This window comes from Nelumbo nucifera, chromosome 2 (genome assembly GCF_055504915.1).
Source record: "Nelumbo nucifera cultivar China Antique chromosome 2, China Antique-T2T, whole genome shotgun sequence".
Lineage (NCBI taxonomy): Eukaryota > Viridiplantae > Streptophyta > Magnoliopsida > Proteales > Nelumbonaceae > Nelumbo > Nelumbo nucifera.
In genome coordinates this window covers 84,554,890-84,626,978 of record NC_142650.1, presented here as the reverse complement: position 1 = coordinate 84,626,978, position 72,089 = coordinate 84,554,890, and positions in this window count along the sequence as shown.

The following is a 72,089-nucleotide window of genomic DNA, read 5'->3' as shown; positions in this document are numbered from 1 at the left end:
TGCTAAAATATTAATTACATATCAGATTTGAAGTCCATCATGGTTCGCATAAAAGAAAAAAAGAAAGAAAGATTCAATAAAGAAAAATCATGAAACCCTAATCGAATCTAGGTTACCAAATTGCAGAATCAAAGAAGAAGACAACCTAAGATTTCTGCATCAATCTTCGATCTCCTCTTCAATTCGCATTCAGCAGCCTTCTCTCTTCTCTAGCAGTTCTTCTTCTTCTTCTTTGGTTTTGTCTTCAGGGATCCAGACCCTAATTCCCTCTTTTTCTTTTCCTTTTATACTCTTCCTTTCAGCCTCTTTTTCCTTCTCTAAAGTCAGCTGCCTTTTTGGAGACTCTCTTAGGGCTGCGGTTGAGCTATTGTTCTTGGTGGGCCAAACTACTATTGAGCTGTTCTCCTTGATGGGCTTCCCTTGGGGCTTCGGCTGGGCTTTTCTTCTTGATGGACTGAAGTGCTTCCCTTTTTGCCATATCAACATGTCTTCATGCTCTCTTCAGCCTAGATTTTCCCAACTCCTAGTTTCCAGAAATTCTGCTCAAATAGGGTAAAAACCATTGCAAATCATCAATAAACCATGTATACAACAATAAAAATGATGTGTAGCATGCACACACATCCAGATACCAATGATACCAACCATTTGTGGTTTGAATGTATAAATAGAAAGCCATGGTGATTTGTGTATTTTGCAAGCAGTGTGAAAAAGCCAACTTTGGGCTACTGGAAAATGGTTGTATGATGATGTATGGCTGAAAAGTGATTCTAAACTATTAGTACATTCTGAAAGTTTCATGATGGTAGGCTTTCCACTAAAAATGAATGTCTGGATTGAAAATTATGGTGTTAGAAGATGAGCCAGCAGGAACATGAAAACTATAGAAATTATGAAAAATTTGATAAGCAACCGACTTTAGGCTGCTAGAAAAGGGCCATACAGTAATGTACATGGCCATAAATTATACCTGAACAATAGTATGTTGCAAGATATTCATGACAGTAGGTCAAACTCTTAAAATGAATAACCGAGCTAGAAATTACAAGAAATGGAAGTTGGGTTCATGAACATGGTGAATATGAAATTTCTAGAAAAGTTGATCAACAACCAAATTCGGGTTGCTGAAAATCAGTAATTTTGCAACATATTTGATTGATACAGGATTCTAAATTATACTCCATTGTCACGACATTGTATTGAATGAATAATTTCATAAGAAATAATAATGCATTATAAATTACAAGGGTCAAAAAGGCAAGATTCAACATATAAATTGCTTGGGATTAGAGGTGTATTGTATATTACTAGACTTCCTATCCCTATGGATAAGAACCCATAGAAGGAAAATTTTCACTATACACTATTCACATGCTTTTGGGGGGTTGGAGATGCTTTTAACACAAGTGTATGCAAAGTTCAGTCAGAGCATGGACATGGGTGAACCACATTAACCGAACCATTTCTATTTTATTTAAATGGATCTTTTGGTCTAAACGTTTTATTATCTTCCTCTTTTGGTTTCTTCGAATTGGTCCCTTATACACTGTTACTAACGAGGTTGTGCTGAGGGCAACACAGTAAATTCACTTCCAAGCCAAGGGCTAATTGAATAGTCCGAGGTCTGATTTGGTCGAGGACCAGTAGGCCAGTCCTATGAGAGAGAACCGTTAGATAGTTGTATTCCCTTAACTCCAATCAAATTGATGTACTAATGACATTTATTGTAAATAAATAAAGTACATATTTGATTCATGTTATAGTGGTGTGTTTTTGTGTAATACCCTTAAACTAGACACTTACTGAGACTCGTGTTAGTTTAGATTGTTCACAACCATTGGATAAGTCTGGGGAGATTTATCCTACTAAGGCTGACATTGGTGTGCCGCCAAGTGTCGGGGTGGCTTGTCTCAGCTGTCAGGGTGAGACCCGAGGTACATGCAGTGTAGGTTTACTTGAAACCCTAAACCGGACCAGATTTCCAATATTGCCCTAGACCTTGGAGATTAGTGGGCAAAACTGGAAAGTTACACCTGACCCCTACACTCGATTATGATACTGCACTGGGTGTCAAATTGGGCTATCATTGATATGCCAATCAGTGAGATCCTTAGAGGGGGTCAAAACCTAGGTATGTTGGGATAGTCCAAGAATTTATCTGAGTGGGTGATCATAGCGATAGGATCAGCCCCTTTGTCGGACAAAGGTAATGTTCAGGGATGCACTCTCTCTAATGGAAATCAAGACTGCTGGCAACCGATTTCAATCTTTGAGATTTGTTTTGCAAAATATATTTTATATACGAATATAAATATATATATTACGGTTTCAAATTGTTTGCAAAAGGTTTTAATTCCCGGAATCCATGTGAGCAGAGAGTGCAACACTGTTTCTTGCAGCCAAGGGAGAGGTCCTCTCTTGTCGAGCAGTGTATGATCGTTATGGGTTGAGAGGTTAAGTGTAAGACCATTGAGGGTAATACCTGATGGGCTAATCTTGCATCTGCCCATAGTCCCTAGGTGTTACAAGGTGGCTTGGCCTAGGGACCACTTAATGTAAGTGTTGGGCCCATAGAGTCCATGTGATGGGCTCAGGGGGTTCATTGGGCTTTCCAGTGAATTCGGCTAGGCCTTGTAACAAAGGCTGGGCCGAACCCTTGTGGCTAATGTGTAGATCAATGATTGGGTTCCACACCATACAAGGAAGCCCAACTGGGCAGCAATTTGGAAGGCTAAGTGAACACATACTATTAATGGGCCTAAAGCCCATTTCGAACTGGGCTGATTTGATCAGTTAAAGAAGGTGCAAATCTAAGATTAGATTTGTAGAAAGGATAGGGTCTTACCCTATCCACTCAGAGAGTTCAAATCTGAATATAGACTCGGATATGGAAATATCCTAATCAGATTAGGAGAGGGCTGATCTAATCTGCAGATAAGATAAGGATCTTTCCTTATCTTTTAAGGGGAATTCAGATCCAAATATGATTCGGATCAGCAACTCCTACTGGGATTAGGAGCTGATCCCTTTAAGGTTATAAAAGGAGAAGGGGGCGGCAGCTATAGAAGATCAATCACATTCGAAATTCAGAGAGAGAACACAACACCCAGTAAGACTGAGTTGTTTTCTCCTTGCCACCTCCTTCCTGCCGCCGCCATTACTGCTAGTTCGATCTCCTCCTTCTAGCAGGAGCGATTAAGATTGGATCTTGATATCAGTCTTTGGAGAAAGGCTGATCTGATGGTGTGCTCAATGCCTCCAGCGAATTCTTTTGAAGAGTTCGGTTCTTTTGGAAAAACACTGCTGATTCTGCTCCATCCTACACTATGCCATCTTCAATGGGAGTAGTTTTTGGTTCTTACCTTGTGCATGAACACCTCCATTGGGAGATACTGGTTCACTATATCAGGTATGTCCCTCTCCTGCTTCTAGTTTCAGATCTGATTTGGTTTATGGTTCAAGATTGATCATTGAAAATGTAGATTTTCTAAAATAGGGAATGTGATTCCCAGATGAGGGGAGAGGAAATTTTTGAAATTTTGCCTAACCTACTTGTAGGGTTCGACCATCCATATGATGGATCTCTATTCCCTTTAGTGGTATCAGAGCCATGGTTCAAATCTTGAACTGAATTGATGCAGATCTGAACTTGCGCAAATGGGCAGAAGGTGTTCTACCCGATTTGCACAGATTAGGGTTTTTCTGGAAAATAGTTTCTCAGATAGAGGGCAAATGGTCTGAAATTAAATTTTTTAAATCTGAATTTTATTTAGAATTGTTCTTTATATTTTTCTTGATTTATGGGTTGTTCATACAATTGGAGATCAAAATCTTGATTGGCGTAGAAAACTATGATTTGTAGTTACTTGATTTATTACATTTGGTCTGTAAAATAATTTTTTAATTTTTAGACTGAATGTATAGGATTCGATCTGACTGGGAATCGTTGCAGATGATAATGTGCTTGGCTTTCATTTCTTTGGCTAGAGCTAACCCGGCTATCAACGCTTCGTACTCCGCTTCATTGTTGGATGTCGCGAACTCGAAGCACAGTGCGTACTGCAGTTTTGTGCCACTTGGGCCGTGCAGAACTATTCTGGCTCTGCTGCCCTGCTGGTTCGAGGAGCCATCTACGTGAAGGATCCAGGGCTCCTCATCCCAGCTCGCACTTGGCCTAACTAGGAGAGATCCGCACTGGCTGCTACCTCACGGTGCTCGGACTCAACCGGCCTGGGAGCTCCAGGCTCGCCCGAACTGGGGGCTTCGCGCTCAACCGGCCTGGGGACTTCGGAGCTGAAAGTGCACTCTGCGATGAAGTCTGCTAAGGCTTGGGCCTTAATAGCAGTTCATGGCTTGTATTGGAGGTCGTACTCACTGTGCTCAATGGCCCACTTCGTCAGTCGACCAGAGACCTCGGGCTTGAGTAGGACTTGCCTCAGAGGTTTGTTGGTGAGGACGATAATAGTATGAGCTTCGAAGTACGGACAGAACTTTCGGGCTGCAATAACCAGTGCGTAGGCCAGCTTTTCTATCTCCAGATATCTCATCTCTGCTCCCTGCAACGCTTTACTAACATAGTAGATAGGTCATTGGACCCAATCTACTTCTTTTATTAGTACCGAGCTGACCACTTCGTCACTTGCCAAGAGGTACAACTCTAAAACATCGCCCTCTTCGGGCCAGGTTAAGACCGGTACGCTAGTGAGGTACTTCTTAAGCTCGTCAAACATGAGCTGGCAATCTTGGGTCCATTCAAACCCTTTGCTTTTAATTGCCTTAAAGATGGGTAGGCAATGGTCTGTCGAGTTGGACATGAAGTGGCTCAGAGCGGCTATTCTGCCATTCAACCTCTGAACGTCCTTCATTTTTCGGGGTGGTCTCATATCTAGGATGGCCTTTATTTTGTCTAGGTTGGCTTCAATGCCGCGCCGGTTAACAATGTATCCCAGGAATTTACCCGAGGTGACGCCAAAGACACACTTATTCGGGTTCAACTTCATATTAAATCTACGCAGGACTTCAAAAACTAAATGCAAGTCTTGTATTAAGTCACATGAAAGCTGGGTCTTGACAACCATGTCGTCAACATAACACTCTACTTTTTGGCCAATCAATGGCTCAAACAACTTATTTACAAGTCTTTGAAAGGTTGCCCCGGCATTTTTTAGCCCGAAGGTCATGACCTTGTAGCAGTATAGGCCAAGCTCGGTTATGAAGGCAGTCTTTTCTTCATCTGTCAGGTCCATCCTGATCTGGTTGTCATCCGAGTAGGTGAAGGGATGAGAGATCCATCAAATGGATGCCCAAAACTTGCGGAATAAGGTGGGCAAATTTCAAAAAATTTCTCTCCCTTCAACTGGGAATCACATTCCCTACTTTAGAAAATCATATTTTCAAGGATCAATCTTGAACCATAAACTGGACTAGATCTGAATAAAAGCAGTAGGAGAGGATTATACCCGATACGGAGAAATAATATCTCCCAACTAAGGTGTTCACACCCAAGGAAGGATCCAAAGACTGCTCCCACTGAAGATGACGCAGTGTAGGATGGAGCAAAATCAGTAGTGTTATCTCCAAGAACCTAATCCTTAGTAAGAAATAGCAGGATGACACATGAGCACAACTTCCTATCAGTCCCTTCACAAGAAACTGATGTCAAGATTGAATCTTGATTTCTCCCACTGAAGTGGAGATCGAACTGGCAGGTGAGGCGGCAACAGGAAGGAGGTGTCAAGAAAGAATTTCGTAGGGTTGCTTAATTCTTTCATCTATGATTTCAGCTCTGAAGAGGATGTGAATATGTGTCTTCTAAAAGCTGCCGCCCCCTCCTTTTGTAACCTTAAAGGGATCAGCTCCTAATCCCATTAGGAGTTGCTGATCCAAATCTTATTTGGATCAGACATCCCTTTAGGTGATAAGGGTAAACCCATATCTTATCTGTAGATTAGATCAGCCTTCTCCTAATCTCATTAGGAGGTCTCCAGATCTGAATCACATTCAGATCTTGACTCTCTGAATAGATAGGGTTAAGACCCTATCCAATCTGCTAATCCATTCCCAGAATTCGCCCCTTATTTAACCACTTAAATTAGCCCAGTTCGAAATGGGCTTTAGGCCCATTAAGGTTATGTGCTCACTTAGCCTTCCTAACTGCTGTCGAGTTGGGCTTCCTTGTATGGTGTGGGACCCAAACATTGATCTACACATCAGCCACATGGGTTCGGCCAAGCCTTTGTTACAAGGCCAGGCCGAATACACTGTTATGGACAGTGCACCCTCTAAAACCCATCATATGGGCTCTATGGGCCCAACAATTACCCTAAGTGGTCCCTGGGTCAAGCCACCTTGTAACACCTAGGGACTGTGGGCAGATGCAAGATTAGCCCATTAGGTATTACCCTTAATGGTCTTACACTTGACCTCTCAGCCCATAATGAGCAAACACTGCCCGACAAGAGAGGACCTCTCCCTCGGCTGCAAGGAACAGTGTTGCACTCTCTGCTTATATGGATCTCGGGAATTAAAACCTTTGGCAAACATTTTGGAAACCGTAATATATATATACTTTTATATCTCATATAAAATATATTTTGCAAAACAAATCTCAACGATTGAAATCGACTGCCGACAGTCTTGGTTTCCATCAGAGAGAGTGCATCCCCTATCATTACCTTTGTCCGACAAAGGGGCTGATCCTGTCACTATGATCACCCACTCAGATGAATTCTCAGACTGTCCCAACATACCTAGGTTTTGACCCCTGCTAAGGATCTCACTGATTGGTACATCAAAGACAACCCAATCCGACACCTAGTGCAGTATCATAATCTAGTCTAGGGGTCGGGGTGTAACTTTCCAACTTTGCCCATTAATCTCCAAGGTCCAGGGCAATACTAGAAATCTGGTCCGGTTCAAAGATTCAATTAATCCTACATTGCATGTGCCTTGGGTCTCACCCTGGCGGCTGAGACAGGCCACCCCAACCGACTTGGTGGCACATCAGTGTCAGCCTTATCAGGATAGGTCTCCTAGATCGACCCACTGGCTGTGAACATTCTAAACTAACACGAGTCTCATTAAGTGTCCAGTTTAAGGGTATTACACTGAAACACACCACAGGAACATGAATCAAATATATACTTTATTCATTTACAATAAACTCATAATTTACATCATTCTGATTGAAGCTAAGGGCATACAAAAATTGTCTAACAGTAGGTGTCTAGAAAGCTCAGCAACTCATGCCCCGAGGTTGCGTCCACCAGACGGTGGATCTTGGGAAGTGGGAAGCAGTCCTTTGGGCAAGCTTGGTTCAGGTCGGTGTAGTCGACGCACATGCACCATTTACTATTAGCCTTTTTCACCATAATGGGATTGTCTACCTAGCTCGGGTAATGGAGTTCCTTGATAAAATCGGCTACAAGGAGCTTCCCGACCTCCTCGTCGACTGCCCTTCATCGCTCTGGGGCTAGGTTGTGTTTCTTCTGTCTAATGGGCCTAACTACAGGATCAATATTAAGCTTATGAGTTATGATGCTAGGGTCTATGTTGGGCATTTCTGCCACAGACCATGCAATAACATCTAACTTTTCAAGCAAAAAGCGTACTAGTTTAGATCACAGAGGCTCCTCAATGGAAGCACCGATCTGAAGCATTCGGGTTGGGTCCTCCGTCGAGGCTGGAATGGAGACAGTCTCTTCCGTGGGCACAGCTCACTCCTCGCTCTGCTCTGAAGGTCGCTCCAGCTCGAGGTCATCGGCCACCTTGGGTTTCCCTTTGAGGGAGGTGACATATCATTTGCGAGACTCAAGCTGGTCACCTTGCGCTATCCCAATTCCGAAGTCCGTGGGGAACTTCATGGCCAAGTAGTAAGTGGACACCACAGCCCGTAAGGCATGGGTAATCGGCCGACCTACTATGGCATTATACAGGGAGGGGGTTGCGACCACCAAGAAATCATGGTTGAGCCTCACTATGCTAGGCCAAGTGCCGACCTCCACGGGTACTGTAATCTTTCCCAGGGGCCTGACTTCCTCTCCACTAAAGCCTACTAGGGGAGTGTTCGCGGGCTTCAGGTACTCTCTTGGAGCTGAAGTTGGTCGAAGGCTGCTTTGAAGAGGATGTCCGCTGATATGCTTGAGTCGACGAGGACGCGCCTAACTTCGAAGTCATTGATCTTCACCTTTATGACGAGTGCGTCATCATGGGGTTAGTGGACCCCGCATGCGTCGTCTTCTATGAAGAAGATGGGGTTTTCCATCCTTGGCCACTTTGGGGGGTTCTGCTCTTCCCTGGCGGCCTTGCGAGCTGCAGTTGAGGTGCAGCCCGCCACAATCGAACCTCCAACTATGAACATGGATGGTCCCCCAAACTGATCCCTGTTTGGGGGGCTGCTTCTGCGGCTGTTCGGCTTGCCTGCTGGGCTTAGGAGCATATCTACTCTACTCCCCTTGCTGACCTGCTTTATTATTACTTTTATTACTTTGTACAAAATTTCTTGGATATCCGCAACGGATGAGTTCTTCTATCTCATCGCGGAGGTTTTTATAAATTTCGGTGCTATGACCATGTTCTTTATGAAAGCTACAATACAAATTTTTATTTCTAGCATTAGGGTTGGCCTTCAGCCGAGGTGGCCACTTCACATATGAAGCGTCCTTGATCGCCATGAGGATCTTGGCCCGCTGTGTTGAGGGGTGTGTAGTACCTTTCTGCTACTGGAGCTCGGAAGGGCTGATTTGGCTTTGCCCCCCGAGCTTGCTCTTTCTTCTTCTTGCTATCACCCTGAGCTGGGGGCTCTAGTTCCCTCTTTCTTTTCTCTAGGGCCTGCTCACCCTTCTGGTGGATCTCTTCCTCTGTCCCTATGAACTGATCCGCAAGCTTGAGAAACTCAGTCACGGTTTTGGGCTGATTGACAACTACGTGCCACTTGAACTCTTTGTGGGTGATACCTCACTTGGCTGCGGTGAGGCGAACTGCAGGATCCAGGTCGGGTATCTGCAAACAAGCATCGTTGAACCACTTGATGTAACTCCGAATGGACTCCCCTTCCTTTTGAACTATGCCAAGGAGGCTTTCTTAAGTTCTTGGGCACCTCTTGATGGTGACGAAGTGGGAGGTGGAAACTTGCATGAACTATGCCTAGCTTCTTAAAGAACCGGGCACGAGGTTTCAGTACTAGGTGCGGGCTACCCCTTTGAAGGTGGTGGAAAAGGCCATGCACATGCAGGGTTCGCTGGCTCTTGCCAAGTGCATCTGGGACTGAAAGGCATCCACATGATCATTTGGATCAAAGGATCCATCATACTTGTCCAGTGGAGGGAGCTTGAAGTCCCTTGACATGGGGACAGCAAGGAGATCTGGAGACAGTGGGGAAGAAACTAAGAGGAGAGGGGTAGCTTTCACTTCATCTGAGCTTGCCTCCTCTTTTCCGTTGAGGTCAGGAGAGACCCGGGTAGCAATCCGGCGAGCTCACCGGCGTCTTTGTTGTTGCTTTGCTGGCTCGGCGTTGGTGCTCGTTGCTTCAGTGTCACTGAGCTCGATGGGCTCGGACTGCTGGTGGTGGCTCTGAACTGAAGGACCCTGCCTATAGTCTACGGCTAGGACCTTAAACGGGTTCTCTGCGAGCGGGAGCTCGAACTACGAATGCTGGGATGATACGGGCTTGGCTGGCTGGGAGGCCCCCGACCTGCCCACAGGCTTCTAGGTGGGGATAGCTAGCCTCTCCTTCCTACCATGGGAAGAGGCTTGGCTCTTGGCGGGATCCTAGGCTTGGGATTCCTCTCCCCAGCTAGGTTGCTCGCTCCGGCGGGAGGGCTTGGTCTGCTTCATGACCGGTGCAGGGATAATAAGGAAGCGGTGCAGGGATAATTCTCTACGGTCCAAGTGGGGATAAGCTGGAATACGTGCTCCAGTTCGGGTTTGCAGCATCAAACAACAAAGCAGAGTATGAAGCATTAGTCACCGGGCTCACTCTATCGGAGAAAGTGAAGGCCAAGCATCTTGTCATATGCAGCGATTCCCAGCTCGTGGTCAACCAAGTCAGCGGTGAATATGAAAAGCCCGCGACCCCACCATGGCAGCCTATTTATCCAAAGTCAAGGAGATACTATGCGACTTCATCTCCTATTTCATCAAGCAGATCCCAAGATCCGAGAATGCTAAGGCTGACACCTTGTCTCGGTTAGCTAGCACAAGTAGCAACACCATGCGGACTGTGTACATAGAGGACTTACCTCGGCCTAGCATTCTCGGGGGGTCAGGAGTGGTCGCTCCTGTAGCACAAGCAGAGTCGAGCTGGATTGACCCGCTCATGAGTTATCTACTTCACGGGACCCTCCCTGCAGAATGCAATGCGACACAAAGAGTGGAGCACCAATCAGCTAAGTGCATCATCATAGACAGACGACTATACAGAAGATCTTTCACGCTCCACTACTTGCGTTGCTTGCGACCCTCAGAGGTCGAGCTCGTTCTCCACGACACCCATGAAGGCTTGTGCGGCGGACACTTGGGGGGCAGGGCTCTCGCCCAGAAGGCACTACGACAAGGTTATTACTGGCCTATGATGAAGGCAGACGCACTCGAGCTTGTCAAGAAGTGCGACAACTGTCAGAGGCACGCCAACATCCACCACCGACCTACTACTGACTTAAAATGCCTCACCAGCCCATGGCCCTTCACACAGTGGGGAATCGACATACTTGGCCCATTCCTGCCTGCGACAGGACAGAGGAGGTTTCTAGTCGTAGTAGTGGACTATTTCACGAAGTGGGTGGAAACGGAACCCCTAACGATGATTACGACCTGCAACATATAAAACTTCTTCTAGAGGAACATAGTATGTGGTTTCGGGCTACCTCGGGTACTCATCTCCAACAACGGAAAGAAATTCAAGGACAACAAGTTTTAGAATTGGTGCGCCAAGATGGGAATACGACCAAACTTCACCTCGGTGGCATACGCCCAGGCAAACGGGCAAGCGGAAGTCACCAACAAAGCCATACTCTGTGGACTGAAAGCTCGCTTAGCTCGAGCCAAAGGACTGTGGGTAGACGAATTGCCCAATGTACTATGAGCCTACCGGACCACCATCAAGACTGCCACAGGCGAGACTCCCTTCATTGTCACTTACGGCATGAAAGCAGTGATCCTAGTAGAAATCAAGGTGTCTATGCTGCGCTTAGAGGCCTACGACAAGGAGACAAATAATGATGAGTTCCGTACTAACCTAGACCTGGTGGAAGAAGTTCGAGACCTGGCATACATCCGGACTGCAGCCTACCAGCAGAGAGTAGCTCGGTACTATAACGCCCGGGTAAAAAAGTGACACTTCCGTGTTGGCGACTTGGTTCTTCGGAAGGTTATGGTACTTGAGCCCGGTGTTGGTAAGCTCAAGCTGAACTGGGAAGGTCCGTACCGAGTAAGATGTATATTTGGGGAAGGAACATACAAGCTTGAGACCTTGGAAGGGAAGCAAGTACCTCGAGCGTAGAACATCGGCAACCTGAAAAGATACTACTTGTGATTGCAGTACTGGAGAGAGGACTGTGAGTCACTCCCAGAAGCCCAAGGGCCATGAAGCCGATTGGGGTGGCCTGTCTCAGCTGCCAGGGTGAGACCCTAAGCACACACAGTGTAGGATTAATTGAATCTATGAACTGGACCAGATTTCTAGTATTGCCCTGGACCTTGGAGATTGATGGGCAAAACTAGAAAGTTACACCCGACCCCTAGACTCGATTATGATACTGCAGTAGGTGTTAGATTGGGCTGTCTTTGATGTACCAATCAGTGAGATCCTTAGCGGGGGTTAAAACCTGGGTTTGTTGGGACTGTCCGAAAATTCATCTGAGTGGGTGATCATAGTGACAGGATCAGCCCCTTTGTCGGACAAAGGTAATGATCGGGGATGCACTCTCACTGATGGAAACCAAGACTGCCGGAAGCCGATTTCAACCGTTGAGATTTGTTTTGCAAAGTATATTTTATATGAGATATAAAATGTATATATATTATGGTTTCTCAAATGTTTGCAAAAAGGTTTTAATTCCCAGGATCCATATAAGTAGAGAGTGCAACACTGATCCTTGCAGCCGAGGGAGAGGTCCTCTCTTGTTGGGCAGTGTATGATCATTATGGGCTGAGAGGTTAAGTGTAAGACCATTGAGAATAATACCTGATGGGCTAATCTTGCATCTGCCCACAATCCCTGGGTGTTACAAGGTGGCTTGGCCCAGGGACCACTTAGGGTAAGTGTTGGGCCCAAAGAGCCCATTTGATGGGTTTCAGGGGGTGCACAGTCCATAACAGTGTATTCAGCCCGGCCTTGTAATAAAGGCTGGGCCGAACCCATGTGGCTGATATGTAGATCAATGCTTGGGTCCCACGCCATACAAGGAAGCCCAACTGGGTAGCAGTTAGGAAGGTTAAGTGAGTACATAAGTTTAATGGGCCTAAAGCCCATTTCGAACTGGGCTATTTAGTTAGTTAATAATGGGGCGAATTTTGAGATGGATTAGCAGATAGGATAGGGTCTTGACCCTATCCACTAAGAGAGTCCGGATCTAAATGTGATTCAGATCTAGAAACCCGCTAATGAGATTAGGAGAAAGCTCATCTAATCTACAAATAAGATAAGGGTTTATCCTTATCACCTGAAGAGAAGGCTGATCCAAATATGATTTGGATAAGCAGCTCCTAATGAGATTAAGAGCTGATCTTTCTAGGTTAACAAAAGGAAAAGGGGGCGGCTGCCTTTAGGAGACACACATCAGATTTTCTTTAGTGCTGAAATCAAGAAGAGAGAATTCTGCACCCTGCGAATACTCTCTTGCCGCCTCCCTATTCTTGCCGCCTTGTTTGCCAGTTCAATCTCCAGTTGTGGGAGAAGTCAAAATTGGATCTTGACATCAGTTCTTTGAGAAAGGATTGAAAGGAAGTTGTGCTCACGTACCATCCTGCTGATTCTTTCGAAGGACAGAGTTCTTGGAGAAGAACACTGCTGATTCTGCTCCATCCTGCACTGTGCCATTTTCAGTGGGAGCAGTCTTTGGATCCTTCCTTGGGCGTGAACACCTTCGTTGGGTGATACTATTTCTCCGGATCAGGTACAATCCTCTCCTACTCCTTTTGGTTCAGATCTGGTTCAGTTTATGTTTCAAGTATGATCCTTGAAAATATGATTTTCTAAATAGGGAATGCGATTCCCAGTTGAAGGGAGAGAAAAATTTTTGAAATTCGCCCCCATATTCTGCAATCTTTGGGCGTCCATGGGATGGATCTCTCATCCCTTCAGTGGTATCGGAGCCATGGTTCAAATCTTGAACCAGTTTGTTTCAGATCTGAACCTGCGCAAATGGGCAGAAGGTGTTCTACCCGATTTGCATAGATATGGGTTTTGGGAAATTTATTCCCAAAATTAATGGGCGAATAATCTGAAATTAATTTTACATAAATGTGATTATTATTTAGAATTGTTCTGTATGATTTTCTTGATTTATGGGCTGTTCGTACAAGTGGAGATCGAATTCTTGGTTTGCGCAGGGAACCTGTGATTTTGCAGTTCTTGAATTATTTTTGGTCTGTAAATAATTTTTTTTATTTTCTAGACTCAATGTATAGGTATTCGATCTGATGGAATTATTAATAGAAATAGGATTTCTATTTATTTTATTTTTGGATTGAAGATGGCGGCGCAGAAAAGGAGATTTCGCAAAGAATGAGATTTCGTAGATGGGAGAATCGCTATCTGCGATTTGTAGTTTGTGAAACTGCATTCTGTGATCTGACCTCTGTTTTGCAGGATGGATTGTGCAAACAGCCCTGATTGACTGATTCTTGTTTTTCTTTTATCAGTATTTAATTTCAGATTATTTTCTTCAATTAAAGATTTAATTAAAAGATCAAACCCTAGACCCATTTGAACCAAGATTGGTTCAAATAGTTTGAACCGAACCTAGGGTTTAATCAAGGCTGAAAGTCAGCCCTAATTTTCCCACTAATGGGCCTAAGGATTGGTGTTTAATTAAATGGTTAATTCGGCCCAACCTATAACGGCCCAGTTTTAAAAGGTTAAAACTGCTAAAAGCCCACTTAAAATTTAAAGCTATATGGGTTGAACCATTCGGCCCATATACCTAGATAATATTATCGATTTAAAATGGGCTTCAAATGGGCTTTACAGATGGTTAATTGATTGGATCAATTTATCCCTACATGTGATGTATGGATGTGTGATGTGCTACGTACATGGGCCATAAGTGCTTGGCCCATGCTCAATCGATAGTGGCTCTTGCACACACCATGGCTGAATGCACAACATTGCCATGGTGTCCCTTTTGGTCATCAGATGACCTCCCTCAGTGGTGGGCCCCACACCTCATCAAGAGGTTACATGCGGAACCCTAGCCGATTTAGGCCCACCGAAATCTGGCTTCATTAAAGTCAGTGGGAACCACTTTGGTTTGACCTAAAATAAGAACTAGGGTGTAATTAACTGTTCCCTCCAGCTAATATAAGTGCATGTGATAGGGAGATTCATATGATGAACTCTCTAAAGGCCTTCCATTAATAGCATGAGGATGGGTCCTTTAGTAATGAGGAAATGCACCAGAAAATGGGCTATCCATTTGTAGTTGGGCTTGTCTGAGTGTTTCATAAGGTGATAGGGGCATCATAGACCGATATGGGGGAGGCTTCACCAGCAAATGGGAACTCTCTCACGGTACCTTGGCGTTCACGAATATGATGGGTAAGCACTCACTGGACAGAAAGGTTTACCTAAAAACGGCTCTGAACCTTGTCTGACAGAGGCCAAAGGGAAAACTCATATGATGAGTGGATATGATCCTTCACAGAAAGGTGGTGGGGTTATGCAACTGAAACAGTTGGCTCCATGCACCCTATGTGATTTCCCACATTTCCAGAGACAACCCGTAGTCACCGTCACTGAGAAATGAGGGAAGTCTCAGAGATGAATAAATGGAAATGGAACATAGATTAAAATCCATATCTATGAAATGAACATGAATCAAATTAGGTTATGGACTGATGTTTGCTCTTTTATCAGAAAATAGCAAACGAATCATTTGCAAAATTGCTTGATGACAACAAGTTGAAGGGCCCAAACTATCCCAACTGGTACAGGAACCTTATGCTGGTCGTAGCTTCTGAAAAGCTAGGCAAAGTGGCAAAGAATCCTGCCCCGGAGCGTATAGGAGATAAGGCTTCTGAGGCCCGAAGGAGAGACTATTAGGAATGGGAGGAGAAAAACTCCCTTGCCCGATGTTACATCATTGCCTCCTTGGACAACCCAATATAGAGGCAGTTCAATCAGATCGAACTTGCCAATGACATATTGGACAGTCTCAGGACAATGTATGAAGAGTAGAATCGTTCTACTCGACAAAAGGTCTTGAAACAGTTCATGACCGCACAAATGACTGATGAGAGTAGAATTTATCATATTTTTATCCCCAATTATTCTGTCTTTTATACTAAATTATCATCTAATTGTACTCATATCTCTTGTATTTTGGTCCAGGGTATGAAAGAAGGCATCAAGAGCAAAGAAAGACAAATCGGATGATTTTTTCATAGTTTCGACATTGTTCAGTGATCTATGCCTAACTCACGTCTCCGAACTCCGAATGGGCTGATTCAAGATCCACTGGAAAGATAAGAGAAAAAGCCATAACAATTATGTTTTGGGCTTTCTCAGATTCGGCCTACATCAAAGTCAAATCTGGGCCCGAAGTTGGGGAAATTTCGTAGGAAGGCCCAATCCGTAGCTGAAGCCCAACTCGCAAAAAAGCCTAGCTGAAGCCCAATTCGCAAAGGAGGTCTATTACGAATCCAAGAACAAGAAACTAAGAAGAATCCTTCTAGATCTAAATTCTTGATGTAATCTTAGAGTGAAAAAGGGTTTGAGTTCAAGAGATAAAGTGATAGGATTAGAATTAGGATAGGACTTTCTATTTCTTGTAAAGATCAACTTCAAGAGAAAGTAGGAGACCACCCTCTCCCCTTTAATCTATAAGAAGGAGGGGGCAGACCAGCTTGAGGTATCACTTGATCACTTGATCACTGAATCATTCAATCATTCAACTTCTGATTTGAATCAAGAAGCAAGGAGCAATCAGTCAAGAAGGGTTCAAGAAAGGTTCAAGAATTAACAAACTTCAAGAAGAGGAGATCTCAGCACCATGGGCGAATTCAAGTGTTCTTTCTTCCCCTTTGTTTATTTTAATTCTTCCATCATGAACTGATTTGTTTCTTGCTAGGGCTATGGAAAGCCTAACCATGTTAATGAATATATTTTTATCTTCCTGATTCATCCAAGATTGTGATTTCTATATAGTCTATGAATTATTGTGCTTAATGCAATTAAGAGCTTGGCCACCTCTTAATTGATTTGGGTTATGTGAATGAATTGAGAGAGGAATTCACATAATTGACAGAATAATTCATAGTGTGAATTGAATGGTATATAGAAATGTATATACATGATTCATCTGAATATAATGGTTTTCTTGGACCTAATGCACTTCCATCTTGAGAGCTCTACTCGAGAGAGAATATTAAATAAATTTGTGAAAATCTCATCTTATGGGAATAACAATTAGTCTTGGATAATTGGACCCATCAATATTCATTACATTGGTTAGGTGGACCAAAAGTCCTAGCGATTTCATCATTGCATATTCGGTTAGTGATCACCTTTGTTTCCATTTTTTCTTTGTTCCAGTTTTTATTTTCAGTAGTTATTGTTTCCTTAAATCTAAATTTCGACTGTCCAAATAATTAGGGAAGACTGTGATTCTAATACTTATTTTGTTAAATCCCCGTGGGAACGATATTATTATACTACTTGATAACTAGTGCACTTGCTAGAGTCATATATTTATAGCTATCAATGACCAAGGGCCAACAAGTTCACGATCATTGTCTTCGGATGATGGGATATATCAACGAACTAGAGGCTCTTGGATCCGAGCAGGACCTTGCGAGCCAGATAGATGCTATCCTTAATTCTTTGCCTCCTTCCTTCAATTCGTTCATCATGAACTATAACATGAACAAGCTGAATGTCAGCTTGAAAGAGCTCAGCAATATGTTGCAAAGAGCTGAAGAACTGATTAGAAAGGATGAGCCCGTAGCTATGCTTGTTGAAGCTGGCAAGACAGGCAAGAGAAAAAGGAAGGCAAAGAAGCCTCAGAAGAAAGCCACTAAGGGCAAGAAACAGAAGAAAGACAAAGCATCGGATGCTTGTCACTTCTGCAAGAAGACCGACCACTGGAAAAGGAACTGTCCTGCCTACCTCAAATCCAAGAAAGGTAATTTCGAAACTTGTGTTATAGAAACCAATTTATTGGTAGCTTCTGCATCCTGGTGTATTGACTCCGGGGCTTCAACTCATGCTTGTAACTCACTGCAGGGGTTCAAGGTAAGCAGAAGGTTGAGTGAAGGAGAAGTCACACTCTACTTGGGGACTACTGCAACTGTTGCAGCCACGGCCATAGGAACCGTGGAGTTACTTTTTAGAGAAGGAATAATTATACTGAAAGGTTGCCTTTATGTACAAAATTTAAGGAGAAATTTGATTTCTGTCTCAAAACTGTGCAGATGGTTATTCTGTCTTCTTTAGTAATATGATTACTATTAAAAGAAACAACAGATTCATCGCATACGTGGAACTGGAGAATGGTCTCTATGTTCTACATCCTTCTCTAGAAACTAACATAACTGAAACTACGTTGGCTGAAATCTCCAAGAAGAGAGCCCGTGATACAGTTAATCCCACGTGTCTGTGGCATTACCGACTTGGCCACATTGGTGTTGACCGAATCACACGGTTGGTAAAGGATGGTCCTTTGGATTTTCTAACTGTAGAGGATCTTCCCACTTGTGAGCCTTGCCTAAAAGGCAAGATGACGAAACGGCCATTTAACGATAAGCTTGAAAGATGTACAGGCACACTTGACCTAATACATACTGATGTATGTGGTCCCCTAAGTGTTAGGACACGAAATCAACACGCGTATTTCATCACCTTCACAGATGATTTTTCACGATATGGTTAGGGTATCTCTCTAACGAGTATCTCTCTAACGAATTCAGGGACTACTTAAAGGACAATGGGATAGTATCACAATTAGCTCCTCCTGCTACACCACAACTTAACGGTGTTTCAGAGAGGAGGAATAGGACCTTATTGGATAGGGTCTGGTCGCTTCTCATACACTCAGTGTTACCCACATCCTTTTGGGGTCACGCATTAGAGACTGTGATTTACGTGCTGAATCGGGTTCCAACCAAATCGGTTCCGAATACTCCATATGAACTTTGGACCGGAAAAAAACCAAGTGTCAGACACTTGAAGATTTGGGGTTGTCCAGCACACGTTAAAAGAACAAGTGCAGACAAGTTGGAATCCAAGACCAGCCGTTGCCTATTTGTAAGCTACCCAAAAGGCTCTGTAGGTTATCTATTCAATGACCCAAGTGAGCAGAAAGTGTTCTGCAGTCGAAATGCACAATTCTTGGAAACCGATTACATCTTGGACACCGATCGTCAGGAAATTGTTCTTGATGAGGAGAGCTCAGGAGCAGTGGGAGATGTTCCACAAGTTCCAGGTAGTGACCAACCTAGAAGTTCTACTCGGGTATCCAGGCCACCAGTCCGTTATGGTTATGACCAGGATAGTTACCTGGTGGAAACCTTGACTAGTGAGGAGCATCCCGTGACTTACGCGGAAGCTATGTTGGGCATAAATTCCCAGAAGTGGGTGAAGGCCATGAGGGCAGAGATGGACTCAATGGAGACCAATGGAGTCTGGACTCTAGTAGATCCGCTCTCTGGGGTAAAAGCAATCGGTTGCAAATGGATTTACAAGAGGAAGAAGGGCCCTGATGGTAGGGTTGAGACCTTCAAAGCTCATCTGGTGGCAAAAGGGTACACTCAGAAAGGGGGCATCGATTATGAGGAAACCTTTTCGCCTGTGGCCATGCTTAAATCCATTAGGATCCTGCTAGCTATAGCAGCATACCATGAATATGAGATTTGGCAGATGGATGTCAAAACTACATTCCTGAATGGAGATCTTATTGAATATATCTATATGCAGTAGCCGCAAGGCTTCATTGCTATTGGTCAAGAAAACATGGTATGTAAACTTAACAGATCCATTTATGGACTTAAGCAAGTTTCCAGAAGTTGGAACATCCGTTTTGACTCTGTTGTCAAATCGTTTGACTTCGAGCAGAATCCGGATGAACCCTGTGTCTACAAGAAGTACAGTGGAGATAAGGTTACCTTCTTGGTTCTGTATGTAGATGACATTCTACTCATTGTGAATGATGTAGGAATGTTAACTATGGTGAAAGTATGGCTATCACAGCAATTCTCCATGAAAGATCTCGGAGAAACCTCCTATATTCTGGGTCTTCGACTCTATAGAGATAGATCGAAGTGGATAATAGGATTATCCCAATCTGCTTACATTGACAAAATAGTCAAAAGATACAGCATGGAAAACTCCAAGAAAGGAAATGTTCCTTTCAGGCACGGAGTCACTCTCTCCAAGAAGATGTCTCCCAAGACCTCTGAGGAGATTGAAGGCATGAAAGACGTTCCCTATGCCTCTGCCATAGGGAGCATCAGGTATGCCATGTTGTGCAGTCGTCCTGACATAGCTCAGGCAGTGAGTGTAGTAAGCAGATTTCAGGCCAACCCAGGGCAGGAGCATTGGATTGCTGTGAAAAACATACTTAAGTACCTTCGAAGGACAAAAGAGTTTTGTCTAGTATTCGACAGTAACTCACTACAGATCCAGGGGTATACAGATGCCGATTTTTAGTCGGACCCAAATGATAGAAAGTCTACATCTGGATACGTTTTCACGATAGGATCGTGTGTTGTTTGCTGGAAAAGCAGCAAACAGGGGTCCACTGCAAACTCCACGACCGAGGCCGAGTACATTGCCGCAAGTGAGGCTACCAAAGAAGCCATGTGGATGAAGAAGTTCGTTCACGAGTTGGGAGTAGTTCCGTCCAGCACATCACCCATCCCATTGTTGTGTGACAATAATGGAGCCATTGCTCAGGCAAAGGAGCCACGAGCCCACTCGAAGTCGAAGCATATCGAGAGGAACTACCACATATTGCGGGAGATTGTTGGTAGAGGGGACATCCTGACTCAGAAGGTAGCGTCAGCGGAAAATGTAGTAGACCCATTGACAAAGCCACTATCACAGAAAGTGTTTAAGAAACACGTGGAAAGCATGGGACTCTGGCTAGTACCTGGTTGGACCTAAGTGCAAGTGGGAGCTGTTAGACAGTTTTGTATGCCCTTAGCTTCAATCAGAATGATGTACTTTATGAGTTTATTGTAAATGAATAAAAATGCATATTTGATTCATGTTCCCTTGGTATGTTTCTGTGTAATACCCTTAAACTGGACACTTAATGAGACTCGTGTTAGTTTAGAATGTTCACAGCCAGTGGGTCAGTCTAGGGAGACCTATCCTGACAAGGCTGACACTGTGGTGCCACCAAGTCGGTTGGAGTGGCCTGTCTCAGCTGCTAGGATGAGACCCTAAGCACACACAGTGTAGGATTAATTGAATCTATGAATTGGACCAGATTTCCAGTATTGCCCTGGACCTTGGAGATTGATGGGCAAAACTGAAAAGTTACACCCGACCCCTAGACTCGATTATGATACTGCAGTAGGTGTCGGATTGGGCTGTCTTTGATGTACCAATTAGTGAGATCCTTAGCGGGGGTCAAAACCTGGGTATGTTGGGACAGTCCGAGAATTCATCTGAGTGGGTTATCGTAGTGACAGGATCAGCCCCTTTGTCAGACAAAGGTAATGATCGGGGATGCACTCTCACTGATGGAAACCAAGATTGCCGGTAGCCAATTTCAACCGTTGAGATTTGTTTTGCAAAGTATATTTTATATGAGATATAAAAAGTATATATATTATGGTTTCTCAAATGATTGCAAAAAGGTTTTAATTCCCGGGATCCATATAAGTAGAGAGTGCAACATTGTTCCTTGCAGCCGAGGGAGAGGTCCTCTCTTATCGGGCAGTGTATGATCATTATGGGCTGAGAGGTTAAGTGTAACACCATTGAGGATAATACCTGATAGGCTAATCTTGAATCTGCCCACAGTCCCTGGGTGTTACAAGGTGGCTTGGCCCAGGGACCACTTAGGGTAAGTGTTGGGTCCATAGAGCCCATTTGATGGGTTTCAGGGGGTGCAATGTCCATAACAGTGTATTCGGCCAGGCCTTGTAATAAAGGCTGGGCCGAACCCATGTGGCTGTTGTGTAGATCAATGCTTGGGTCCCACGCCATACAAGGAAGCCCAACTAGGTAGCAGTTAGGAAGGTTAAGTGAGTACATAAGCTTAATGGGCCTAAAGCCCATTTCGAACTGGGCTATTTATTTAGTTAATAATGGGGCAAATTCTGATCTATTCTGGTGTGGATGGCAGGCAGGCCTATATTTCTTGGTTTCAATAGGACTCCTTACGAGCGTTGTTTCTATCTACTATTATCTAAAAATAATCAAGTTATTAATGACTGGACAAAACCAAGAAATAACCCCTCATGTGCGAAATTATAGAAGATCTCCTTTAAGATCAAACAATTCCATCGAATTGAGTATGATTGTATGTGTGATAGCATCTACTATACCAGGAATATCAATGAACCCAATTATTGCAATTGCTCAGGATACCCTTTTTTAGCTTCTAGGGTCTATTTCTTAGTTCAAGATCCCTCTTACTAACTGGAATCAAAGAATTAGTAGATCTGTTCCACCCAAAATGGGAATGGGCTGGGGTTATGAACTGGGCTATTTATTTAGTTAATAATGGGGCAAATTCTGAGATGGATTAGTAGATAGGATAGGGTCTTGACCCTGTCCACTCAGAGAGTCCAGATCTGAATGTGATTCAGATCTAGAAACCTCCTAATGAGATTAGGAGAAAGCTAATCTAATCTACAGATAAGATAAGGGTTTATCCTTATCACCTGAAGAGAAGGCTGATCCAAATATGATTTGGATAAGCAGCTCCTAATGAGATTAGGAGTTGATTTTTCTAGGTTAACAAAAGAAGAAGGGGGCGACAGCCTTTAGGAGACACACATAAGATTTTCTTTAGTGCTGAAATCAAGAAGAGAGAATTTTGCACCCTGCGCATACTCTCTTGCCGCCTCCCTGTTCTTGCCACCCTGTTTGCCAGTTCGATCTCCAGTTGTGGGAGAAGTCAAGATTGGATCTTGACATCAATTCTTTGAGAAAGGATTGAAAGGAAGCTGTGCTCACGTACCATCCTGCTGATTCTTGCGAAGGACAGAGTTTTTGGAGAAGAACACTGTTGATTCTGCTCCATCCTGTACTGCGCCATCTTCAGTGGGAGCAGTCTTTGGATCCTTGGGAATGAACACCTTCATTGGGAGATACTATTTCTCTGGATCAGATACAATCCTCTCCTACTCCTTTTGGTTCAGATCTGGTTCAGTTTATGGTTCAAGAATGATCCTTGAAAATATGATTTTCTAAATAGGAAATGCGATTCCCAGTTGAAGGGAGAGAAAAATTTTTGAAATTTGCCCCCTTATTCCGTAATCTTTAGGTGTCCACGGGATGGATTTCTCATCCCTTCAACAATAACCTCCAATGAAGGTGTTCACGCCCAAGGAAAGATCCAAAGACTGCTCCCACCAAAGATAACACATTGCAGGATGAAGCAGAATTAGTAGGATGGCTCTTCAGCAAGAACCCAATCCTTAGCCTGAGCAATGGCTCCAGTGTTGACACACAACAATGGAGTGGGTGATCTGCTGGATGGAACTACTCCCAATTCGTGAAGGCCTAGTTTTATATTGTTAAAATTGCTAAAAGACCACTTTTGTAGGAAAAGCTGTATGGACCGAACTGCTTAACCCTAATTTGGCCCATATACCTAGATAATGTTAATTGTTAATGTTATGGATTAAAATGGGCTTTAATTGTGGGCCTTATAGATATTTAATTGATTGGATCAATTTATCCCTGCATGTGATTTATGGATGTGTGATGTGCAACATTCATGGGCCATAAATACTTGGCCCATGTAGATTCGACAGGGCTCTTGCGGACACCATGGCTGAATGCACATCATTGCCATGGTGTCCCCAAAGATCATTGGATGATCTCCCTCTGTGATGGACCCCAGACCTCTTGAAGAGGATACGTGCGGAACCTTAGCCGATTGGGGCCCACCAAAATCTAGCTTTATGAAAGTCATTGGGAGCCACTTTTGTTTGACCTAAATTAAACTAGGGCATAATTTTGTTCCCTCTAGCAATATGAGTGCATGTGATAGGGAGATTCATATGATGAACTCTCTAAAGGCCTTCCATCATTAGCATGAAGATGGGTTCTTTAGTAATGAGGAAACACACCAGAAAATGGGTTATCCATTTGCTATTGGATTTCTTTGAGTGTTTCATAAGATGATAGGGGCGTCATAGACCGATGTGGGAGGAGCTTCACCAGAAAATGGGAACTCTCTCACGGTATCTTGGCGTTCACGAATATGACGGGTGAGCACTCATTGGATAGAAAGCTTTAACCTAAAATGGCTATGAACATTGTCTGACAGAGGCCAAAGGGAAAGCTCATATGATGAGTGGATATGATCCTTCACAGAAAGGTGGTGGAGTTTTGCAGCTGAAACAGTTGGCTTCATGCACCCTATATGGTTTCCCACATTTCCAGAGACAAGTCATTGTCTCTACCACTAAGATAGGAGGGAAATCTTAGAGATGAACAAATGGGAATGGAGCATAGATTAAAAGCCATATCTATGTAATGAACATGAATCAAATTAGGTTGTGGACTGATGTTAGCTCTTTTATTAGAAAATGACAAACGGACAATTTGCAAAGCTTCTTGACCACAACAAGCTTAAGGGCCCAAACTATGCTGACTGGTACCAAAACCTTATGTTGGTCTTAACCTCTGAGAAACTGGATAAGGTGGCCAAGAGTCCTGTCCCGGATCATCTAGGAGATAGGGCTTCTGAGGCCCGAAGGAGAGAATACCAAGAATGGGAGGAGAAAAACTCCCTTGACCGCTGCTATATCATTGCCTCGTTGTATAATCCAATATAGAGGAGTTCGATCAGATCAAACTTGCCAAGGACATATTGGACAGTCTCAAGACAATGTTCAAAGAGCAGAATCATTCTACTCGACAGAAGGTCTTGAAACAATTCATGACCACGCAAATGTTCAAAGGCCAACAAGTTTACGACCATTGTCTTTGGATGATGGGTTGTATCAACGAACTGGAGGCTCTTGGATCCGAGCTGGATCTGGTAACCCAGATTGATGCTATTCTCAACTCTTTGTCTCCGTCCTTCAATCCATTCATCATGAACTACAACATGAACAAGCTGAATGTCAGCTTGTAGGAACTCAGTATTATGTTGCAGAGGGCCAAGGAATTGATTAAGAAGGATGAGACCATTGCCATGCTTGTTAAAGCAAGCAAATCGGGCAAGAAGAGAAGGGCAAAGAGAAAGCCCTAGAAGAAGGCCACCAAACCCAAGAAGCAGAGGAAGGACAAGGCATCAGAAGCTTGTCACTATTACAAGCAAAACGGCCACTAGAAGAGGAACTATCCTCAATACCTGGAATCCAAGAAAGGTAATCTCGAATCTTATGTCATAGATACCAATTTGTTGGTTGCTTCTGCATCTTGGTGTATTGACTCCGGGGCTTCAACCTATGCGTGTAACTCACTGCAGGGGTTCAAGGTAAGCAGAAGGCTAAGTGAAGGAGAAGTAACACTTTACTTGGGGACTTCTGCAAATGTTGCTGCAGCTATAAGAACCGTAGAGTTAATTTTTAGAGAAGGAATAATTATACTCAAAGATCGTCTTTTTGTACAGAATTTAAGAAGAAATTTGATTTCTGTCTCAAAACTGTGTGCTGATAGTTATTTTGTCTTCTTTAGTAATACAATTACTATTAAAAGAAACAATAGATTCATCGCATACGGGGAAATGGAGAATGATCTCTATGTTCTACATCCTTCTCTAGAGACTAACATAGCTGAAACTACATAGGCTGATATTCCCAAGAAAAGATTCTGTGATACAATTAATCCCACGTGCCTGTGGCATTACCGACTTGGCCATATCGGTGTTGACCGTATCAAAAGGTTGGTTAAGGATGGTCCTTTGGATTTTCTAACTATTGAAGATCTTCCCACTTGTGAGCCTTGCCTTCAAGGTAAGATGACAAAACGACCATTTAACGGTAAGCCTGAAAGATGTACGGGCACGCTTGACCTTATACATAGTGATGTATGTGGTCCCCTGAGTGATGGGACTCGTAACCAGCACGTGTATTTCATTACATTTACCGATGACTATTCTCGGTATGGTTACGTGTACCTAATGAGACACAAGTCTGATTCCTTTGAAAAGTTCAAGAAGTTTAGACAAGAGGTCGAGAAACAGTTAGGGAGACAAATCAAGGCCCTTCAATCAAATCGAGGAGGTGAATGTCTTTCAGACGAATTTAGGGACTACTTGAAGGTCAAAGGGATAGTATCATAGTTGGCTCTTCCTACTACACCACTACTTAATGGGGTTTCAAAGAGGAGAAATAGGACCGTATTGGATATGGTCCGGTCACTTCTCGTACACTCAGAGTTACCCACATCCTTTTGAGGTTATGCATTAGAGACTGCGATATACGTGCTGAATTGGGTTCTAACCAAATCGGTTCTGAACACTCCATACGAACTTTGGACCGGAAAGAAACCAAGTGTCAGACACTTGAAGATTTGGGGTTGTCCTACGCATGTTAAAAGAATGAGTGCAGACATGTTGGAATCCAAGACCAGCCATTGCCTATTCATAAGCTACCCAAAAGGCTCTGATGGTTACCTATTCTATGACCCAAGTGAGCAGAAGGTGTTCTGTAGTCAGAATGCCCATTCTTGGAGGATGATTACATCCTAAACTATCATCGTCAGGAAGTTGTTCTTGATGAGGAGAGCTCAGGAGCAGGGGGAGGTGTCCCATAGGTTCCATGTATTGACCAACCTAGAAAATCAACCCGGGTTTCCAGGCCACCGGTTCATTTCGGCTATGACCAGGATAGTTACCTGGTGGATACGAATAGTGAGGAGGATCCAGTGACTTATGCGGAAGCTATGTTGGACATAGATTTCCTGAAGTGGGTAGATGCCATGAGTGCTAAGATGGACTCAATGGAGACCAATGGAGTCTGGACTAACGATCTCTATGTTCTACATCCTTCTCTAGAAACTAACATATCTGAAACTACGTAGGCTGATATCCCCAAGAAAAGAATCCGTGATACAGTTAATCCCATGTGCCTGTGGCATTACCGATTTGGCCATATCAGCATTGATCGTATCACAAGGTTGGTAAAGGATGGTCCTTTGGATTTTCTAACTGTAGAAGATCTTTCCAGTTGTGAGCCTTGCCTTCAGGGAAAAATGACGAAATGGCCATTTAACGGTAAGCCTAAAAGATGTACAGGCATGCTTGATCTAATACATACTGATGTATGTGGTCCCCTGAGTGTTAGGACTTGTAACCAACACGTGTATTTCAATACATTCACCGATGATTATTCTCGGTATGGTTACGTGTACCTAAAGAGACACAAGTCCGAATCCTTTGAAAAGTTTAAGGAGTTTAAACAAGAGGTCAAGAAACAGTTAGGGAGAGAAATTAAGACCTTTCGATCGGTTCGAAGTGGCGAGTATCTCTCTGACGAATTCAGGGACTACTTGGAAGTCAATGGGATAGTATCACAGTTGACTCCTCCTGCTACACCACAACTTAATGGTGTTTTAGAGAGGAGGATTAGGACCTTATTGGATATGGTCCAATCACTTCTCATGCACTCAGAGTTACCCACATCCTTTTGGGGTTACGCGTTAGAGACTATGATATACGTGCTGAATCGGGTTCCAACCAAATCGGTTTTGAATACTCCATATGAACTTTGGGCTGGAAAGAAACCAAATATCAGACACTTGAAGATTTGGGGTTGTCCAACATATGTTAAAAGAACGAGTGCAGAAAAATTGGAATCCAAGACCAGTCATTGCCTATTTGTAGGCTACCCCAAGGGCTCTGTGGGTTACTTATTCTATGACCCAAGAGAACAAAAGGTGTTCTGTAGTCGGAATGCCCATTTCTTGGAGGATGATTACATCTTGAACAATCATCGTTAGGATGTTGTTCTTGATGAGGAGAGCTCAGGAGCAATGGGAGGTGTCCCACAGGTTCCAGGTATTGACCAACCTAGAAGATCTACCCGGGTTTCCAAGCTTCTGGTTCATCTCAGCTATGACTAGGATAGTTACCTAGTGGAAGCTACTAACAGTGAGGAGGATCCTATGACTTATACGGAAGCTTTATCGAACATAGATTCCTTGAAGTGTGTAGATTCCATGAGAGTTGAGATGGACTCAATGAAGACCAATGGAGTCTGGAGTCTAGTAGATCCGCCCCCCGGGGTAAAAGCAATTGGTTGCAAATGGATCTATAAGAGGAAGAAGGGCCCCAATGGTAAGGTTGAGACCTATAAAGCCCGTTTAGTGGCGAAAGGGTATACTCAGAAAGAGGGCATCGATTATGAGGAAACCTTTTTGCTCGTGGCCATGCTTAAATCCATTCGGATCCTGATAGGTATAGGAGAATACCATGACTATGAGATTTGGCAAATGGATGTCAAAACTGTGTTCCTGAATTGAGATCTTACAGAAGATATCTATATGTAGCAACCGCAAAGTTTCATAGTTGCGGGTCAGGAACACATGGTATGTAAGTTAAATAGGTCCTAATATGGACTTAAGCAAGCTTCTAGGAGTTGGAACATCCAGTTTGAATCTACTGTCAAAAGGTTTGACTTTGAGCAGAATCCGGATGAGCCATGTGTTTATAGGAAGTCCAGTGGGGATAAGGTTACATTTTAGGTTCTGTATGTAGACGACATTCTACTCATTAGGAATGACATAGGAATGTTGACTACAGTGAAAGTATGGATTTCATAGTAATTCTCCATTAAAGATCTAGGAGAAGCCTCCTATATACTGGGTCTTCGACTCTATAGAGATAGATCGAAGCAGATAATAGGATTATCCCAATCTGCCTACATTGACAAAATTGTTAAGAGATACAGCATGGAGAACTCCAAGAAGGGAAATGTTCCTTTCAGGCACGGAATCACTCTCTCCAAGAAGATGTCTCCCAAGTCTTCTAAGGAGATTGAGGGCATGAAGGACGTTCCCTATGCCTCAGTCGTAGAGAGCATCATGTATGCCATGTTGTGCACTCGTCCTGACATTACTCAGGCAGTGAGTGTGGTAAGAAGATTCCATGCCAACCCAGGGGAGGAGCACTGGACCGCTGTGAAAAATATACTTAAGTACTTTCAAAGAACAAAAGTGTTTTGTCTAGTATTCGATGGTAGCTCACTACAGATCTAGGGGTGTGCTGATACCGACTACCAGTCTGATCCAGATGGAGAATGTCTACATCTGGTTATATCCTCACGAGAGGCTCGTGTGCTGTTTGCTGAAAGTCAGTAAACAGGGGTCCTAAGTAGCAAAAATAACAGTCCTCATCCCAAGCTGATCACATTGCCGCAAGTGAGGCTGCCTTTTGAATGAAGGTGTTCATTCTGGAATTTGGAATTTTGTACATCACCCATTCCACTGTTGTCTGACAACACTGGATCTACGGGAGATTAACGCATCAGAGGTAGCGCAGCGGAGAATGTGGCAGACCCATGGACTAAGCCACTGACACAGAAAGTGTTTGAGAAACACGTGGAAAGTCTGGGACTCCGGCTTATACCAGATTGGACCTAAGTGCAAGTGAGAGTTGTTAGACAGTTGTATGCCCTTAGCTCCAATCAGATTAATGTACTTATGACATTTATTGTAAATAAATAAAGTACATATTTGAGTCATGTTATAGTGGTGTGTTTCTATGTAATACCCTTAAATTGGACACTTACTGAGACTCATGTTAGTTTAGAATGTTCACAGCCGTTGGAAAAGTCTGGGGAGATTTATCCTGCTAAGGCTGACACTGGTGTGCCGCCAAGTGTTGGGGTGGCCTGTCTCAGCTACTAGGGTGAGACCCAAGGTACATGCAGTGTAGGCTTACTTGAAACCCTAAACCAGACCAGATTTCCAGTATTGCCCTGGACCTTGGAGATTAGTGGGCAAAACTGGAAAGTTACACTTGACCCCTAGACTCGATTATGATACTGCACTAGGTGTCAGATTGGGATGTCTTTGATATGCCAATCAGGGAGATTCTTAGAGGGGGTCAAAACCTGGGTATGTTGGGACAGTCCAAGAATTCATCTGAGTGGGTGATCATGTGATAGGATCAGCCCCTTTGTCGGACAAAGGTAATGATCAGAGATGCACTCTCTCTAATGGAAACCAAGACTGTCGGCAGCCGATTTCAATCGTTGAGATTTGTTTTGCAAAATATATTTTATATACAAATATAAATATATATATTACAGTTTCAAATTGTTTGCAAAAGGTTTTAATTCCCGGGATGCATGTGAGCAGTCTCGTATTTGGAGCTGTCAGTGGCAGAAAATGTAAATTTGGTGAACTTTTAAATGTTATTTTGTCTTTTCTTGGTCTTAAGTGGGGTATGTTTGGTGTTTTGATCTTTTTAAGCCTATTAGGCTCAAATTCATTGGTCCAGGTGTTTTGATGAGTAAAGAATGGGTCTGACATCAGCCATCTCCCTTTTAGGGCTTCAAGTTGGGGCAGATAACGTGGTAAATTAATCTGATGCATCAAAATAGTACCTTTCTAGTTTATTGGTCAAACGAATGAGTTTAGTCATGAAATTTGGCGTGCTGGGGTTTCTTGGAACTCTAAACACAATGGTGATGTCTGATCGGACAAATAGGGTCGGGATAATTGAGATTTATGGCTGACAAGTTCAGGTTAACAAAATTTGCTAAAATAAAATCTTTGTTTGATGAAGGGTCAAACGGGGGAATTTTTGGATGAAATTTGGTGGGTTGTCACTTTTGAATGTCCTAAATCGAATGGAAGTAATAGATATTTGATCAGAGGTGTAGATTGATTTTTTTAGTTTAGATCATGGTCTTAGTTTATGATTTTTCAATCAACGAGAGGGTCCGAAATGGAATCTTACTTTTTCAAAAGTCAAATGGAGGTGTTTTGTCGTGAAATTTGATGTGGTGGGGTTTTTTCGGTCTCCAAACACTACGGTAAGGTCTGACTAGTCATATGAAGTTGGGATGCCATTTGGTAAGATCTAATTAATGAGATTTGTTGAAATAGGATCTAGGCTTGATGATGGGTCAAACGGGGAAATTTTGAGCTATAATTTGATAGGTAGGCATGGATTAGGGTGAGGAGTCAAGTGGATAGTTCTAATCATAGAAAGATATTGTCAATCTTGGTAATCATTCAAGGCCATTAGAATGGGATCTTGATGTTTTTACAGTTGATCATCATAGATTTGTGGTGAGATTCGTTAGTTGATTGCTTTCTAGTGATCTTAAGGTGATGGGCATGTTGGATTTTATTTTTGGGAGCTAGAGTTTAATATTGCATAGATCGGGACTGTTAGAAAGGAAGTTAGTGTGATGAACGATGGATCTTTGCAGTTTAGTCATGGAAAGTGATGTGTAACTAAGTTATAGTTTTCCATGTCTGTGGATGATGTCTGATCGGACATTGATATTGACCTCAAGGTTCTTATTTATCCCATGGATTGTGTTAAAGGAGGGTATTTTGGGCTTTGAAAAGTGTCAAGTTGATCTGGTTATTTTTCTATGTTTTTGGGGTCTAATAGAGGGGTACAAAGAAGTAGGGTAAAGGAACCAAACAAAAATTGGGTGCTAACAGCTACCCCTCTTTGTTGGAGGTAGAAAACTACCAAACAACAAAGAAAAAGAAGCATACAAATATTTTTATGAGGGACAAGTGTTTGGATGAGGAGATTTCACTGCTGGAATTTCAGTCAAGGTTGAAGTTGATGTAGTGCAAAACCTTTGCTTGGAAGGTGTTGTACCATCCCAAGCCTTGGAAGGAAATTACAATTGTCAAACAAATATGAGAAAAACATAGTGGTACCATCCCAAAAATTGCTAGCATTAGTTTATGTTTGTTTTTTTATTAATGCATGTATTAGTGGTTGATGATTTGAAGGATTTGATATTTTTAGTATGGGATGAAGCTTATTAATTTTTTATTATTATTATTTTTATAGATTTTAAATTTTTTATTTGCTACATACTTATAGGTTGAGTTTATATGAGTTTGGCCTATTTTTGTTGTGGCATTTAAATTGATGATTTGATTGTTGAGTTTTTATGGATTTAGGTTTTTGGTAATTGATGTTGAAGCTTGAATTTGCTATTTGATTCAAATGTTTGATGAAATTTTACTAAATTAATATGGATTTTGGTTTTTTATTTGAATTTTTTATAGGTCTAGATTTTGATTTAGATATTTGATGGATTTTGAATTTTGATTTTAATTTTCATGGGTTTCGACTTTTGAAATTAGTTATTTGATTTAATATTTGAATTTTTGTGGTTTTAGTTATTTGATTAAATATTTTATGGACTTTGGCTTTTGATTTATAAAATTGGTTATTTGATTTGAATGTTTGATGGATTTTGATTTTTGATTTTGGGTTTTGTTGGAAGTTTACTAATTTAATATGGATTTTGTTTTATTATTTGAGTTATACAAGTTTTGATTTTTGTAAATATTCAATGGAAGTTTAATATGGATTTTGATTTTTGTTTTTGGTTTTTTTATGGGTTTTGATTTTTGAAGTCAGTTAATTAATTTAAAAGTTTACTAATTGAATATGGATTTTTATTTTTTATTTGAGTTTTTATAGGTTTCGATTTTTGAAAATATTTGATGGAAGTTTAATATGGATTTTGATTTTTTATTTTCAGTTTTTATGGGTTTTGATCTTCAATGTTTGATGTTGAAAGCATTTTAGGAAACCTTTTTGAAAACTTGACAAAGCTCTTATGATTGCTACAGCGCATATTGTCATTTTGGGAGGTAATAAGATCCCTTCAAATAGGAGTTACTTGTGCATTAAAATTTTGATAATTCAAGCGACAAAAACTGTGTGGTGCAAAGTGTACAATGTTAAAGTAAGTCTAATGCCCCAAGTAGTGGTTTAGATTTTATAAGGTGGCTTGAGGATGAGGTGGTCTGGTCACAACTCATGAAGCTTTTTGTGCTTCTAGACATACTACCATGCATCGGGGGAAAAGATTTTTGAACTCTACAATTAATTTTAGGAATGATCGAACTGAAAGTTTTTTTTACGAGTGATTTGCCCAAAGGTATCTCACATGGGATTTTTTTTACTTGGATTATGCCAAGTGAATACTTTTGATTGACTTCAAGATTTTACATGAAGGAAAGTCACAAAAAGTGATAGGCTTTGATGGATTTCGATGGGTATTCAATTATGCCCGAAGGCGGATTGCATGAAGTAAGAGATTTTGATGATTTTCGATGGGTATTCGATTATGCATGAAGGCAGATCGCACAAAGCGAGAAATTTTGATGATTTTCAATGGGTATTCGATTATGCCTGAAGGCAAATCATACAAAATGATATACTTTGATGATTTTTGATGTGTATTTGATTATGCCTGAAGGCGGACCACACAAAGTGAGATATTTTGATGGGTATTCAATTATGCCCAAAGGCGGATCACACAAAGTGAGAGATTTCAATGATTTTTTATGGGTATTCGATTATGCCTGAAGGAAGTCACACACAATGAAATATTTTAATGATTTTCAATGAATTTCATAAATTTTGGATGATTTAGATGAAAGAAAGTTGGATGATTAATGACTTTTGGATTTAAACAACGTAGATGGAAGCAACTTGCACAAAAAGATTATGAAAAGGATTTTTAGGTGACTTTGGATTCAGATAGATGATGAAAGAACTTCGGATTATGAACATGCCAAAATTTTGTATTTGATGAAAGAATTTTGGATAATGAAAGATATTTGTATGAAAATTCTTGGATGGTTAGGATAAAATATTTTGGAATGATTTTGGATTTTTTGGGAAACTTTTGGATGATTTGAAAACAAATTTTTGGATGCTTTAGATGAAAGAAAAAATGATGCTATTGAGTTTTTCGCTATGTGATGATGCAAGAAAAAATTAATTTTCTTTGCCACAAGGGACATTGATGTCGTGAGGGACTTTAATTCCATGAGGGAATTTAATGCCATGAGGGACTTTGATGCCATGATGGACTTTAATGCCACAAGGGACTTTGATGCTATAAGGGACTTCGTTGCCACGAGGGACTTTAATGCCACAAGGGACATTAATGCCATGAGGGACTTTGATGCCACGAGGGACTTTAATGCCACGAGGGACTTTGATGTCGCGAGGGAATTTAATGCCATCGGGGACTTTAATGCCTCGTGGGACTTTGATGATGTGAGGGACTTTAATGCCATAGGGGGATTTTAATGCCATGATGGACTTTAATGCCATGAGAGACTTTGATGCCATGAGGGACTTTGATGCTATGAGGGACTTCGATGCACAAGGGACTTTATGCCACAAAGGGACTTTAATGCCATGAGGGACTTTGATGCCACGAGGAACTTTAATGCCATGAAGGACTTTGATGCCGCAAGGGACTTTAATGCCTCATGGGACTTTGATGTTGTGAGGGACTTTAATGCCATCGGGGGATTTTAATGCCATGATGGACTTTAATGCCATGAGAGACTTTGATGCCACGAGGGACTTTAAAACATATTTGAGGATCAAACATTGATTTCTATGCCATAGTGCAGGAAATGATATGACTATCTAGAAGATGGTTGATTTTAAGAAAGAAGGTGAATGGGTGAGGACCCTTTTCTACTTTCCCTATAATGATTGGCCATTTTGAAACATTTGGGTTAGAGAAAAGGATAATGCATATAATGCTGGCTGGGAAGATGAGAAGATGATGACAAGAGGTTGACAAGGATTAAGTGAAAGGTCATAGCGTACCTTTGACAAAACAATGACACTCTGACGGGTTGTCGAAGCCCTCAAAATTAATTCTAGTCCCACCTTACAACAATATTGTAGTAACAGTGGTACCAGGTCGAATCCCACAGAGCCAGTAATTAATTTCTCAACCGAATGCGCAAATTAAAGAGTGAGAAATTTGAAGAATTAAAATTCTAAAATAACAAAAGAGCAAATAACAACTAACAAGGAATATTCAGTCTTACCAACTGTGATCCAAGGGTTCGAATTGAGTCAATTGGTCATCGATGAAAGGTAAGAATCAACAATCTTGCAATTCAAGCATTTAACCTTCAGATTTATTAGGATAGCCATAATAAACCTCGTGTTTTCCTAATTTAGTTGACCAAACCTAGCATTTGATCAACACTTATCATTGACCGACTTGGCACGATAGCGTTCCATATCAATTAATGATAGCAATAACCTCCGTGAAAATAGTTAAACCAAAGTAAACATGATTCAGATAGCTGCAATTATCCAATCTTGTTCCGTTGATTCCCTTTAGGTTAAAACATGCCAATACATTGGTCAAAGGCTGTCACGAACACTTGACCCAAAAAGATATTAACCTAATTGCTACTTGTACCACTATTCATGACAATTACAGATCATCGAATTATGGATAGCAGTAGGAAGATCAACATTAATTAATTTGTTAGACTAATCAAAATTAACTTCCATAAGAACATGCACAAGAATCAATGAATACTTGAATTAAAAGCAAGAAATTAAATTAAACACATAACATCATGATGACACAATCGAATCAACAATCCCCCTTGAATCAGAAAAGAAAAGCTCAACCGCTCATAGTTGTCGTCTCCTTCTTGCTTTGCTTCCAAGATGGATGGACTGCTTGCTTGCTTGATTGCTTGATTTCGTGATTTATTGATTGATGCCTAAAGCTGGTCCCCCCCCCCCCACTTTATATAGCTTTAAGAGGAGGGGCTCTCTCCAACTCCTCTTAGGAGATTATCCTAAAAAATAGAAAGTCCTAATCAGTTTTGATCTAATCCTATCCTATCTCTTATCTAGTAATCTCAATCTTCTTATCCTTCTAGAATTACATTTGAAATTTAAATCTGATAGGACTCTTTATTCTTGAATTCGAGTTGGGCTTCTTTAATAATTTGGGTCATTACAAGGCTTCTCTGTGAATTGGGCTTCAGTTGTGAGCTGGGCTTCTCTACGAATTTGCTTCGACTTTGGGCCCAATTTTAACCTTGATGCAAACCGAATCTATCAAAACCCAAGAAGAAAGTTTTAGAGTTCTCCCTTATCTTTCCGGTGCATTGGGAATCATCCCAATCGGAGTCCAGATGTGAGAGTTATGCCCAGATTACTGAACGGTGCCAAAACTGTGCAAAATCATCCAATTAGCCTTGTTTTCTTCCTGTCGCCTTCTTGCTTGCCCTGAATCGAAATATAAGAGCAATGAGTCCAATTAAGTGCTAATTTAATGTAAAAGAATGAATATTTGGGGATAAAAATATGATACTTTTTATTTCCATCAAATCCCCCCACACTTAAACCTTGCCCGTCCTCGGGAAAGACAAAATTCAAGCAAATATAGAATAAGAACAAACTAACTATCCTACCAATTTTTAAACTCAACTTTCCTTCATCTTTCTCCACAAATATTCTAGGTTAACTATTGCAAACCATTAAATCAACACAACCAAGTCATACACGACTTATTCGTTAGTCAATCCATATTTTGCTACTACAAACCAGGTAGTAAATCAGGGAAAACCTCTCTTTTTACTTTCTCTCTTTTCTTTTCGGGAGTGAGTGCATTTTATTCTCCGTCTCACTTTTGGATCACTCGGCCAGCAGGTGCATTTTATGCTCCGTCCTACTATTGAATTTGCTTGCTAGTAGGTGCATTTTATGCTCCATCCTACTATTGCATTACTCGGTTGATAGGTGCATTTTATGCTCCATCCTACCAATTGTAACAATGGTAAAACACTACCCCATTTACTTAAACCTGAATTTAGGACTAGCTTGACTGGAAATGGCTTTAGATAAGTCATGTACTCCTTGATCGTACCTCATTACTAGGTTCCCAAGAATTTCTCTAGAACATTGTTTCAATTGATTTCGAAAGAGTTGAGTTTTTTTTTTTTTTGAAAAGCAAATGCAGAAAAACACAACCTAAATCAAATTTTAAAATGCAATCTAAATCCTTCCCCCACACTTAAAACTTACATTGTCCCCAATGTGAGGTGAAATGTAGAGAAAGGGCAGAAAAACTAAACTAGAAATGCAAAACAAAAAGAAGGAAGGAAAAACAATTTCCCTATCATGGATCCTCTAACTCTCGTGGTCGTAGCTTTCGTTGTGCTCCTCTTTCATCCATCATGGACGGGTTCAAATTTGGGATAGAGGCCTGCAAAATAGATGGAAGGAGTTTTGTGTGAGCTGGAGGTAAACTAAGAGTTATAGTTTTAAAAGATTCCAACTCAAAAGTTGAATTTTGCAATTCAAGATTCAACACAAACTCCTTTTCTGCTTGTTGTAATTGATCAGGCCCATTTTTAAGTGAAACTTTCAGTGTGTCTTCATCATCTAGTTCAAAAATTTGCTGCACTAAAGAGTCAGTAATATCTATAGAAAAAACGGAATGTGCACAGGACGAATCTAACTTTTCCTTCATATCCAATTGTGCACTTAATTCGAGCTCCTCATTCATATCTTCTTCTTCAAAAATTTCCTTATTGGAACTCTCAGGTGGATCTTGTTCTTCCTCTTCTTTCTGCTCTTCATCCACTTTCCTTGGCGAAGCAAGTTGTGACTGCAATTCCTTCCTACTTCTTAGCACTAAGGCACTAGCACTCTCCTTGGGATTGACCACTGTCTGTGATGGTAGTTTTCCAGAAGTTTGTGCCTCCAACTTACTAATAGAAGTAGCAAGTTGACTGATTTGGTTCCCTAAGTTCTGTATACTGGCCTTTGTTTCCTTTTGGAATTGTTGAGTGTTAGTCGCTAGAGCCTTAACTATCTCATCTAAAGACATACCTGAACTTGAGGATTGATTTTGGGCTTGGGTAAGTGCTAGAATTGGAGGTTGTCTATTGAAAGCTTGAGACTGGAATATCTATGGCCCTCATTGATTTCCATAGCTCAGATTGGGATGATCCCTCCACCCAGGATTGTAATAGTTAGAATAGGGATCATATTTGTGTTGAGGTTGGCAAGGAAATCCTCCTACGGCATTGACTTGTTGCATTGAATCATCTCGCAATGATGGGCACATGTCCGTAGGATGCCCAGGAATTGAGCATATGCCACAAACCGCAGTCATTTTTAATTGCCCTGTAGCCAATTGACGAACCAAAGCAGTTAGATCAGAAATTTGACTTTCCAAATTAGAATAGCTTACCTCATTAATGCGTCTGATAGCTCCATCTATTCTTGCTCTAAATTGTTGAGAGTTCTCAACCATGTTGGAGATCAATTGCCAAGCCGCTTTAGGTGTTTTGTCTTCTCAATTTCAGGAATATATTCTAGTTCACCTTTTTGAGAAGAACGAGTCAAAAAAAAAAGAGGTTAGCACAAACGGAAGGCACGAAGCTAAGAAATTAAAATAGCTCCCCGGCAACGGCGCCAAAATTCTGACGGGTTGTCGAAGCCCTCAAAATTAATTCTAGTCCCACCTTACAACAATATTGTAGTAACAGTGGTACTAGGTCGAATCCCACAGGGAGCCAATAATTAATTTCTCAGCTGAATGCGCAAATTAAAGAGTGGGAAATTTGAATAATTAAAATTCTAAAATAACAAAAGAGCAAATAACAACTAACAAGGAACATTCAGTCTTACCAACTCTGATCCAAGGGTTCGAATTGAGTCAATTGGTCATCGATCATAGGTAAAAATCAGCAGTCTTGTAATTCAAGCATTTAACCTTCGGATTTATTAGAATAGCCATAATAAACCTCATGTTTTCCTAATTTAGTTGACCAAACCCAGCATTCGATCAACACTTATCATTGATCGACTGGGCACGATAGTGTTCCATATCAATTAATGATAGCAATAACCTCTATGAAAACAGTTAAAGCAAAATAAAAATAATTGAGATAGCTGCAATTATCCAACCTTGTTTCATTGGTCCCCTTTAGGTTAAAACATGCCAATACATTGGTCAAAGGCTGTCATGAACAATTGACCCAAAAAGATATTAACCTAATTGCTACTTTTACCACTATTCGTGACAATTATGGATCATCGAATTATGGATAGTAGTAGGAAGATCAACATTAATTAATTTGTCAGACTAATCAACATTAACTTCTATAAGAACATGCACAAGAATCGACTTGAATTAAAAGCAAGAAATTAAATTAAACACATAACCTCACGATGACACAATCGAATCAACAATCCCCCTTGAATTAGAAAAGAAAAGCTCAGCCACTCATAGTTGTCGTCTCCTTCTTGCTTTGCTTCCAAGATGGATGGACTGCTTTCTTGCTTGATTGCTTGATTGCTTGATTTCTTGATTGATTGATTGATGCCTAAAGCTGGTCCACCCCCCCTTTATATAGATTTAATCGAAGGGGCTCTCTCCAACTCCTCTTAGGTGATTATCCTCAAAAATAGAAAGTCCTAATCAGTTTTGATCCAATCCTATCCTATCTCTTATCTAGTAATCTCAATCTTCTTATCCTTCTATAATTACATTTGAAATTTAAATTTGATAGGACTCTTTATTCTTGAATTCGAGTTGGGCTTCTTTAATAATTTGGGCCACTACAAGGCTTCTCTGCGAATTGGGCTTCAGTTGTGAGCTGGGCTTCTCTATGAATTTGCTTCGACTTCGGGCCCAATTTCGACCTTGATGCAGACCGGATTTATCAAAACCCAAAACAAAAGTTTTAGAGTTCTCCCTTATCTTTCCGGTGCATCTGGAATCATCCCAATTGGAGTCCGGATGTGAGAGTTATGCCCAGATTACTGAACAATGCCAAAATTGTGCAAAATCATCCGATTAGCCTTTTTTCCTCCTGTTGCCTTCTTGCTTGCCTTGAATCAAAATACAGGAGTAATGAGCCCAATTAAGTGCTAGTTTAATGTAAAAGAATGAATATTTGGGGATAAAAATATGATACTTTTTATTCCCATGACACTCAAAAGAGCCTGCTTACCCTTAATGTGGTGTGAGATTTGATGATAACAGTACTATTGGTTTCAGAGATATGCATCTTAGAAATCTTAGATGCCAATTGGAAATTCACTGCTGGAAAATGTTCAAGTAGTAGGTAGTTACCATTCACACAGAGATTGAATCTTCACAACTTTGCTAAATCATATTTCTTGTGCTTGATATGCTTTCCCCAAGTTTGGAATGTATCCTTCTGTTTTTCTTTTTTTTTTGTTTTTTTTCTCACACTTTTGCCCCTAGTTTATTGTTTCCAGGTTTGGCTCTTTTTTTCTTTTTCTTCTTTTTTTTTCTCATATGGGGGCCTACACTTGATTCTATCAATGTCAACGAAAGAAAGTGTGCTCGAGGTCAGCTTGCTAATCTCTTAAAGATCGAAGAGGTCTTATTAGATGGGATGAAATGTGGCTTAGGAATGGTTTAGAATCAAAAGACAAGAGGCTCAAATTTTCTTTTGACATAGGTTTCAGATGCTTGCATTTACAAATAGGGCTTTTAGCACATTTCTTTTGGCTTTTCTTCTTTTCCGTTTTTTTCTTTTTTTATTCCCTTAGGATGAAAAATGCTTTTCATGTCTTTCAATGCCATGAGCCATACATTTTTCTTGATCTAGAAGGACTTCTTGTTGGGGTAATAATGAAGTGGGGTTAGGATGAAATCAGAAACAAATGTTTAGCTTAACTGCCCTAGCTTTACTGGCTTAGATTTTCCCTTTTTTTGACTTGTTGTAAGGGCATTCGGACATTTGACATCTGTCTCTTGAGAAAGGGGGTTAAGTCAAAGAAGAGGTTTAGAGGATTGGTTAGTGGATCAAAGACAAGGTGAAATTATGGATAGATGGCCACCCTTCGTCTCTTGATTGTATGTATGACTTATGAAAAGAGATACATGTTAATCTTATCCCCAATTGATCCTTAAAGGGAGAAGTATTACTCTTTGACAATGGTGGAGCCCTTTAGTGAACTTGACCCTAATTCTTTTTGCCTTTTTTTATGCTCTTTTCATGCTTTTTCTTTCCTTTTTCTTTCTTTTTTTTGCCCTTTGATTTTTCCTTTTGATTCAAATATCTTCTGAAACTTGTGGGTTTTTGTCAAAGAAAGGATTATATGAAAGGCTCAAATGGGCTGACTATCGCTTGAATGAATGATGAGGGACTAAGGGAAATGATCAATCGAAAATGGCCTCTACTCCTATCTTTGATCGATGAGCAATTGATATTAATTTTGATGCCTTTATGTTGTCTTAGGAATAGCCGATGCGAAGTCAATTTAATGCCCTATTGCCTTTAATCTCTGAACATTTCCATTTTTGAATTTCCACTCAGTTGGGGACTTCTGCAAGTGTTGCAGTTGCGGCCATAGGCACCGTAGAATTAATTTTTAGAGAAGGATCAATTATACTGAAAGATTGACTTTATGTACAAAATTTGAGAAGAAATTTGATTTCTGTTTCAAAATTGTGTAAGGATGGATATTCTGTCTTCTTTAGTAATACAATTATTATTAAAAGAAACAACAAATTCATCGCATACGGAGAATTTGAGAATGGTCTCTATGTTCTCCATCCTTCTCTAGAAACTAACATAGTCGAAACTACATCGGCTGATATCCCCAAGAAAAGAATCTGTGATACAGTTAATCCCATGTGCCTGTGGCATTACCAACTTGGCCATATCAGCATTGATCGTATCACAAGGTTGCTAAAGGATGGTCCTTTGGACTTTCTAACTATAGAAGATCTTCCCACTTGTGACCCTTGCCTTTTGGGTAAGATGACAAAATGGCCATTTAACGGTAAGCCTGAAAGATGTACAGGCACGCTTGATCTAATACATACTGATGTATGTGGTCCCCTAAGTGTTATGACTCGTAACCAACACGTGTATTTCATTACATTCACCGATGACTATTATCGGTATGGTTACGTGTACCTAATGAGACACATGTCCGAATCCTTTGAAAAGCTTAAGGAGTTTAGACAAGAGGTCGAGAAATAGTTAGGGAGATAAACTAAGACCCTTCGATTAGATCGGGGTGGCGAGTATCTCTCTGATTAATTCAGGGACCACTTGAAGGAAAATGGGATAGTATCACAGTGGCCTCCTCCTGCTACATCACAGCTTAATGGTGTTTTAGAGAGGAGGAATAGGACCTTATTGGATATGGTCCGGTGACTTCCCATGCACTCAGAGTTACCCACATCCTTTTGCGGTTACGCATTAGAGACTACGATATACGTGCTGAATCGGGTTCTAACCAAATTGCTTTCAAATACTCCATATGAACTTTGGACCGGAAAGAAACCAATTATCAGACACTTGAAGATTTGGGGTTGTCCAGCATACGTTTAAAGATCGAGTGCAAAGAAATTGGAATCCAAGACCAGTCGTTGCCTATTTGTAGGCTACCCCAAGGGCTCTATGGGTTATTTATTCTATGACCCAGGAGAACAAAAGGTGTTCTGTAGTCGGAATGCCCATTTCTTGGAGGATGATTACATCTTGAACAATCATCATCAGAAAGTTGTTCTTGATGAGGAGAGCTCAAGAGCAGTGGGAGGTGTCCCACAGGTTCCAGGTATTGACCAACCTAGAAGATCTACCCGGGTTTCCAAGCCTTCGGTTCAACTCAGTTATGATCGGGATAGTTACCTAGTGGAAGCTACGAATGAAGGGATGAGAGATCCATCCTATGGATGCCCAAAAATTGCGGAATAAGGGGCGAATTTCAAAAATTTATCTCTCCCTTCAACTGGGAATCGTATTCCGTATTTAGAAAATCATATTTTCAAAGATCAATCTTGAACCATAAACTGAACCAGATCTGAACCAAAAGGAGTGGGAGAGGATTATACCTGATACGGAGAAATACTATCTCCCAATGGAGGTGTTCACGCCCAAGGAAGGATCCAAAATCTGCTCCCACTGAAGATGGCGCAGTGAAGGATGGAGCTGAATCAACAATGTTCTTCAAAAGAACTTGACCCTTCGCAAGAATCAACCAGACGGCTTGTGAGTACAACTCCAACCAATCTTTTCCCAAAAGATTGAGATCAAGATCAAATCTTGATTGCTCCCAAGAACTGGAGATCGAACTAAAGGAATGGCAATGGCAGGAAGGTGGCGGCAGGAGAGAATTCGCAGTATGTACGAAATCTCTCAATCTCTCTTTCTTCAAAGAGAAGAATGCTATTGATCATGTAAAAGGCTGCCGCCCCCTTCCCCTTTTATAATCTCAAAGGGATCAGCTCCTAATCAGATTAGGAGTTGCTAATCCAAATCATATTTGGGTTAGAAGTCCCTTAGTGATAAGGGATAATCCTTATCTTATCTGCAAATCAGATCAGCTATCTCCTAATCTAATTAAGAGGTTTCCAGATCTAAATCTCATTTAGATCTTGGACTCTTTGAGTGGATAGGGTCTAAGCCCAATCCTTTTAGCTGACCCACTTCAGAATTCGCCCCCTTTAAATGACTGATCAAATCAGCCTAGTTCGAAATGGGCTTAAGGCCCATTTAAGGTTATGTACTCAAAAAGCCTTCCAAACTGCTGCCTAGTTGGGCTTCCTTGTATGGCGTGGGACCCAAGCATTGATCTACACATCAGCTACATGGGTTCAGCCCAGCCTTTGTTACAAGGCCTGGCCGAATGCACTGCTGAAGACAGTGTACCCCTTGAAACCCATCAAATGGGCTCTATGGGCCCAACACTTACACTAAGTGTTCCTTGGGCCAAGCCACCTTGTAACACCCAGGGACTGTGGGCAAATGCAAGATTAGCCCATCAGGTGTTATCCTCAATAGTCTTACACTTAACCTCTCAGCCCATAATGATCATACACTGCCCGACAAGAGAGGACCTCTCCCACAGCTGCAAGGAACATTGTTGCACTCTCTACTTATATGGATCCCGGGAATTAAAACCTTTTGCAAACCTTTCAGAAACCATATATATATACTTTTATATCTTATATAAAATATATTTTGCAAAACAAATCTCAACGGTTGAAATTGGCTGCCGGCAATCTTGGTTTCCATCAGTGAGAGTGCATCACTGATCATTACCTTTGTCCGACAAAGGGGCTGATCCTGTCACTATGATCACCCACTCAGATGAATTCTCGAACTGTCCCAACATACCTAGGTTTTGACCCCCGCTAAGGATCTCACTGATTGGTACATCAAAGATAGCCCAATCCGACACCTAGTGCAGTATCATAATCGAGTCTAGGGGTCGGGTGTAACTTTCCAGTTTTGCCCATCAATCTCCAAGGTCCAGGGCAATACTGGAAATCTGGTCTAGTTCAAAGATTCAATTAATCCTACACTGTATGTGCCTAGGGTCTCACCATGGCAGCTGAGAGAGGCCACCCCAACCGACTTGGTGGCACCACAATGTCAGCCCTGTCAGGATAGGTCTCCCTAGTCCGACCCACTGGCTGTGAACATTCTAAACTAACACGAGTCTCATTAAGTGTCCAGTTTAAGGGTATTACACAGAAATATACCAAGGGAACATGAATCAAATATGTATCTTTATTCATTTACAATAAACTCATAAAGTACATCATTCTGATTGAAGCTATGGGCATACAAAACTGTCTAACAGCTCCCACTTGCACTTAGGTCCAATCAGGTACTAGCCGGAGTCCCATGCTTTCCACGTGTTTCTCAAACACTTTCTATGATAGTGGCTTTGTCAATGGGTTTGCTACATTTTCCGCTGACGCTACCTTCTGAATCAGGACATCCCCTCTCGATGTGCTTCGACTTCTTATGGGCTTGTGGCTCCTTAGCCTGAGCAATGGCTCCATTGTTGTCACACAACAATGGGATTTGTGATGTGCGGGACGGAACAACTCCCAACTCATGAACGAACTTCTTCATCCACACAGCTTCTTTCGCAGCCTCACTTGCGGCAATGTATTCGGCCTCGGTCGTGGAGTCTGCAGTGGATCCCTGTTTGCTGCTTTTCCAGCAAACAGCACACGATCCTATCATGAAAACATATCCATATGTAGACTTTCTATCAACTGGAAATCGGCATCTGTAAACCCCTGGATCTGTAGTGAGCTACCGTCGAACATTAGACAAAACTCTTTTGTCCTTCGAAGGTACTTAAGTATGTTTTTCACAGCAGTCCAATGCTCCTGCCCTGGGTTGGCCTGAAATTTGCTTACTACACTCACTGCCCGAGCAATGTCAGGATGAGTGCACAGCATGGCATACATGATGCTCCCTATGGCAGAGGCATAGGGAACGTCTTTCATGCCATCAATCTCCTTAGAAGTCTTGGGAGACATCTTCTTAGAGAGAGTGACTCCGTGCCTGAAAGGAACATTTCCTTTCTTGGAGTTTTCCATGCTGTATCTCTTGACTATTTTATCAATGTAAGCAGATTGGGATAATCTTATTATCCTCTTCGATCTATCTCTATAGACTCGAAGACCCAGTATATAGGAGGCTTCTCCAAGATCTTTCATGGAGAATTGCTGTGAAAGCCATACTTTCACCGTAGTTAACATTCCTACATCATTCCCAATGAGTAGAATGTCATCTACATATAGAACCAAGAAGGTAACCTTATCTCCACTGAACTTCCTGTAGACCCAGGGTTCATCCGGATTCTGCTCGAAGTCAAACGATTTGATAGCAGAGTCAAAACGGATGTTCCAACTTTTAGAAGCTTGCTTAAGTCCATAAATGGATCTATTAAGTTTACATACCATGTTTTCCTAACCTGCAGCAATGAAGCCTTGCGGCTGCTGCATATAGATATCTTCAGTAAGATCTCCATTCAGGAATGCAGTTTTGACATCCATCTGCCAAATCTCATAATCATGGTATGCTGCTACAGCTAGCAGGATCCTAATGGATTTAAGCATGGCCACAGGCGAAAAGGTTTCCTCATAATCGATGCCTTCTTTCTGAGTGTACCCTTTCGCCACTAGACGAGCCTTGAAGGTCTAAATCCTGTCATCGGGGCCCTTCTTCCTCTTGTAAATCCATTTGCAACCGATTGCTTTTACCCCGGAGGGTGGATCTACTAGAGTCCAGACTCCATTGGCCTCCATTGAGTCCATCTCTGCTCTCATGGCCTCCACCCACTTCTGGGAATCTATGTCTAATATAGCTTCCGCGTAAGTCACGGGATCCTCCTCACTAGTCAAGGTTTCCATCAGGTAACTATCCTGATCATAACCATAACGGACTGGTGACCTGGATGCCCGAGTGGATCTTCTAAGTTGGTCATTACCTGGAACTTGTGGGACATCTCCCACTGCTCCTGAGTACTCCTCATCAAGAACAACTTCCTAACGATGGGTGTCCAGGATATAGTCGGTTTCCAAGAATTGCGCATTTCGACTACCGAACACTTTCTGCTCACTTGGGTCATAGAAAAGGTAACCTACAGAGCCTTTTGGGTAGCCTACAAATAGACAACAGCTGGTCTTAGATTCCAAATTGTCTGCACTCGTTCTTTTAACGTGTGTTTCACAACCCCAAATCTTCAAGGGTCTGACACTTGGTTTCTTTCCGGTCCAAAGTTCATATGGAGTATTCGGAACCGATTTGGGTGGAACCCGATTCAGCATGTAAATCGCAGTCTCTAATGCGTAACCCCAAAAGGATGTGGATAACTCTGAGTGTATGAGATGCGACCGGACCATATCTAATAAGGTCCTATTCCTCCTCTCTGAAACACCGTTAAGTTGTGGTGTAGTAGGAGGAGCTAATTGTGATACTATCCCATTGTCCTTTAAGTAGTCCCTGAATTCGTCAGAGAGATATTCGCCACCTCGATCTGATCGAAGGGCTTTAATTTCTCTCCCCAACTGTTTCTCGACCTCTTGTCTAAACTCTTTGAACTTTTCAAAGGATTCAGACTTGTGTCTCATTAGGTACACGTAACCATATCGTGAAAAATTATCTGTGAAGGTGATGAATTACACGTGTTGATTTCGTGTCCTAACACTCAGGAGACCACATACATCAGTATGTATTAGGTCAAGTGTGCCGGTACATCTTTCAGGCTTACCGTTAAATGGCCGTTTCGTCATCTTGCCTTGTAGGCAAGGCTCACAGGTGGGAAGATCTTCTATAGCTAGAAAATCCAAAGGACCATCCTTTACCAACCTTGTGATTCGGTCAACACCGATGTGGCCAAGTCGGTAATGCCACAGACATGTGGGATTAACTGAATCACGGGCTCTCTTCTTGGGGATTTCAGCCGACGTAGTTTTGGTTATGTTAGTTTCTAGAGAAGGATGTAGAACATAGAGACCGTTCTCCAGTTCCCCATATGCGATGAATCTGTTGCTTCTTTTAATAGTAATCGTATTACTAAAGAAAACAGAATAACCATCTGCACACACTTTTGAGACAGAAATCAAATTTCTTCTTAAATTTTGTACATAAAGACAATCTTTCAATACAATTATTCCTTCTCTAAAATATAATTCCACGGTTCCTATGGCCGTGGCTGCAACAGTTGCAGTAGTCCCCAAGTAGAGTGTGACTTCTCCTTCACTCAGCCTTCTGCTTACCTTGAACCCCTGCAGTGAGTTACACGCATGAGTTGAAGCCCCTGAGTCAATATACCAGGATGCAGAAGCTACCAACAAATTGGTTTCTATAACACAAGTTTTGAAGTTACCTTTCTTGGATTCTAGGTAGGCAGGACAATTCCTGTTCCAGTGGCCGGTCTTCTTGCAGAAGTGACATGCATCCGATGCTTTGTCTTTCTTCTGCTTCTTGCTTTTAGTGGCTTTCTTCTGAGGCTTCTTTGCCTTCCTCTTTCTCTTGCCTATCTTGCCAGCTTCAACAAGCATGGCTACAGGCTCATCCTTTTTAATTAGTTCTTCAGCTCTTTGCAACATATTGCTGAGCTCTTGTAAGCTGACATTCAGCTTGTTCATGTTATAGTTCATGATGAACGGATTAAAGGAAGGAGGCAAAGAGTTAAGGATAGCATCTATCTGGGTTGCAAGGTCCAGCCCGGATCCAAGAGCCTCCAGTTCGTTGATGTATCCCATCATCCGAAGACAATGGTCGTGAACTTGTTGACCCTTGGACATTTGTGTGGTCATGAACTGTTTCAAGACTTTTTGTCGAGTAGAACGATTCTGCTCTTCATACATTGTCCTGAGACTGTCTAATATGTCTTTGTCAAGTTCAATTTGATCGAACTGCCTCTGTATCGGATTGTCCAAGGAGGCAATGATGTAACACTGGGCAACGGAGTTTTTCTCCTCCCATTCTTGATAGTCTCTCCTTCGGGCCTCAGAAGCCCTATCTCCCGGACGTTCCGGGGCAGGATTCTTTGCCACTTTGTCAAGTTTTTCAGAAGCAAGGACCAGCATAAGGTTCCTATACCAGTCAGCATAGTTTGGGCCCTTCAACTTGTTGTCATCAAGTAGCTTTGCAAATGATCAGTTTGCCATTTTCTGATAAAAGAGCAAACATCAGTCCACGACCTAATTTGATTCATGTTCATTTCATAGATATGGATTTTAATCTACGATCCATTTCCATTTATTCATCTCTGAGATTTCCCTCCTTTCTCAGTGACGGAGACTACGGGTTGTCTCTAGAAATGTGGGAAATCACATAGGGTGCATGAAGCCAACTGTTTCAACTGCATAACCCCACCACCTTTCTGTGAAGGATCATATCCACTCATCATATGAGTTTTCCCTTTGGCCTCTGTCAGATAAGGTACAGAGCCGTTTTCAGGTAAACCTTTCTGTCCAGTGAGTGCTTACCCATCATATTCGTGAATGCCAAAGTACCGTGAGAGAGTTCCCATTTTCTGGTGAAGCCCCTCCCACATCGGTCTATGACGCCCCTATCATCTTATGAAACACTTAGACAAGCCCAACAATAAATGGATAGCCCATTTTCTGGTGTGTTTCCTCATTACTGAAGGACCCATCCTTGTGCTAATGATGGAAGGCCTTTAGAGAGTTCATCATATGAATCTCCCTATCACATGCACTCATATTTTCTGGAGGGAACAGATAATTACGCCTTAGTTCTATCTTTTGGTCAAACCAAAGTGGCTCCCACTGACTTTCATAAAGCCAGATTTTGGTGGGCCTAAATCGGCTAGGGTTCCGCACGAGACCTCATGATGAGGTGTGGGGCCCACCACTGAGGGAGGTCATCCAATGACCAAAAGGGACACCAAGGCAATGATGTGCATTTAGCCATGGTGTGCGAAAGAGCCACTGTCAATTAAGCATGGGCCAAGTACTTATGGCCCATGTACGTAGCACATCACACATCCATACATCACATGCAGGGATAAATTGATCCAATCTATTAATTATCTGTAAAGCCCATTTGAAGCCCATTTTAAATCCATAATATTAACCATTAATATTATTCAGGTATGTGGGCCGAACGGTTCAACCCATATAGCTTTATGCGTTAAGTGGGCTTTTAGCAGTTTTAACTGTTTAAAACTGGGCCTTTACAGTTGGGCCGAATTAACCATTTAATTAAATATCAATCCTTAGGCCCATTAGTGGGAAAATTAGGGCTGACTTTCAGCCTTGATTAAACCCTAGATTCGGTCCAAACAGTTTGAACCAATCTTAATTACTGATAAAAGAAAATCAAGAATCAGTCAAACAGGGCTGTTCGCACAATCCATCCTGCAAAACAGAGGTTAGATTACAGAATGCAGTTTCACAAACTGCAAATCATAGATAGCGATTCTCCCATCTACGAAATCTTCTTCTCTGCGAAATCTTCCTTTCTGCGCCGCCATCTTCGATCTAAAATAAATAGAAATCCTATTTCTATTAATAATTACATCAGATCGAATACCTATACATTGAGTCTAGAAAATAAAAAAAAATTATTTACAGACCAAATGTAATAAATAAATCAAGAAACTGCAAATCTTGCAGGTTCCCTGCGCAAACCAAGATTTCGATCTCCTCTTGTACGAACAGCCCATAAATCAAGAAAATCATAAAGAACAATTCTAAATAATAATCAGATTTATAAAAAATTAATTTCAGATTATTCACCCATTAATTTTGGGAACAAATTTCCCAAAACCCATATCTGCGCAAATCGGGTAGAACACCTTCTGCCCATTTGCGCTGGTTCAGATCTAAAACAAGATGGTTCAAGATTTGAACCATGGCTCTGATACCACTGAAGGGATGAGAGATCCATCCTATGGACGTCCAAAGATTGCGGAATAAGGGGCGAATTTCAAAAATTTATCTCTCCCTTCAACTGGGAATCGTATTCCCTATTTAGAAAATCATATTTTCAAGGATCAATCTTGAACCATAAACTGAACCAGATCTGAACCAAAAGGTGTGGGAGAGGATTATACCTGATACGGAGAAATACTATCTCCCAATGGAGGTGTTCACGCCTAAGGAAGGATCCAAAATCTGCTCCCACTGAAGATGGCGCAGTGAAGGATGGAGCAGAATCAACAATGTTCTTCAAAAGAACTTGACCCTTCGCAAGAATCAACTGGACGGCTTGTGAGTACAGCTCCAACCAATCTTTTCCCAAAAGATTGAGATCAAGATCAAATCTTGATTGCTCCCAAGAACTGGAGATCGAACTGAAGGAATGGCAATGGCAGGAAGGTGGCGGCAGGAGAGAATTCGCAGTATGCAGGAAATCACTCAATCTCTCTTTCTTCAAAGAGAAGAATGCTATTGATCATGTAAAAGGCTGTCGCCCCCTTCCCCTTTTATAATCTCAAAGGGATCAGCTCCTAATCAGATTAGGAGTTGCTAATCCAAATCATATTTGGGTTAGAAGTCCCTTAGTGATAAGGGATAATCCTTATCTTATCTGCAGATCAGATCAGCTATCTCCTAATCTAATTAGGAGGTTTCCAGATCTAAATCTCATTTAGATCTTGGACTCTCTAAGTGGATATGGTCTAAGCCCGATCCTTTTAGCTGACCCACTTCAGAATTCGCCCCCTTTAAATGACTGATCAAATCAGCCTAGTTCAAAATGGGCTTAAGGCCCATTTAAGGTTATGTACTCAAAAAGCCTTCCAAACTGCTGCCCAGTTAGGCTTCCTTGTATGGCGTGGGACCCAAGCATTGATCTACACATCAGCCACATGGGTTCAACCCAGCCTTTGTTACAAGGCCTGGCCGAATGCATTGCTGAAGACAGTGTACCCCTTGGAACCCATCAAATGGGCTCTATGGGCCCAACACTTACACTAAGTGGTCCCTGGGCCAAGCCACCTTGTAACACCCAGGGACTGTGGGCAGATGCAAGATTAGCCCATCAGGTGTTATCCTCAAAGGTCTTACACTTAACCTCTCAGCCCATAATGATCATACACTGCCCGACAAGAGAGGACCTCTCCCTCGGCTGCAAGGAACAGTGTTGCACTCTCCACTTATATGGATCCCGGGAATTAAAACCTTTTGCAAACCTTTCAGAAACCATATATATATACTTTTATATCTTATATAAAATATATCTTGCAAAACAAATCTCAACAGTTGAAATTGGCTGCCGACAGTCTTGGTTTCCATCAATGAGAGTGCATCCCCGATCATTACCTTTGCCCGACAAAGGGGCTGATCCTGTCACTCTGATCACCCACTCAGATGAATTCTCGAACTGTCCCAACATACCTAGGTTTTGACCCCCGCTAAGGATCTCACTGATTGGTACATTAAAGATAGCCCAATCCGACACCTAGTGCAGTATCATAATCGAGTCTAGGGGTCGGGTGTAACTTTCCAGTTTTGCCCATCAATCTCCAAGGTCCAAGGCAATACTGGAAATCTGGTCCAGTTCAAAGATTCAATTAATCCTACACTGTATGTGCCTAGGGTCTCACCCTGGCAGCTGAGACAGGCCACCCCAACCGACTTGGTGGCACCACAGTGTCAACCTTGTCAGGATAGGTCTCCCTAGACCGACCCACTGGCTGTGAACATTCTAAACTAACACGAGTCTCATTAAGTGTCCAGTTTAAGGGTCTTACACAGAAACATACCAAGGGAACATGAATCAAATATGTATCTTTATTCATTTACAATAAACTCATAAAGTACATCATTCTGATTGAAGTTAAGGGCATACAAAACTGTCTAACAACGAACAGTGAGGAGGATCCCGTAACTTATACGGAAGCTTTGTTGGACATAGATTCCTTGAAGTGCGTAGATTCCATGAGAGCTGAGATGAACTCAATGGAGACCAACGGAGTCTGGAGTCTAGTAGATCCGCCCCCCGGGGTAAAAGCAATTGGTTGGAAATGGATCTATAAGAGGAAGAAGGGTCCCGATGGTAAGGTTGAGACCTATAAAGCTCGTTTGGTGGCGAAAGGGTATACTCAGAAAGAGGGCATTGATTATGTGGAAACCTTTTCGCCCATGGCCATGCTTAAATCCATTCAGATCTTGGTAGCTGTAGTAGCATACCATGACTACGAGATTTGGCAAATGGATGTCAAAACTGCTTTCCTAAATGGAGATATTACTAAATATATCTACATGCAGCAACCGCAAGGTTTCATAGCTGCAGGTCAGGAACACGTGGTATGTAAATTAAATAGATCCATATATGGACTTAAGTAAGCTTCTAGGAGTTGGAACATCTGGTTTGACTCTATTGTCAAAAAGTTTGACTTTGAGCAGAATCCGGATGAGCCCTGTGTTTATAGGAAGTCTAGTGGGGATAAGGTTATGTTTCTGGTTTTGTATGTAGACGACATTCTACTCATTAGGAATGACATAGGAATGTTGACTACGGTGAAAGTATGGCTTTCACAGTAATTCTCCATTAAAGATCTTGGAGAAGCCTCCTATATACTGGGTCTTCGACTCTATAGAGATAGATCAAAGCAGATAATAGGATTATCCCAATCTGCCTACATTGACAAAATTGTCAAGAGATACAGCATGGAGAACTCCAAGAAGGGAAATGTTCCTTTCAGGCACGGAGTCACTCTCTCCAAGAAGATGTCTCTCAAGACTTCTGAGGAGATTGAGGGCATGAAGGACGTTCCCTATGCCTCAGCCGTAGGGAGCATCATGTATGCCATGCTGTGCACTCATCCTGACATTACTCAGGCAGTGAGTGTGGTAAGCAGATTTTAGGCCAACCGAGGGCAGGAGCACTAGACTGCTGTGAAAAATATACTTATGTACCATAGAAGGACAAAAGAGTTTTGTCTGGTATTCGATGGTAGTTCACTAGAGATCTAGGGGTATACTGATGCCAATTTTGAGTACAATCCTGATTATAGAAAGTTTACATCTGGGTATGTTTTCACGATAGGATTGTATGTTGTTTACTGGAAAAGCAACAAATAGGGGTCCGAATACATTGCCGCAAATGAAGTTGCCAAAGAAGCTGTGTGGATGAAAAAGTTTGATAACGAATTAGGAGTAGTTCCGTCCAGCACATTACCCATCCCATTGTTGTGTGACAACAATGGAGCTATCGCTCAGGCTAAGGAGCCATGAGCCCACTCGAAGTCGAAACTTATCCAAAGGAAGTACCATGTATTGCGGGAGATTGTTGGTAGAGGTGACGTCCTGATTCAGAAGGTAGTGTCAACGGTGAAAGTGTTTGAGAAACACGTGGAAAGCATGGGACTCCGACTTGTACCAGATTGGACCTAAGTGCAAGTGGGAGCTGTTGTATGCCCTTAACTCCAATCAGATTGATGTACATTATTGTAAATGAATAAAGTAGATATTTGATTCATGTCATTGTGGTGTGTTTCTGTGTAATACCCTTAAACTGGACACTTGTGAGACTCGTGTTAATTTAGAATGTTCATAGCCGTTGGATAAGTCTGGGGAGATTTATCCTTCTGAGGCTGACACTGATGTGCCGCCAAGTGTTGGGGTTGCCTGTCTCTGCTGCCAGGGACAAGAGGTACATGTAGTGTAGGTTTACCTGAAACCCTGAACTGGACCAGATTTCCAGTATTGCCCTGGACCTTGGTGATTAGTGGGAAAAACTGGAAAGTTACACCTGACCCCTAGACTCGATTATGATACTGCACTAGGGGTCAGATTGGGCTATCTTTGATATGTCAATCAATGAGATCCTTAGCGAGGGTCAAAACCTGGGTATGTTGGACAGTCTGAGAATTTATCTGAGTGGGTGATCATAGTGACATGATCAGTCCCTTTGTTGGACAAAGGTAATGATCGGGGATGCACTCTCTCTAATGGAAACCAAGATTGTCGTTAGCCGATTTCAATCATTGAAATTTGTTTTGCAAAATATGTTTATATACGGATATACATATATATATATTACGGTTTCAAAATGTTTGTAGAAGGTTTTAATTCTCGGGATCCATGTTAGTAGAGAGTGCAACACTGTTCCTTGCAGCCAAGGGAGAAGTCCTCTCTTGTCGGGCAGTGTTTGATCTTTATGGGCTGAGTGGTTAAGTGTAAGACCATTATAGGTAATACCTGATGGGCTAAACTTGCATCTGCCCACAGTCCCTAGGTTTTTATTAGGTGGCTTGGCCCAGGGACCACTCAGTGTAAGTGTTGGGCCCATTGGGAGCCCGTGTGATGGACTTCAGGGGGTTTCACTATCTTTTCAGTGAATTCGACCATGCCTTGTAATAGAGGCTGGGCTGAACCCATGTGGCTGATGTGTAGATCAATGTTTGGGTCCCACTCCATACAAAGAAACCCAACTAGGCAGTAGTTTGGAAGGTTAATGAGCACATAGACTTATTGGGCCTAAAGCCCATTTAAAACTGGTTTAGTTGGACTAATTAAAGAGAGGGGCGGATCTGGGATTGGATCAACAGATAGATAGGGAGTTATCCCTATCCACTTTGAGAGTCCAGATCTGAATTTGAATCTGGAAACCTCCTAATGAGATTAGGAGAGAGCTGATTTAATCTGTAGATAAGATAAGGATTTATCCTTATCACTTAAAGAGATTCCAAATTCAAATAAGGATTTGAATTAGGAAACTCCAAATGAGATTAGGAGTTGATCTCTTTAAGCCTATAAAAGGAGGAGGGGGTGAACCATCGCATCACATCCTAGCATCTCAGAGATCATATCTCAGATCATGAAGAGAGAAGATAGCAACAGTGTGACTATGCCATCTTCCCCCTGTGTTCTCCTCCAGTCGCCGCCATAGCCAGTTCGATCTCCAATTTTGTTGGAGAAATCAAGAATAGTTCTTGATATCAGTCTTTGGAGAAAGGCTGATCTGAAGTCATGCTCACTGCCTCCATCGAATTCTTACTGAAGGATTCGGTTCTTGGGAAAAACACTACTGATTCTGCTCCAACCTACACTATGTCATCTTCAGTGGGAGCAGTCTTTGGAGACTTCTTTGGGTGTGAACACCTTCATTTGAGGATATTATTTCTTCGAACCAGGTATATCCCTCTCCTACTGTTTTGGTTCAGATCTGGTTCGATTCTTGGTTCAAGATTGATCCTTGAAAAATGTAGTTTTTCTAAAACAAAGAATGTGATTCCCACATGGGAGAGAGAAAATTTTGAAATTTTGCCCTACCTTCCTGCAGGGTTCGGCCATCCATATGATGGATCTCTCATCCCTTCAGAATGTTCTTCATGTCTTCCTTCATCTTGGCCAACTCTTCTTGGTAGAGCACAATCAAGAATTTTTGCTCGGTGGGAGGTTAATGAGAGGCTTGCTCCATGATGATCCTAAAAAGGTTATTTTTTTAGTTTAAGAGGGTTTTGAACTTTTGTTTGATTTGTTTCATGTCTTTTTGTTTTACTCTATTAGAGCTAGGCTAGATAGATGTTTTAAAGTTGGTTGTCTAAAGGGGCCTATGTTGTTGGGTCTATAACGGTATCAATCTAGGTTGTAGGCATCTAATAGGTAGGAATACACTAGTGTTGGCTAAGAACTAGTTGCAACATGTGATGACTGAAAGAATGGTAAGATCCATCATATGGATGCCAAAAGGTTGTGGAATGGGTGGGCGAATATAAAACAATTTCTTACCTTTCTTCCAACTGGGAATCATATTCCCTAAATTTAGAATACAGTATTCAAGGATCTAACTTGAACCAAAACCGAACCAGATCTGAACCAAAAGAGAAGGGAAGGGATATACCTAATCCGGAGAAGCAGTATCTCCCAACGTCGGTGTTCACGCCCAAAGAAAATCCCAAGAACTGCTCCCACTGAAGATGACAGAGTGATGATGGAACAGAACCAGCAGTGTTCATCCCACGAACCAGGTTCTTCTGAAGAACTCGATGGAAGAAGTGAGCACCACACACAATCAAGAACTTTTCTTGATCTTCCCTCACAGAGAACTCGAGCTGGCAGTAGATGGCGGCGCCTAATGGGGGAGAAGACTAGAGAAGAAGATGGCAAACTGCTTTTTCTTCTCTAGGGTTTCTGAGATCCTATCTCAAGAATGTAGTCTAATCTGCGAAATCCTTAGGGTTCGAATTCTTGTAATTCGAATTAGGGTTTCTCCTCCTTCTTTCTTAGTGTTTAAGAAACCTCCTAATCCCATTAGGATTTATCCTAATCCAAATATGTATTTGCATAAGGAGTCTTCTTAATCCTATCTGTAGATTAGATCAGCCCACTCTTGATCTCATCAGGAGGTTACCAGATTCAAATCCTAATTTGAATTTGGTCTCTATGAGTGGATAGGTTTAAGACCCAATCCTTTTTGTCTTGACCTAATCTCAGATCTGCCCCTTTAAGTGACTGATCAAATCAGCCCAGTTCGACATGGGCTTTAGGCCCAATATGTATTAAGTGCTCAATAGGCTTCTAAACTGCTGCCCAGTTGGGATTCTTTGTATGGCGTGGGACCCAAGTATTGATCTACACATCAGCCACATGGGTTCGGCCCAACCTCTATTACAAGGCCTAGCCAAATTCTCTAGAAAGCCCAGTGTACCCCTTGAGCCCATCACATGCACTCTGTGGGCCCTACACTTACACTAAGTGGTCCCTGGGCCAAGCCATCTTATAAAAACCCAGGGACTGTGGGCAGATGCAAGATTAGCCCATCAGGTATAACCCCAAATGGCCTTACACTTAACCTCTCAGCTCTCTCCCTTGGCTGCAAGGAACAATGTTGCACTCTCTACTCACATGGATCCTGGGAATTAAAACCATTTTTAAACATTTTGAAACCGTACAAATCTATATATCTTATATATAAATTTTGCAAAACAAAATTCCAACGATTGAAATCAACTTTCGGCAGTTTGGTTTCCATCAGAGAGAGTGCATCCCCGATCATTACCTTTGTCCGACAAAGGGGCTGATCCCGTCACTATGATCACCCACTCAGATGGGTTCATGAACCATCCCAACATACCCAGGTTTTGACCCCCTGTGAGGATCTCACTGATTGGCAAATCAAAGACAGCCCAATCCGCCACCTAATGTGGTATCATAATCGAGTCTAGGGGTCAGGTGTAACTTTCCAGTTTTTCCCATCAATCTCCAAGGTCCAGGGCAATACTGGAAATCTGGTCCGGTTCAAAGATTCAAGTAATCCTACACTGCATGTGCCTTGGGTCTTACCCTGGCGGCTGAGACAAGCCACCCCAACATTTGGTAGCACACCAGTGTCAACCTTGGCAGGATAAATCTCCCCAGACTTATCCAATGGCTGTGAACATTCTAAACTAACATGAGTCTCATTAAGTGTCCAATTTAAGGGTCTTACATAGAAACATACCACACAACATGAATCAAACATGCACTTTATTCATTTACACTAAATGTCTAAAGTACATCAAAATTGATTGGAGCTAAGGGCATACAAAACTATCTAACAGATCCCAATTGCACTTAGGTCCAATCTGGTACAAGTAGGAGTCCCATAGCTTTCCACGTGTTTCTCAAACACTTTCTATGCCAGTGGCATAGTCCATGGGTCTACCACATTCTCCGCTAATGCTACCTCTTAATCAAACTCCCATACATCCAGTGTTGTCACACAACAGTGGAATGGGTGATGTGCGGAATTCCAAATTCCAAAATAAACACCTTTATTCATAAGGCAGCCTCACTTACAGCAATGTGTTCGGCTTGGGTTGTGGACAATTATTTTTGCTACTTAGGACCCTTGTTTTCTAACTTTCAGCAAACAGCACACGATCCTATCATGAAGATATAACCAGATGTAGACATTCTACCATCTGGATCTGACTGGTAGTCGGTATCCGTACCCTTGAATTTGTAGTGAACTACCATCGAATACCAGACAAAACTCTTTTGTCCTTCAAAGGTATTTGAGTATGTTTTTCACAACAGTCCAATGCTCCTATCCTAGGTTGGCCTAGAACCTACTTACCATAATCACCGCTTGAGCAATGTCAGGGCGAGTGCACAGCATGGCATATTTTCAAGGATCAATTCTGAACCATAAACTGAACCAGATCTGAACCAAAAAGAAGTGGGAAGGATTATACCTGATACGGAGAAGTAATATCTCCCAACGAAGGTGTTCACGCCCAAGGAAGGATCCAAAGACTGCTCCCACTGAAGATGGCGCAGTGCAGGTGGAGCAGAATCAGCAGTGTTCTTCTCCAAGAACTCTGTCCTTCGCAAGAATCAGCAAGATGGCACGTGAGCACAGCTTCCTTTCAATCCTTTCTCAAAGGACTGATGTCAAGATCTAATCTTGACTTCTCCCACAACTGGAGATCGAACTGGAAAGCAGGGCAACAAGAACAGGTAGGCGGCAAGAGAGTATTTGCAGGGAGCAGAATTCTCTCTTCTAGATTTCAGCACCAAAGAAACCTGATGATCTGTGTGTATTGTGTCTCTAAAGGCTGCCGCCCCCTTCTTCTTTTATAGTCTTAAAGGGATCAGCTCCTAATCAGATTAGGAGTTGCTAATCCAAATCATATTTGGTTTAGAAGTCCCTTTAAGTGATAAGGGATAATCCTTATCTTATCTGGAGATCAGATCAGCCATCTCCTAATCTGATTAGGAGGTTTCCAGATCTAAATCATATTTAGATCTTGGACTCTCTAAGTGGATAGGGTCTAATTCCAAACCTATTAGCTGATCCACTTCAGATTTCGCCCCTTTATTAACTAAATAAGCAGCCCAGTTCGAAATAGGCTTTAGGCCCATTAAGCTTATGTGCTCACTTAACCCTCTTAACTGCTGCCCAGTTAGGCTTCCTTGTATGGCGTGGGACCCAAGCATTGATCTACACATTAGACACATGGGTTCGGCCCAGCCTTTGTTACAAGGCCTGGCCGAATACACTGTTAAAGACAGTGCACCCCCTGAAACCCATCAAATGGGCTCTACGGGCCCAACACTTACCCTAAGAGGTCCCTGGGCCAAGCCACCTTGTAACACCCAGGGACTGTGGGCAGATGCAAGATTAGCCCATCAGGTATTAACCTCAATGGTACCTGAGACAGGCCACCCCAACCGACTGGTAGCTGAGATTCAATTAATCCTACACTGTATGTGCCTAGGATCTCACCCTGGCAGCTGAGACAGGCCACCCCAACCGACTTGGTGGCACCACAATGTCAGCCTTGTCAGGATAGGTCTCCCTAGACCGACCCACCGGCTGTGAACATTCTAAACTAACACGAGTCTCATTAAGTGTCCAGTTTAAGGGTATTACACAGAAACATACCAAGGGAACATGAATCAAATATGTATCTTTATTCATTTACAATAAACTCATAAAGCACATCATTCTGATTGAAGCTAAGGGCATACAAAACTATCTAACAGCAAGGACCAGCATAAGGTTCCTATACCAGTCAGCATAGTTTGGGCCCTTCAACTTGTTGTCATCAAGTAGCTTTGCAAATGATCCCTTTGCCATTTTCTGATAAAAGAGCAAACATCAGTCCATGACCTAATTTGATTCATGTTCATTTCATAGATATGGATTTTAATCTACGATCCATTTCCATTTATTCATCTCTGAGATTTCCCTCCTTTCTTAGTGACGGAGACTACGGGTTGTCTCTGGAAATGTGTGAAATCACATAGGGTGCCTGAGGCCAACTGTTTCAGTTGCATAACCCCACCACCTTTCTGTAAAGGATCATATCCACTCATCATATAAGTTTTCCCTTTGGCCTCTGTCAGATAAGGTTCAGAGCCGTTTTCAGGTAAACCTTTCTGTCCAGTGAGTGCTTACCCATCATATTCGTGAATGCCATAGTACCGTGAGAGAGTTCCCATTTTCTAGTGAAGCCCCTCCCACATCGATCTATGATGCCCCTATCATCTTATGAAACACTTGGACAAGCCCAACAGCAAATGGATAGCCTATTTTCGGGTGTGTTTCCTCATTACTGAAGGACCCATCCTTGTGCTAATGATGGAAGGCCTTTAGAGAGTTCATCATATGAATCTCCCTATCACGTGCACTCATATTTTCTGGAGGGAACAGATAATTACGCCCTAATTCTATCTTTTGGTCAAACCAAAGTGGCTCCCACTGACTTTCATAAAGCCAGATTTTGGTGGGCCTAAATCGGCTAGGGTTCCGCACGAGACCTCATGATGAGGTGTGGGGCCCACCACTGAGGGAGGTCATCCAATGACCAAAAGGGACACCATGGCAATGATGTGCATTTAGCCATGATGTGCGAAAGAGCCACTGTCGATTAAGCATGGGCCAAGTACTTATGGCCCATGTACGTAGCACATCACACATCCATACATCACATGCAGGGATAAATTTATCCAATCAATTAATTATCTGTAAAGCCCATTTGAAGCCCATTTGAAGCCCATTTTAAATCCATAATATTAACCATTAATATTATCTAGGTATATGGGCCGAATGGTTCAACCCATATTGCTTTAAGGGTTAAGTGGGCTTTTAGCAGTTTTAACTGTTTAAAACTGGGCCTTTACAGGTTGGGCCGAATTAACCATTTAATTAAATATCAATCCTTAGGCCCATTAGAGGGAAAATTAGGGCTGACTTTCAGCCTTGATTAAACCCTAGATTCGGTCCAAACAGTTTGAACCAATCTTTGTTCGAATGGGTCTAGGGTTTGATCTTTAATTAAATCTTTAATTCATGAAAATAATCTGAAATTAATTACTGATAAAAGAAAAACAACAATCAGTAAATCAGGGCTGTTCGCACAATCCATCCTGCAAAACAGAGGTTAGATCACAGAATGCAGTTTCACAAACTACAAATCACAGATAGCAATTCTCCCATCTGCGAAATCTCATTCTCTGCGCCGCCATCTTCGATCCAAAAATAAATTAAATAGAAATGTAATAAATAAATCAAGAAACTGTAAAAAAACGCAGGTTCCTTGCGCAAATGAAGATTTTGATCTCCCTTTGTACGAACAGCCCATAAATCAAGAAAATCATAAAGAACAATTCTAAACAATAATCAGATTTATATAAAATTAATTTCAGATTATTCGCCCATTAATTTTTGGGAACAAATTTCCCAAAACCCATATCTGGGCAAATTGGGTAGAACACCTTCTGCCCATTTGCGCAGGTTCAGATCTGAAACAAACTGGTTCAAGATTTGAACCATGGCTCTGATACCACTGAAGGGATGAGAGATCCATCCTATGGACACCCAAAGATTGTGGAATAAGGGGCGAATTTCAAAAAATTTATCTCTCCCTTCAACTGGGAATCGTATTCCCTATTTAGAAAATCATATTTTCAAAGATCAATCTTGAACCATAAACTGAACCAGATCTGAACCAAAAGGAGTGGGAGAGGATTATACCTGATACGGAGAAATACTGTCTCCCAATGGAGGTGTTCACGCCCAAGTAAGGATCCAAAATCTGCTCCCACTGAAGATGGCGCAGTGAAGGATGGAGCAGAATCAACAACGTTCTTCAAAAGAACTTGACCCTTCGCAAGAATCAACTGGACGGCTTGTGAGTATGGCGTGGGACCCAAGCATTGATCTACACATCAGCCACATGGGTTCAACCCAGCCTTTGTTACAAGGCCTGGCCGAATGCATTGCTGAAGACAATGTACCCCATCAAATGGGCTCTATGGGCCCAACACTTACACTAAGTGGTCCCTGGGCCAAGCCACCTTGTAACACCCCAGGACTGTGGGCAGATGCAAGATTAGCCCATCAGGTGTTATCCTCAATGGTCTTACACTTAACCTCTCAACGCATACTGATCAAACACTACCCAACAAGGGAGGACCTCTCCCTTGACTGCATGGAACAGTGTTGCACTCTCCGCTTACATGGATCCCGGGAATTAAAACCTTTTGCAAATCATTTTGAAACCATAACATATATATATCTTTATATATAAATATATTTTTCAAAACAAAGTCACAACACTTGAAATCGGCTGCTGGCAATCTTGGTTTCCAATAAAGGGGCTGATCCTATCACTATGATCACCCACTCAGATGAATTCTCGGACTGTCCCAACATACCCAGCTTTTGACCCCCGCTAAGGATCTCACTGATTGGTACATCAAAGACAGCCCAATCCAACACCTAGTATAGTATCATAATCGAGTCTAGGGGTCAGGTGTAACTTTCCCGTTTTGCCCATCTATCTCCAAGGTCCAGGGCAATACTGGAAATCTGGTCTGGTTCAGAGGTTCTATTAATCCTACACTGCATGTGCTTCGGGTCTCACCCTGGTAGCTGAGACAAGCCACCCCAATAGTTGGCCGCACATCAGTGTTAGCCTTGGCAGGATAAATCTCCCCAGACTTATCCAATGGCTGTGAACATTCTAAACTAACACAAGTCTCATTAAGTGTCCAGTTTAAGGGTATTACACAGAAACACACCACAAGAACATGAGTCAAATGAGTACTTTATTCATTTACAATAAATTCATAATGTACATAATTCTGATTGAAGCTAAGGGCATACAACTGTATAACAATTATCCCATTGGCCTTCAAGTAGTCCCTGAATTCATCAGAGAGATACTTGCCCCCTCGATCTGATCGAAAGGCCTTAATTTCTCTCCCTAATTGTTTCTTGACTTCTTGTCTGAATTCCTTGAACGTTTCAAAGGATTCGGACTTCTGTCTCATTAGGTACATGTAACCATATCGTGAGTCCTAACACTCAGGGGACCACATACATCAGGGGACTTCTTGTCTGAGTCCTAACACTCAGGGGACCACATACATCAGTATGTATAACGTCAAGTGTGTCTGTACATCTTTCAAGCTTACTGTTAAATGGTCGTTTTGTCATCTTACCTCGGAGGCCAGGCTCACAAGTGGGAAGATTTTCTACGGTTAGAAAATCTAAAGGACCATCCTTTACCAGCCTTGTGATTCGGTTAATACCGATATGGCTACATGAACAAAGGTGGAGGGGGGGGGTTGTATGTGACCAAAACCAGAATTAAAAAAAAAAAAGAAAATCAGAATTAAAAAGAACAAAATTTAAATGGGAAACAAGGCGATTTGGAGTGCTAAGACTAATCAAAAGAACAAGTCTTGATCTAGGATAACATCCACCATCAGAATTGCACTACTTTTCATCAATGTAAAAATAAATCAATTCAGACTTTGAATATTCATCGTAGGAATTGGTTTCTTGTATCTCCCTACGATAGTTAATCTAAAAACAAGCGATCCTCTTAACCCTTACTACTGAACAACCCTTACACACGCGTTAAAGATTTAATCCAGCAATAGCCTTAAGCATTAGAGATCGATGAAGCTAAACAACACAAGCACGAGCGGTTGCATTTAATTTAGTCGAGTGTTCTTAAAATCTAACGATTTTAGACACAACAAATCATTAAACCCTAGTTGCTTCGCAGATTAGAGGGATCGAACAATTATAGATTTGATATCTAATATAGCAGTAGATCATAACGAATAATAAACTAGTAGGCCTCCTAGTAATCAGACGAAACAATCATGAACAAGAACATAGAAGGACATTCGATATTCAAAGCATAAATCAAACAATAAAAATCAAATTAGATCTCATAGTATGGTGGATTCTGAGGCTTCTGTTTCCTTTGACCAAGTATTAGAGTTTAGCCACACATTGTCATGGTGAAAACTCAAGAAAAATCAGAGAATAGAGAAAAGAAGAGAAGAGAGGTTCGGCTGCTACAAATCTGCTTTCTTTCTCCCTTGCTTGCTGAGTTCTTGTCCCCAAGGTTGAGTGGTGCCTCCTTTCTAGTCCACCTCCCTTTTTATAGCCTTAGGGGGAGGGGCTGTTTCCAACTCCTCTTAGGAGTTCCTTCTCATAAATAGAAAGTCTTATCTCCTAATGGGATAAGGATTAATTCAGATCTAATCTTATCCTTATCTCTAAATAGAAACTCTTAATTAAGTTTGACTCTAACTCTTTTCTTTCTTTAAGATTACAATAAAAATTAGATCTGATTAAGACTCTTAGCCGAATTCTATTAGGAGTGGTGAGTGGGCCCTCATGCTGAATCGGGCTTCTCTATGAATTTGTAGAGACTTCGGGCCCAATTTTGACCTCGATTCATTCCGTATCTATCAAAACTCAAAACACTAAAGTTGTAGATATTTCCCTTATCTTTCTAATGCATTTTAAATAATCTCAATTGGAGTTCGAATAGGAGAGTTATACCCAAATTACCACACGGCGCCGAAACTGTGCAAAACTACCCGATTAGCCTTGTTTTTCACCTAACGCCTCCTTTCATGCCCTAAATCGAAATATAAGAATAATGAGCCCAATTAGGCACTAAATAAGTTTAAAAGACTGAATATTAAGGGATAAAGATATGATAATTTTCATTCTCATCACCCATTCTCAAATATGTACAACCCTGGGTGGAGAAATCACCCTAACTTTTCTTGGAGGACACATCAACCTAACTCACAGTCACAATAGTATCATCCATCTAACTCCATAGCCCAGCAATTTCAGAGGCCACAAGTGCGGAGTCAATTCCAGTAGATGTATCCTAGGAACAAATTGGCCCAACCTTATCAGGCTTACCCACAACCTCCTCAGACCCGTTTAGTTGATGACCAATTCATGCAACTTCAGTAGCTGATCCTAACTCAATAGCAGTCCATCACTAGATTAGAGAGACAAATAGGATAGCTAGCCAAAGCCAATGTGAGGAGGGAAGTAGGGCAATTACCAAGTCAACCGGTTGCAAATCCTAGAAATCAGCCACCAAGTTTTCCTCCACAACAGATTCAACCACCTCCCAAGAACCTTCAGTTTGAAAATGCCAAAGCTGTTACAACCTTAAGGAGTGGGAGGATTTTAGAAGACCCATATGAGCAAAAGAAAGTCAGTGAAGAAGAAAAGGAGCAAAAAGACCTTAAGTTGGGGGGGGAAGAAAAAGGAAAGGAAAATTTAGAAGAAGAGCCTATAGTGAACCGACCTGTGGTCCCCTTTCCAACCGCACTCACAGCCGGGCCATTGTGAAAGAAGAAAGAGACTCAATGAGGAGATCAGGGAGTTATTCAATAAAGTCCATGTTAACATCCTTCTCCTCGATGCGATCCAACATGTCTTGGCCTACACCAAGTTTTTGAAAGAGTTGTGCACTCAAAAGAGGGAGCCACGACTGGCCCCACTAAAAGTGATCCTCTCGGTAGATGTTAGTGCGGTTCTCTTAAACCAACTTCCCCAAAAAATGAAGACCCTGGTGCTCCTCTCATAAGTTATGTCATCTCTAGAATCACCTTCAGTCAGGCCCTATTGGATCTTGGGGCTAGTGTAAATCTACTTCCGTCCATTATTTATGATAGGTTCAGGATCGACGAGTTAAAACCTACTCTAGTAATTCTGCAACTCACTGATTGGTCAGCCAAGACTCCTCGATGTGTTGTTGAGGATGTGATTGTCAGGATAGAGGGTTGTTACTTCCCAGTAGATTTTGTTGTCCTAGACATGACCCCAACCGAGGAACTAAACTATAATCTAATAATCTTAGGATGTCTGTTTCTATCAACAGCCAATGCAAACATCAACTGTAAATCGGAAGAAATGGACATTACATTTGGGGAGCAAAAAGTCCAATTAAATATTTTTAGTGCCACTAAGTATCCAAACCTAGGGGAAGATGAGTTCAAGGTGGATGTAGTGGATGATCTTTTAGATACCTTGTCTACCCCTTTCTTAGCCCAAGCTGAACCCTGTTTGTGGGAAGAAGAAAGTGAGTCTGAGAGTATAGATGAAAGAAGTGTGTGAATGTGTCTGGCTAAAGACTTTAAACTTAGTGCTGATTGGGAGGCAACCCAACGTAGTTTTCAATTGCTTTTGCTCTTATGATTAGAGTTTTTCTTTTCTTGATTTGAGACCAGTTGACAAACCTTGAACCCCTCGAGAAAACCCTATTGATTGTTCCCTTTGGCCCAAGCCCCTTTGCAACATTCTAGTCATGCCATTGGGGACAATGGCACTTAAGTTAGGAGGGTGAGGAAAGAGAGAGAGACAATTGAAAAACAAAATTGAAGCTAAGCCTTTAGAAATGAGAAATGTAGAACTAAAAATTTCACTAAAAATTTTAAAAATTCTTTCCATTAAATGAGATTCCCAAACAAAAAAAGTTGAGGGAACTGATAGAAGAATATTGAATTTTGTAGAAAGTGGTAATAAGTGATAGGAGTCAAAATTGGTCTTAGTTGAACATTGTCGAAATCATTTAGAAATTGGAAAATACTCTCAAGTTTGCCCCTGTAATGATAAGAAGAGAAAGATTGAGAAATTAGAAACAAAAAATTCTTCAAATTGTTAGAGATGTTGGACTACCCTGAACAGTGTTTCTGCAAAAAAAAAACAAAAAAGAGAATAAAAGCTCAATGGACACCCTAAACATAGTAATTGGGTCTCTTCACCTAAGTTAAGTGTCGGAATTCATGTCAAACGGGAAAGGGAATGCCAAAGACAATCACCCAACACTTAGTAACCGGGTCTCTTCACCTAAGGCAAGTGTCAAGATTCTCATCAAACAGTGGAAGGTAGCAATAAATATAAGTGTGCATATCAAGTTCAGGGGTAGAAATCCATTGTTAGAAAAGATAAGAAGAATACCTGTCTAATTTTAAAAATCAATCTCAACTTATCAAGAAAGTTTGCGAAAGGAAGGGTATATAAGATTTTTAAGCCAAGTTTTTGTAATATTCAAAGCAAGACAGCTTTACCCCTTAAACCCAATACCGATCTATACAGAGTTTGAGAATTCTAAATTAGGATACTTGGCTAATTTTGTTAGGGATGATCTTGCAATGGGAATGATCTCTATACTCAGTGTAGTTTTAAGGCTGCATTGCTAAGGGACTAGCAATGGTTAAGTTGGGGATGCGATAACTTTATAGTTTGATGCCTTAAGGGCATCATTTGAGGGGTATTTTAGGCCTTAGAATAGTCAAAATGCCCCATTTTCCCAGTTAAATTCAATATTGTGACCTCTGAGGGTCTCTGTGCAAATCTTGTGGAAAACTGGGAAAGTTTTGTGGCTGAAATATAGTTTTTAGAAAGCTGGTGTGAAGTCCAGCTAAGAGAGGGGGTGTTTTTGTGAAAAACTGAGCACAGGAGGGTGCCTCCTATTTGCTAAACCTAGAATGGCACCCCTCCTACTATATTAGCATACTCCCCTCTCCAAGAAAACCCTAGGGTGCCTCTCAACTCATTCTTTTCATCTCTAACAAACCTAGCTGCCCCAAATTGCTAAATCCTCACCTTTCATCCCTTCTAATCTCCACCGTTTATTCTAGGGCACTCTCTTTTTAGCATTCTAACCCTAAGGTGCCACCTAACTTCTAATCCTCACCATTCAACCTTTACCCACTAGATCTCAGCCCCTTATTCCACTCTCTATCTCAGCCATTCACTCTAGGGTGCCACCCGCTCCTTTTAATCTCCATCTTTCAGCCCTAGGCGCACAAATCTCCACCATCCAATTCTAGGTGTCCAAACTTCAACCCTACATAATATTGGGCGCCCTCTCCTTCTCTTCTCAGCCTTACGATCACCTTAGAACCATCCTAACCCTTCATTCTAAACCCTATGGCACCCATATTTTTGCTAAAACCCAACTACAACCCCCCTCTTTCTCTCTAATCCCAGTTTTATCGACCCTTCTCTATAAAAAGGACCCAAGGGCTCCGGAGAAAGGGGTTGGATTCTACCCCAAGTAAGACGGAAGGCTGATCTTGAGAAGTTCAAGGGTAGAGGAAGAGGAGAATGCCTAGGCAAGAGGAGTGGTTCCTGCTTTCAGTTCGCCTAGCCACTACTACCACCTATGGATTCGGATCCCAACCAGTTTACTTTCATTTTAAATTTAATTTTCAGTTCTTATGTTTCCTTTCTGCAATTTACTTTTATCTAGTTTAATTTTTGTTTTCTTTTCTACAGACCTGGGATTCGACCAGGTAAGACGCAAGGCTTAGCTCGAGGAGTTTGAGGGTCATAGGAGAGGTCCGGAGACTACTACATCTAACCGAGTTGCAGACTTTTCATTTAGTTTCTTTTATTTATTTATTTATTTTTCTGCACTTTCCACTTTTAGCATTGTTAGAATCTTATTTTGGATTAAAGTACGTAGTGATTTTTCCCTCGCTTCTCTGTGGATATGACCCCTTTCTCATTACTAATTGCGTTTGTAGTTATTTTGAGAATCGGAGAACTTACAAATATTAAAACTAGTGCTCCAAAATGGTTAACGACAAACTTTCGGAAACACCATTCACCTTATCAGGGGAGTTAACTGGGATCCCCATTGACTGCTCTGGAGGAACCACCAGAACCTCTGTGTCCAGTTGCGCGCCATCACCCTTCGTAGATTGCAAGGAGGAAAAGCAAACAGTGTTAGCTCAGTTTTAGCGTGATAACACAAATTCAAAGGAAAAGTAGAAAATAGTAGCAGGAGTCACATACTGAATCACTATCTGTGAGACCCTACTTCAGGGGAGCGGGTGCCTTCCTCTTCATTCGCCCACTTGAAAAGCGAAGAATAACACCTTCAAAGGAGGGCGCCACAATTGGTAAATCTGATAATTTCATGGCCACCTCAGTCTCCACCACAGGAGGTGATGTTGGAGATTCCTACTGACGCTTGGTGCCGCACTCCTGAATGCGTGACGGTGCAACTTTTGAATCACTCAACTGTGGCGTCAATGGAGTTTGAAAGAAATGCGACACCCTCATAGTCCTTGGCCTTTTCTCAATGGGAGAGCGGCTGCTCTCACCCTCCTCACGCACTGATGGCCTCCACTTACGCCCATCCCCCGCCTTTTCGGGTGAACGCGATAAAGCAACAAGTGGAGCATCCCTTCAGTTCGCAGCAGGACCCTCCAGAGGAAAAAAAGAATGATAGAGTTGTGGGGTCCTCTTGACCATCTCCTAGAAACCTTTGAATAGCTCACAAAGATAAGAAAATTGCAGAGCCCTACAGCCCTGCACCCTCGATAACCCCATAACCGGTAGACGCAAACACCCAAAAAAGCGTGATCATGGCGATGAACCCAAAACACGTCTTCGACCAAAGATTGCAGAAACTAGCCACCTAGGTCGTCATACCCAAATTGGCGCATCACCCAATCTGGACGATAGGCAGCCGATTGTGCTTCACCCTAGCGATCAAGATAAGCCACCACCCCAGGCCATGTGACCAATTGCACTATACCCAAAGCAGGGTTGTTGATATCTACTCTGCACTGCTGATTGCCGCCACCAGGAACACATGCCAATGCAAAAGGGAATCGCATTGCGAACTGGGCGAGCATACAGCCTCCGTTCAAACCCGTCTAGTGAAGCCAACCTCGTGCTGATTTCAGCCATCTTAAAATTCTTATGATGAGCAGCTTGAAGCAAATGTTTTCCTCTACAAATGTCAAAAACCTTCTCCTTGACCTCCTCCCCTCGTAGAGTAGCAACGGGGACCCGGATACGTGCAATATGGCGTGGGGTGGCATTGAGATCAAATCGCTCACACAAAAACATCCAGAGAAATGGCACGTAGACATAACTGACACGCCTCTTACATCTTGGGTCCACTAACTGTTGCATAGTGTCATCCAGCTCCTCATAGAGATACCCCAAGAACATCGAGGCTAGAGGAAGCAGATGGCTAGATGTGGCAAGAACAGCAAGTGGTACCAAAGAGGCACGCAGACCATAATCGAGGGGACCAAGGAAAAGAAAGCGAGATGCAATGTACAGAATGAAGGCTATGAGATGGCATTGACTATTTGTACCTCTCACCATTACATCCTGTGCACCATGGGACTCGAACCAGAACTCCAACCAGTTGTCAAAAGACATCTTCCCCCGATAAGCAGTCCAATTTTCTTGTGCTTTGAACACCGCGATCTCATGAAGAAGCTCGTCACATAACTCCCTATAGTCCACGCGGATAAACTTGATATACTAAAGATGCTAGGCAAGTATGACACCCCCAATGGGTAAGGACAATAGGGCAGCTACATCTTCGACCGTAATGGTGAACTCCTCAAAGGCCTCGATGAATGTGTGGGTATGGCAGCACTAGTGTTCCAACAAACGCCCCACATACTTCACCCCCTCCCTACCAAAAAGACCCATGTAGCAATCTACGAGTCTAAGCAGACCAGAATCCTACAATATCTAGTAGTACATTGGGTTTTCGAAAATGAACTCTGCCCAAGTAGTATAACTATTGGGGGATTTTGCACCATCAGTCCTAGGCTCCTGACATTTGTAGGACATGGACTAGTCGGATTGACCACACAAGTACAACAACTCGTTCCCACAGTTGGGATCGAATATGCCCTCTACACCCCTTGACACCGGGACCAGAGGCCAAAAGCCCTATTCCTCTTCGACAGCTATAGCCGCCTCCCTCTCAAGCAACAACTCCACCATATCCACCACCCTAACAAATCATAGAAAGGACAACCAACTACCTTTTCCACCTTATCTGAGTAGGAACCATTACGGAAACCACTAAGGACGATGGTACAAACATGAAATAAAAGTCTTTCTGAGGAACAACTCAAGGCACAAAGAACTCCAAGAAAGCAATAGCACTAGTACCCTAGGGAAAACACTAACAGAATGATAAAGGAAAACTGACTCGGTTCCCTTCCCTTGGTTTTATAGTGGTTTTCCACTTCCGCACGCGTAGAAGACCAAACAATGCCGGAGAAGACGAAAGGAAGTCTATACAATGCTCAAAATGATGCTTAGCGAAAAAGCAAATGCAAAGTGAAAAATGAAGAGCCACTACCAATGGCTCCCACGTGGCCATCCCTAACAGACCTTCTCAATCACCATTAATTACAGAATCTCAACAGGATGCCAAACCACTTGTTATCGACAAGAAACAAACATCAAAAAATCGATCCAATGATCACATAGAGGGGGTTCTCCCCTACTAGGCCATCAATAATGCCAACCCCTTCCTTTCCTGCCAGAATAGCAATTCGAGAAGGATTGGAGGCGAAACTACCACACCCAAAGCAGCCAGGGAGGCTGAAACTCACAAATAGAGTATGTCAACGCCAGTGTTCTTTGCCAATCACCGCTACACCCACATCCAAGAGGGCAACAATGTAAACAAGTATGCCCAGTGGAATGAAGGTCACTCAATCTGAGATAAATGCCACCACACCATTGGTATCACACTGTTACGACCGAATTAAACAGGCTTCAAGGCCATTTGCGATCAGGTTTTAAGAATACAAAATAATTTAAACAACAGTAAATTAATTACACAAGAAAAGTGGTGGTAGAAATAAAAATATAGCATTTCACTTGGTATTAGTTAAAAAAATGATTACAAAAAAATTACATGTACAAATATCATAAAGCAACCCACTCCTCCCTCATTGACTAAATTTTCAAGCAGGGGCTTCGAGCCTAAAATGCCTTCAATTCTCCCACCTCTGCCACGTATTCTGCTACCAACTCGCGCTAACAGGCGCATTCCGCCATGAGGGCCTCTAACTTCTCGGTATCCTTAGTGAGCTTTGCCTCGACTACCTCGATACGGAAACACACGTCCCTCAAAGACTGGCCAAAAACCAATAGAGACCCTCCAAGACCAGCCTTCCAGAACATGTGCACCAACAAGACAACATGCTCTACAATGCGCCCCATGTGAAAACCAATAGCAGCAAAATAGTGACATGTCTTCAACCATTGTGCAAGGACGAACCACGATAGCTGATCGAAAGGGAGATTCATAATATCGCACATCATCATCGCAAGCAAATTTAAAGCCAAACCTACAACGATGGATGGGAGCTCAAAGGGAGGTAATCAACCACCTTGAATAATTGCCACCGCAAATTTTGCCACAAATTTCATCACCGAAAACCTATCATTCGAATGGATGCCCTGCACGAGAACGCAGTCCACAACCTCATATCCCAAAGGAGTTATGTCGTTCTCATCATAATACTTCAACAGCAGCTCACGAACCAACGTGAGCTCCAAATTGTTTGACAGTCTCTTAAGTGATGACTCTGCCAGAGACGATGTTGTGGACCCAATAGCTTCACTGACATTCATCATGTGAGGGACATTAGGAACCCTAGTCTCCTCGTGTGCCCTTTGCTGATCGAAGGCCATCATCGAAAGCAAGAATAAAGGAAAAATCGCCAAATGTATAAAAGAATGCAGCAAGTGCAGTAAGCAGACAAGAGTAAGTGGGCAAGCTGGAAACCAATGACGCATACTGCACCTTTTATAACACAACTCATCCCGCAAGGCGAAGAATTATAACCAGGTAGGGAGGGAGCCGAACAGGCACACCTAGATGAAACATCATCCAATAGAAACTGGAAATAAATCACAAACACACCTTACAAAAAAGTAGGACACAATGGTGCAT